Source organism: Ornithorhynchus anatinus, chromosome X3, assembly GCF_004115215.2.
Source record: "Ornithorhynchus anatinus isolate Pmale09 chromosome X3, mOrnAna1.pri.v4, whole genome shotgun sequence".
Lineage (NCBI taxonomy): Eukaryota > Metazoa > Chordata > Mammalia > Monotremata > Ornithorhynchidae > Ornithorhynchus > Ornithorhynchus anatinus.
In genome coordinates this window covers 16,189,576-16,261,664 of record NC_041751.1, presented here as the reverse complement: position 1 = coordinate 16,261,664, position 72,089 = coordinate 16,189,576, and the positions used below count along the sequence as shown (strand labels likewise).

At 44.0% G+C, this 72,089-nt stretch overlaps 1 long non-coding RNA gene across 2 annotated transcripts; it reads left to right on the top strand.

The window, feature by feature from the left end:
• The first annotated feature begins 36,061 nt into the window (after positions 1 to 36,061).
• Positions 36,062 to 59,323, top strand: LOC114807673. 2 transcript variants are annotated; one of them, XR_005659624.1, is made up of 5 exons: positions 36,062 to 36,130; positions 36,480 to 36,593; positions 58,172 to 58,215; positions 58,361 to 58,423; positions 59,146 to 59,323. It is a non-coding gene; the product is annotated as an uncharacterized LOC114807673 (long non-coding RNA). The 2 variants fall into 2 exon arrangements; XR_003755744.2 differs by lacking the exon at positions 58,361 to 58,423.
• Positions 59,324 to 72,089: the final 12,766 nt, after the last annotated feature.

Sequence of the window (72,089 nt, the reverse complement as noted above, 5' to 3'; positions counted from 1 at the left end):
ATAATGTGTTTGAAAAAAGAAGCAGACGACGCAACGACTGGCGGGAATTAATAAATCCACAGGAAAGGAATTTTTTTTTTAAGGTAAATGTCAGGGGAGCCAGTAGGATTAAAAAGCCTAAACTGGCAGACTGTGAGTCCCTCTTAAAAGAAACGCAATTTCTGGAACAGTGGAAGGAGAGCTGGCCTAGGGGCACTTTGGGGGAAATAATGACAGCTGACTCGATGGAAATGAAGCCAAACCTGCAGAGGTTGAGTTAGGATGTTCAGGGTAAACTTTGAGGGCATTTTATTTTTTATCAAGATCAAGCAGCCAAAAGAAAGTGAGCTAAGCCAAAGAGACTGTCAAACTCTAACTTCAAATAGCCCTTTAGAACTCTTTGAGAAGTCACTGTACGGAGTAAACACAGCCCCTCCGAGAAAGAATCTGCCATTTGAAGAGTCACCCAAACGTAGCTTTTCTGTCTCAACTGGACCGACTGCACATGCACTGAAACGGTAAGTATTCACCCTGGGACCTAGACACCAATTTCATAGTGTTGTCAGAATCCTGTATGTTTTCTAACAGTGACTATTTCCTGCACGAACAGATTTTTCTCCTATTACAACTGAGGTAGACTGTGATGAAAATTTAAATAGAAATACTGATATTTTGCCTGGATGCGATCATCTTCGACCCTCCGCCTTGAGACGGCCAGAATGGCAAAACACAATTTTAAATGACAATTCTCAAGAATATGGATGTGAGCAGAAAATGAGTCTACCTACCCTGTCGGCATGTGCTCTCTCAAGTGCTCTGCACACAGTAAGTGCTGAATACGTACCACTGATTAACTGATTGATAAAATTACTTATAGGAAGTGGTGACACAGAAGAGACTTGACAGATGCTCCACATTCATACTTGGTACTGACTCTTAGTGCTTGTTTAAATTATTTTGCAAGGACATTTATGTCTTCCCAGAAAGGATTTTTTGAGAATCATCAGGGGCGTAGTGGATAGAGCATGGGCCTGGGAGTCAGAAGGTCCTGGGTCCTAATCCTGGCTCCGCCCCTTATCTGCTGCATTACCTTGAGCAAGTCACTTCACTTCTCTGGGCCTCAGTTACCTCATTTGTAAAATGGGGATTGAGACTGCGAGCCCCATGTGGGACAGGGACTCTGTCCAACCTGATTTGCTTGTATCCACCCCAGCGCTTAGTACAGTGCCCGGCACATAGTAGGCGCTTAACAAGTACCATAATTATTATCATTGCTTTTTCTGATACTTGTAAAAATAAGTTATTTCTCAAGCATTATTCAGAAACTAAACTATGATATATCTTAAATGATAGCTTGGAAAATGAGGGCCCACTCGAGGGATGGGATTTACTGATTCCCTTCCAGTTGCTGGGGACTGGACTAAGTGTTAGGGCAAGGAGAGTGGAGAGAAGAGAGATAGACCCTTCCCTCAGGGGATTGCATTCTAACGGGGAAGACACACTGAGATAAATGAGTTAGTGGGAGGAGGAGGAGGAGGAGGAGGAGGAGGAGGAAGAAGTAGCAACTCCCTCAGGAGATTTTTGGTTGAGTGCTTTCTATCCTTGTTAATAGCTCCCCACACAGTGATTTTCCCATATTAATTTAAATTGTCCTTTAATTGTAGCTTGGAGAAAAAGGAAGCTAACGGCAATGAAAGCAACTTTATCGTACTATACACTTGTAGCCATTAGCCATTATGATTAAACGTATGGAAAATGATTCCTTCTGCTGATCCTCGTGCTCTCCTTGCTCCAGACACCCCAATTTTTTTTTTTTTACAGAAATCAACTTTTAATGTGCCTTCATTCTATGCAACTCTCAGACACTCTCCCTTAGGGAAAACTACCTCCCTTCTTTTGTTAACATGCTTTTTCCCGAGCCTGAACCTGATTCTTTACCCTGGGTTCTTTGCAGCCCTTAACTGCTGCCCCCATACCCCTTGCCTCTTATTATCGAGTTTGTTCTCCTGTTTCAGATGCAGGGCCTAGAGCCTTCTGCGTTCATCCTTCTGTAGAGAAATGCAGAAACAGATTTCAGCAGCCCAGATGCTCACGGTTGCCCTTGGCAAAACTTACCAGGCTTGGAGAGAAAAAGTGAGAAAAGATGTTCATTTAAGACTCATCACAATGTAGGTGATCAATGGTGATAATGGGAAGAGGCAGGATTACTGAGCATAACCCAAGGACACTTTCGATAGGTGGATAGAAGAAAGCCTCCAGAAGGCCAAACTTGCCAGCGGATTCAGAGTAGATGGCACTCACCACAAAATTAAGCTCGCTGTGCACTTGAGTCTTAATTCTAACGGTTGAGACTTACTAATGGTTCAGACTCACTATTCGAACTTTTACTGGTGCTTCTTCCTTTTGGGAGAGACCTGCTGCCCTAGCACAAATTCTCCACATCGTAGCTCTCCCCACATTCACAATTCTTCAAACATTCCAACTCCTCCACTCAATCAATCAATGGCATTTATTGAGAATTTGCTAGGTGAAGAGCATTGTTCTTAGCACTTGGGAGAGTACCACCGAATGAGCAGAAACACTTACTGTCCATCATGAGCGATCCACTAAGCCTTGCCCAAATAAGTCACAATACCCAAGGTGAATCAACACAAAAACTCATCCTTAGCATGAATGCATTTTATTTCTATCCTCAGTTCTTACGTGCACATGCATATTTGTGTATTAATTATTCATTCAGATTATTTTATCCTCATGCATTTCAACTACTATAAATCCTCATTCTTATTCCTCCTCCTTCTCCTACTATGTAAGTTCCTTATGAGCAGGGAATCTCTACCAACTCTGTTGTACTGTACTCTCTCAAGTTCTGAGACCAGAACTTTGAATATAGTAAATGCTCAATAAATACCATTGAGTGATTGACAGATGAACAGCATTTTGTCTTGCTCCCCAATTAGACTGTGAACTACTCAAGGGCAGGGAATAAGTGTCTTGAGTTTACTGCATTCTTCCAAGCACTCAGCGTTTCCCAAATACACCTATTTTTAAACACTGACTATGGAAAAAAAATTTTTTTTTCAATTTGATGTGAACTGAATATGTATCATTTGTTAGGTGTTTACTTTGTGCCAGCCACTGTACTAAGCGCTGGGGTTGATTCAAACAAATCAGGTTTGACACAATCCATGTACTATGTGGGACTCACAACATTAATCCTCATTTCACAAATGAGGTAACAGGCATATGAAAATTAGGAAACTTGCCCGACATCACACAACACTCAAGTGGCAGAGCTGGGGTCAGAACCCACGTCCTCTGATTTCCAAGCCCATTCTCCTACAACTAGGCCACGCGACTTCTCAACATAGCTTTAACATAGATTTGTGTTAAATCCATGGTGTGACTCAGGGTGATTCATTGTCGCTTTTGCTAAGGAATGAGAGAAAACATGAAAATAATAATAGGAAACCATTAACTAGAGCATGGTATTTAATATGAACACAGTCAGTGAAGTTCACGGTGACATTTTTTCTTCCTTTAAACCTGACTAAAATATTACTGCTCTCGTGTGAAGTATTTTTGGAAATCTAAATTGGGATTAATAACAAAAATGAATTTTCTATCAGGGAAAAGAGACAAAGCAGTTTATTTATGCCAACAAGAAGCCACATTTATCAAAGACTAATTGTTTGGAATCAGAGATATTCATGATATCCAAGGCGGCAGTCAAAGGAAAATATATTGACTAAATCAATGGCATATTTTGTGCTAAGGCAGCCCTTGGCATTTTTTAAAGCATATTTACTATCAATCAATCAATACTTTTTTAAGTGTTTACTGGGTGAGGAGTATTGTACAGTTAGTAGAAGAAAAGGACATGTCTTCTGCCCTCAAGAAGATCCCAATCTAACGTAATGGGAATAGAAGGAAGAATTGGTTTGAACAAGAGTGTTGGCAGATGGGTTCATGAATCTGTAAGAGAAAAATCACTGCAGCTAGCAAAACAAAGCATAAGCGCTACGGTGGATCGCTGGCTGGACGATGTTGTGTGGAGGGTTGGAAAGCAATTGAGGAAATCTTCGTGGACAAGGTGAGGTTTCTTTCCCACATGGGGACTGTAGTCACATTTCCAACCAACATAGCTTGTTCTCTTGGATTCCCAAAGTGCATGATAAGCAACCCATGGGGAAGCACCCTGGCCTAGTGGAAAGAGCATAGGGCTAGGACCTGGTTTTAATCCTGGCTCTGCCATTTGTTTGCTGTGTGACCTTGGGCGGCAACTCACTCAACTTCTCTGTACCTAAATTACCTCATCTATAAAAGGGGGATGAGCACTGTGCCCAACCTGATTATCTTGCATCTACCTTAGTACAGGGCCTGCAACATAGTAAGCACTTAACAAATACCACTTAAAACAAAATGAAAAAAGCTTACACTAGAACAAGAATGCCATTATTAGACTACACCTCGATAATTAATTAATACCACATAATTCCCAGAAATATAGAACCGCAATATCAATTTCATCTGTATTTGATCATGGTTTCATTATACAGTTACAGACAAGGACCTTCCCAATTACTCGGGAATTCAAATAATGATCATTTTTTCCCTTGAAGACCATCCTTTCCCTTTATCCTGAATCCTTCTTACCCCTCTAGACTGGGAACTCACTGTGAGTAGGGAAGGTGTCAACCACCTCTGTTATATCACATTCTCCCAAGTGTTTAGTACAGTGCTCTGCACACAGTAAGCACTCAGTAAATACCACTAATTTAAAAAGGTAAAAAGTACCACCCAGTAAATTATCATCTCATTGGAGTTATAGCGAGAAGAATCTTTAGGAAAAGGTAACTTTTAAAACCACGTACTTTTCTCCCTGTGACACTCTACTAAGATATTTAGATTTAGTAGCATTTTTATGTTTTAGATCCTTAGACATTTTACTGATAATGTTTCTCTTAGTAAATGTTCTCATTTTTAGGCAGTTCTTTATAAAAGCAAAGAAGGCTATTAAAAGAACATTAAATTGAAAGCCTTTGAACAAAAGCAAGATTTATGATGCCCACACATTAGTGTGTATATATAGCCTTTGTGAACGTGGACAAATACAGCAATTGGAAAATTACAGACATACACACACGTGGGCATACACACACACACACACACACACACACACACACACACTTTTTCCAAATGAAAAGAGTTGGGGTACTGGAGACCCACTAGGAATCTCCACGAATGAGCTATCTCTAAGTAGATCCAGATTTCCACAGCAACGGAGGACCTGCTCCTCATCCCAACAACTGTCAAATACCCATACTGCATCGTGAAACTAGAGAGTGCAACTCAAACCGGCATCTGGACTTCCCTCCCTGCCCTGAGCTGGGAAAGAAGAGTCCTGGCTTTGGGATGCTTTTGGAAATCCAGTTCTTGGGAGAAGACAAATGGGTGAGACTGTGTGCTCTCTGATCTCAAGAAGCTTACAGTGTAGCATGAGAGAGCGATATTAAGACAAATTTCTGGTAGGAGGAAAGAGGACAAGTGGCTGTGCGAAGTGGCTATGCAGAAGAATTAGTGCTTACATGGCTATCTTTAGCACTTTGTCATTCGAAGAAAACGGGAATTATCCATGATGTAACTCAGACGTGGCTCACAGCAGGTAAAGTCTGAGTTCATCTATATTGTTCTCCTCTTCCTGTTTCATCACTAATCGATGGTACTTATTGAACATCTACTGTGGACCTGCTCAATCTGATGAAACATTTTTATACTGGAGCTTAGAGATAGCTTTATTTGTGGATGACATCTGGAGGTATGCCCGTAATGTCATTATATATATATATATATATATATATATGAATGAGCCATATAATTCCCTAACAATATTCTAGCCAAATTATATTATGCTAACATGAGTTATGGAGGAAGTGACCGTTCCAGAAATCCTATTTTGAAAGGAAAACTTTCTATCAATGACCTTCAATCCTTTTCTCATAATGAAGTTGTTTAAGCCTTGTGTCAAAGATACACTTGTCTTTTGTGATGGGAAAAGAAGGAACAGAATTCAGGAAGAAACAGGATTCCACATGTAATCCTTCCCACTTTATGGCCTAATGTTGTATTGCACTTATCAAAAGCCATAATTATATGCATTTCAGACTTAAGTATGCAAAGCCTCTGACTAGGATTGAAAGGGTAGGCATGGATCCCATGAGACCCTAATGGTTAGAGTGTTTTCAGATTCAGCTTCTCATCATCTTCCAATCTCCATCTCTCTCTCTTTATTCGGACAAAGTAGGCATGACAGGACTTGAATTTGCTGATGGTATACATTGAAACAGCAGTGAGAAAGCAGCAGAAGCAGTGACAAATGAACCCATCCATTAATAAATACGTGAACCTTGAAAGTCATATGCTAATAGAAAACAGCAGTCATAGAAATGGAAAAGGAGGAGTGTAAGTTTCCAGTTCATGGCTCCAGGATACACAGCCATCAGCACCTTTCATCCTATTCCCAATTATCTGATTCAAGTTTCCATAAATGCAAACTGCGTGTGTGAGTGTGTGTTTGTGAGCGAGAGAGAGAAAGAAAAAAAAAAGATAGAGAGCTCAATTATCCTTCCCTGATATTTTCACTCAAACCAAAAAGTAGTTAGCTAATCATGATCAGTTAATCAATCAGTGGTATTTACTGAGTGCCTACTAAGGACTTAGGAGAGTGCCATACAACAGAGTTGGTAGATTAGTTCTCTGCCCATAACAAGCTTACAGTCTAGAGGAGCTCAAAGTGCATTTTGGGATAAGCCAGACATTTGAGATTAGGAGCTTCCCAGACTCAGACCAACTACCAGGAGACTGCCACGGGGGATGATGTCAAGGAAGTGGATAGAGCAAGGAGTTGTAAGAGTCTCATATACTACTCTTCACTCTGGTCTCGGTGCTATGCCAAGCTATACCTAAGGCTTAGCTTGGAGCTCGATCAAAAGGCCCGGGGTTTCAAGGCCGTGACACTTGTCTCCCCAGAGTGCAAGCAGTCCGACTGGCACTAGAAGACTTGGGTTCTAATCTCATTTATGCCACTACAGTGCTGTGTGCACTTGGGTACATCTGACCTCTCTGTGTCCCAGTTTCCTCACCTGTAGAGTGGGGATAAGAAAGAGGTTGACCTCCACATGGTATAAGAATTGTATCCTATTTCATACCATCATAGCCACCCTGGCACTTCACCCACAGTAAGTATTTAATATTATTAGGCATTATTATAAGATCAGATGCAAATCTTTTCTACCAACGAATACGCTCCCAACACAGACCAGACCTCAGGCCGGTCCAGACAGGAACCTATCCCCTTGGGGAAGTTTTAAGGTGGCTCTGTTTTCACTGATGATGTCTCAGTAGATATCTCCAGGTCTCGGTTCATCTGCTCCCAACACTAGGATGAACTGTCATGTTCCCATCCCCTTTCCACCCTACAACTGAAAGGAAACCAGTCCTCTTTCAATCTGTACTATTTTCACAATAAGCACTCACTAAGTAATAATAATAATGGTATTGGTTAAGTGCTTATGATGTGCCAAACATTAGTCTGGCTCTGGGGTAGATAAAAGATCCTCAGGTTGTCCACAGTCCCTGCCCCACATGGGGCTCATAGTCTTAATCCCCAGTTTACAGATGAGGTAACTGAGGACCAGAGAAGTGAAATGACTTCCCCAAAGTCACACAGCAGACAAGTGGTGGAGAGGGATTAGAACCCAGATCCTTCTGAATCCCAGGCCTGTGATCTATCCATTATACCATGGTGCTTCTATACTCAAGTACTTCTGTACTTCTGTACTTAAGTACTGCTGAAGGATACTAACTGTGGTGTTTATTAAGTCCTCACTATATGCCAAGCACTGGGGATAATCAGCTCCCACATGGGGCTCACAGTCTAAGTAGGAGGGAGAACAGGTACTGAATCCCCATTTTGCAGATGAGGGAACTGAGGCAAAGAGAACTTATGTGACTTGTTCAAGGTCACACAACAGGCAAGTGGCGGAGGCAGGATTAGAACCTAAGTCTTCTGACTCCCAGGCCCGTGTTCTTTACACTAGGCTACGCTGCTTCCCACGGGTGGAGGGACTGAAATCATTCCTATTAAATTCATTCAGACATCATTACATAAGTGTTCACAAAAGACCTGTGATCGACTCCAAAAAATGTTCACTTAGCACATGGGTTGGCCACTGAACTTAGGAAGCTGGAGAGAAGTAGAAAATGTCACCGGGTGGTTTCTCAAACCTCATCTCCTGACTGGGAAAGTAATTCTATAAGAAAGAAATGGAACAACCCTAACAACAACATGTGCAAGTCCGAAACGGATTATTTCCTCCCAGCTCTGCTCTAACTAGCACGTTAGAACACTTGAGAGGAAATAAGCAAAAATGCTTGGAAGCATTTCCAGCTCAGTAATAAAAATTTTCTTGGAACCGTTCTTTTTATTCATGCTGTAAAACCAGGATCTGTTTAATTTGTAGAGTTAAGGAAAGAAGATGAATCAAATCTAATATTTTCCCGTTCACCTATTCCCATTATAATAGACAAGTGCCCAACAGGACATCAAGCACCAGCCGTTACATTGGTCATTTAATACAGCATTGCCAACCGTTCCTCCCTTGGGTCATCTGTCTTTGCTGGGAAGTATCCTCAATGAAGTTAATCTGTAGTTTTGCAAGCAGCAAAATAAAATTATTTTCTATTTACCCTCCTCAGACTGTGTCTTCTTCAAGCAAGAAATAAAACCCATCTATTTCTGACCCTATTATTGCTTCTTATTAAGGGAAATTAAGGGTTATTGTAAAAATGAAACCCACGTCAACTGCTAGCTGTGGAGGCCTGGGGCCTGCCTGCCTTTGTAAAATTACCCATGCCACCCCTGCCTCTCACTCCATTCTCCTTTCGTTTTAAATGAACTCCATCCCTGCACACCAGATACGGCAAAGGATGACTGAAGATTAAATGCTACAGAAAAGAAGTAGGTGGGGGTTTAACTGGAAGAATTTAAAGAATTCTCCTCCCCCTGTTTCTTCTTCAAAGAGAAGGCAAAATGGAGCTTGGGGAAAAAATGTAGGTAATGAAATTCTGGCTGCTTAAAGTCCAGAGTTTTGAAAATCTGCCCTAGTGCTTTTGATGCCATAAGAAAACCTCTGGTCAAACGTTCAATAAAACTATTTCACTTTCACTTAGAAGTTACTCCTTTTTAAGTCAAAGCGGACACTGTTGTGCCTTTTTCTGATTTATTAAAAAAAAAAGATGCTGAATTTTTTAGTGACCAACCTCAATACACTTCCAAACTAGAATGATTAATGACACTGTGGCCCAGGTGTTTCAGATTTGATGGTGGTTAAGGGGGCATTCCACAGCTACTATTCTTTTTTATACTTCAGTGCTTTACAGTTGACCTTATTCCCAAAGGAAATTAGGAAAAGTAAAACTCAGAGTTAAATGCAAAACAGTAAGTTTGTCTCGTACAGAAAGGGAATCTGCCTTCTAATGGGATCATCCACCCGATGTTTAAGATTATTTTAAGAGTAAAATTATTCTAACTCTCTATTTGCTGAAGTATGCAGACTTCAAAAACCAAAGCAACTAGATGCTTTTATGCACTTGGTAGGGACTTGTTAAAGACTCAAACATGAATGATGCTAAGCCCAATTGGCTTATTACGGTAAATCATTCAACCAATGGTATTCATTGAAAGTCTACTGTTTTCAGAACACTGTCCTAAGCACTTGGGAGAGTCAGTATAGCAGAGTTGGTAGACGTGTTCCCTGCCCAAAAGGAGCTGACGATCCTGTCGCTAGGGAATACAGGGATTCTTTGGACTTTGATCCAATCCACCAATAACTAATGAGACATCCGATAAGGGGATTTTCATTGACTCCGGAGTTTCACCGCATTCCAGTCCTCTACATCTACCACTGTTAATTATCTCAGGATATCTTCCTAACTGCATGGATAATTTACCATCTGCCTGTAATGTAAAGGTGGATGTACACACACACACAAACACACGCACAGCCATGCACAGATCCATGGACACACACACACACACACATAGACACAAACACACCCCCTGACAGGGCTGTCCTTGGTATTCGAAGAAAACACCACTGATGGTGAAATTCCCCTATGAGCTAAGGTCTGACCGGTAAGTCCAATGCAGGACCACCAGGCCTGACGGCGTTATGCACCAAGCTGTCAGAATACTAATGGAATTTTGCCAATTAGCTATTGTCATAATGGAATATGGAATCCAATTTTATCACTGGGGACATTCATTGAAAATTAATTGAAAAATATATTAGGGATAAATTGCTCCTACAAACTCTTAATTTCCCAAAATGTCATGCTGTATGGGGGCATTGTATTTTGTAGTGCATTTTAAATATTAAGTTAGGTCTACCGCAAACCTGGTTTGGTAACAATTAGTAAATGTTTTCCTGTTACGGAAATGGTCTGAGTTGAGAGTTGTGACAAAATTATGAGGGATTTCAACTCCAGTGAAAAAATGACTTATATAACTTGGGGAGCTGAAAATAACTGGAGCAATATCATGGTGTCTGTTAAGCACTTACTATGCATCAAGCCCCGTTCTAAGCGCTGAGATAGATACAAAGTTTATTAGATCTCATTATACAGTCTAAGTTGGAGGGATAAATTATTCTGGTTAGGTGTGACAACTTAAAAAAAATTAATACATTAAATACATTTGGACATTAGTATGATACTCGCCGTGACAGAAATAGTTCGAGTGGCTCTTTGTTGGCAGCTTGAAGTGAATCCCCAAACTCACTCCCCTTGTTCATTAGGCTGTAGACAAAGGTCAAGGGCTTGTGGATGTGACGGTGGACAGGGAAACGTTATCGGATACTCTGTCAGCGGCAAGGCCGCGAGACCATAAAGCAGGTGGCCGGGAGCCAAAAGCACAGTAAGCACATAGACCAGCAATGACCACTGAAAGGACTTTCAGGATGAGACTCGGGTCTAAAGATCTTGATTTCATCCTAGAGGATTTGTTCTCCTGAAAGACATGACTTTTTGGCCGAATGTGGCATCTAAAATTTCTATTACTAGGACTGTGCAAATGGGCAAAGAGATCAGGGATCAGGGATTCGCTGCAGCTCCTAGGATGATGACCAGAATAAAGATTCCCAAAGGCTTATATATAGGTAACCTGCATTCAGTCTGTTCTGAGCATGCTCTGATTTGTGCAGGGATGTGAGACTCTGGGACCAAGAGCTGCGGGGTGTCAGTTGGAGGGAGATGACCAGTTTGACTGGGACAGCCGTGATTCTGTGTCAATTATAGATTTTCTTTTTCCCTACAGTTTGGCTGGACAGCCTCTGAGAAGACTGATTAACCAGATGATTGGGGTCAGGGTGAGCTTAAAACAGACCTAACAACATTTACATACTCAGAGAAGTCTGGCTTCCAAAAATACATGTGCTATGTGAGAATGATCAGGAGATGTGTTGGGGGAAGCAAGGGAGTTTAAACTATCCCTGGCCACAAGCTGGCATACAAGTCTGTAAGGGTGGGGGCGGGTGCTGCTATGAATTCTGCTATTTTTACATGGCTCCTTTATAAATCCAGGATTTACAAACTTTCCAGAGAACTCGTAAATAGGATGCTTGAGTCTGATCACCGATTCAGGCCCCCTGAATTGGAATAGCTCTGAGGCCCAGTAATGGTAACAGAGATCGTGAAATACGGCAATTTAAAATTAAACTATTGAGTTTTACGCCCCCGCCCCCAACTCTTTCAGTCAATGAGGAGGCTGATGTCCGGGTTGACTGTCTAATGCTACAAATACCCGTCCTTCCGACTGGAAGATGAGGCTTAAGATGGTGAGACTTTACCCATGGGGGAGAGTGGCTAAAAATGTGACACATCACCCTATCGATTCAAGTCTGGATGGTTACTGGCTCTCGCTGTGGTATCACCTTAGGATTCACGTATGTATAACCGCCCTTAGCGCCGATGTGTACATTGGTTTATGAAGCAGACCTGTTATTTACTTGCCTTTGTTCCCTTACTCCTATCTCTCTTACTTATTCCCAAATTATTGATTCTTTACTACTCAATTATCTTGAAAATAAGAAATTAATAATGTTCCCTCCTGTTCCACTTGGTGTCCATATTCACTTACACACTCCCCTATTTAAACATTTCTTCTATCTCCTGGGTTAATTTGTAAACCCTCTGTGCGTAGGGATCACGGCCCTTAAAGCTACTGTACTCTCTCAAGTGTTCCATGTAGTACTCTGCACACAACAGGTGCTCAAAAAATACAAACGAGTGATTGTCTGGCCTAAAAATTTCTGTGACATTTATTAAGCATATTCTGTGCTAAGAAATGTGTCAATCCCATTGTACAGATGAGGAAACAGAGGCCCAAAGAAGTCAAGTGACTTGCCCAAGGTCCCACAGCAGAGTGTGACTAGAAGCCAGATCACTTGACCCGCTCCTGACCCTCTCTACCATCTGTCAGCTCCATGTTCTAGCAGTCTAATGTGTCTAACTGAATTAACATTTGCCCAAGCTCTCCTTTGGCAAAAAAAAAAAAAAATGGTTCTCAAGTGGCTGATGCTGTTTTCATGTTTTTCAGAGACCAAGTAGCAAAATGTTCTTCCAGTTCTGTATATCTGTTTGCGGGGAGGAGAAAACCTGATTTATTACAAGCTTACGCTGTTATGGGCACGATCATTCTCAGGCACAAAATCCTCTTGTATAACCAGGCCAGATGCTATTTTGGACAACTGCTCTGCAAAATGTTGTTTGGGGCCTAGTGGTAGCAAGCTATATCTTAGCATCACAATATGGGAGATAGGGTTTGCCTGCATTTTCAACTTCAAGAAGCAGAGTTATTCATAGTGAGTTCTTTCCAAGTCTTCTGATTATAATTTCACTCTCTTGTTTTGTCTTGGGCTTTATTTGCTAGAAAGGAGGTGGCAGATGCAGCTGTGAAACCCTTAGCCTCCCGATCTGGTGAGCGATAACTTCAGAAGCACATTTATTTCTGGCAGTAATAGTTTTGCCGGTGATTAAGAAAACAACTTACAACTAGGGACAAAAATAGAATTGATCATGGGATGGGTTTTATGCCCTGTGTTTCTTCAACTCCTCTGTTCATGCAACCCCGTCAATCTATACTAATGATATAAGGATTAAGTTGTTCTGATTTTGCTCTTGATACAAGGAATGCTTTACAGAGAAAACGGAACCTCCCCGTTACTGACCGACTTATTCCTTTGTGAGAAGAATGCTCACTCCTCAATCATTTTTAATTTTCTGCTGGAATGCCATTCTTCAGCCCTGGATTTAGAATATGAACTGTCAGATCAGCCTCTCTCTCTCTCTGTTCTCAGATAAGGGATTTACGGCTAGAAGTTTGGCTGAGTCGTCAGCGGAGTTAATAAGGGAAGAGGTGGGTTTTTGTGTGTGTGTCTTTTATCCCATTAGCAGTTTCTGGCTGAAAAAAAAAAAAGGCCCTTTCACACTGGTGGTTCTAGAAATAAGGATGATTTGTCTATTACAAGACAAGATTAGAGATTTAGGATACAGGCTGAACAGCTACAATTGCTCAGATAGGCTCAGCTGTACCTATCCAACTCACTTTACCTCCCACCTCTTTTCAACCAGGTAATAAATGGCACTTATTGAACATCACTTGTGTGATAAACGCTGATTTAAGTACTTGGTAAAGCGGCACTGTTGCAACTCTTGTTTACTGCTCTCGAGGAAAGTACAATTTAATGGGAAGGACAGGCAAAAGTTATTATCAGTCAATCAATCCGATCACACTTACTGAGCGTTTACTGTGTGCGGAGCACTCTACTAAGCACTTGGGAGAGTACATTCCCCGCCCACAATGAGCTTACAGTCTAGAGGAGGAGACAGACATTAATAAAAATAAATTGCCATTATGGATATAACTGCAGTGGGGCTGAGTAGGGGGTGAATAAAGGGAACGAATCAGGATGGTATAGAAAAGAGTGAGAGAAAAGGAAATGAGGGCTTAGTCGGGGAAAGCCTCTTGGTGCCTTCAGTAAGCCTTTGAAGGGAGGGAGATTAAGTGTTTGTTAGCATCACAATATGGGAGATAGAGTTTGCCTGCATTTTAAACTTCAAGAAGCAGAGTTATTCATAGTGAGTTCTTTGGATATGAAGTGGGAGGGCATTCCAGCCCAGAGGCAGGACCACAGGGTTAGTCAAAGCCACAGGGAGAAGAGCAACGCAGGAATCAATCAACCACTGAGAGTTATTTTGTACTTAGTGCATGCAGAGTACTATTCTAAAGCAGTAAAGACATCAGAGTAAAGCAGATGAACAAATAATTGAATACACAGCTAAATGGATCAACACCCGCGACCCTCTTCATGCCAAATCCAACGACCTCTACTCCATCCTAATCCTCCTCGACCACTCAGCTGCCTTAAAAACTGTCGCCGCCGCCGCCGCCGCTCTTCTCCTGGAATCCTTATCCAACCTCGGCTTCACTTGACACTGTCCTCTACGGGCTCTCCACCTGTCTCTCTAGCCTCTCCTTCTCAGTCTCTTTCGCAGGTTCCTCTGACTCCCATCCTCTATCTGTAGGGGTCCTTGAAGGTGCATATCTGTATCCTCATCTATTCTTCATCTCCATGCACTCCACTGGAGGGCTCATTTGCTCCCATGGCTTCAAATACCATCTCTATGAGGATGATTCTTATATCCAAATGCTACCCTTTCTAAGGGATGCAGTGTAGCCTTAGTGGAAAGAGCACATGCCTGAGAGTCAGAATGACCTCGATTCCAATCCCGGCTCAATCCTTTGCCTGCTGTGTGACTGTGGGCAAGTCAGTTCGGTTTTCTGTGCCTCATTTACCTTCTTTGTAAAATGGGGATTAAGACTGTGAGTCTTGGGTGGGACATGGACATGGACAGCCTGATCAGCTTGTCCCCACCCTAGTTCATAGTACTGTGCCTGAAACATAGTAAGCGCTTAAACCATGCCATTAAAAAAAGTGTTTAACAGAGGACCAAACTAAGCACTCGTTTCCTCTACTCCCTCTCCCTTCTGCGTTGCCTACGTACTTGGATCTGTGCCCTTGATTCACCCCTCCTTCAGCCTCACAGCGCTTACGTACACATCCGTAATTTATTTGAATGTTTGTCTCCCCCTCGAAACTGTAAGCTCCTTCAGGGCTGGGAATGTGTCCAACAATTCTGTTGTAATGTACTCGCCCAAGCATTTAGTACAGTGCTCTGCACCCAGTTAAGTGCTCAACAAATATGATTAACTGACTGACTGTCTCTGAACGTCTGCTGCGTGAAGAATAGTCCACTGAGACCTTGACCCGGATCATCTTAGAGTCTGGGGGGGAAGAAATTAAAAGTCCAGATAACTAAAATTCAATTAGTAGCATTTATCAGGTGCCCACTGAATGCTGAACACTGAGCTAAGCATTTGGGAGGCTACAATAATAACCCATTCAGATGTGTCTGTAGGGCGATTGAGAGCCCCCAAGATAACCTTAGCCCAGATGTGTCCACTCTTCAGGGCGATAATAATAATAATAACGTTGGTATTTGTTAAGCGCTTACTATGCGCAGAGCACTGTTCTAAGCGCTGGGTAGATACAGGGAAATCAGGTTGTCCCACGTGAGGCTCACAGTTAATCCCCATTTTACAGACGAGGTAACTGAGGCACAGAGAAGTTAAGTGACTTGCCCACAGTCACCCAGCTGACAAGTGGCAGAGCCGGGACTCGAACCCATGACCTCTGACTCCCAAGCCCGGGCTCTTTCCAATGAGCCACGCTGCTTCTCTATGCTTCTCTAAGGAGATGGCCCCCTTCACTGTCTGTAAGCTGGACTCTCAGGCTCGCTCACTCCAGATCTCTAAAAACAGCTGAGAGACCCTAATCCAGTCTGGAAAGACTCCAAGTGGTCACAGAAAAAGCAAAGGACCAGTCCCGGCTCCGCCACTTGCTATGTGACCTTGGGTAAGCCCCTGAAATTCTCTGTGCCTCATTCTCCTTGTCTGTAAAATGGGGATTACACAGCTGTTCTCCCTCCCGCTCAGACTGTGAGTCCTAAATGGGCCTGGGCCCAGATCTGATATGACTGAATTATAACTAGCCCAGCATTGGCACAGTGCTGGGCACAGAGAAAGCCCTCAACAAATACCACCATTAGTACTATTTGATGGCAGTGCCTTGGCCTATTTTCTCTGCAGGGGTCCCATAGCCCATTCATTGGGAATTCACAGGTTGGGGTAGATGGTTCACAGATGCCACCGTAACTGTCATTTTTCATTCGAAGTCCTACATGGCTGTCCTGTCCCTCACTGGTAGAACGCTTTACACCCTTGCCATTCCTCACTATTTTAGCCAATTAAATACCATCAAGTTGCAAAAACAGAGAGAGATGCAAAGCCCCAAACAGTGAGGCAGAGGCTGGGACCATAGCAGTATAATGATAATGCCAATTATGGTATTTGTTAAGCATTTACTATGTGCCAGGCACTGTATTCTCCGCTGGGGTGGATACAAGCAAATCGAGTGGGACGCAATCCCAGTCCTACATGGAGCTCACAGCCTTGATCTCTACTTTACAGATGAGGTAACTGAGGCACAGAGGAAGGGAAGTGCCTTGCCCAAGATCACACAGCAGACAAGTGGCACAGCTGGGATTAGAACTCGTGACCTTCTGACTCCCAGGCTCTATCCACTACATCATCCTGAGCATCAGTCTTTGACCGATGCCACCCACAGACTTGCAACCATTTTGATGTAAAGCACAGGTAACCTGTGCCAACTTGGAGATGGCACCCTATCAGAAGCAGGGAATGGGAACCGGCAGTATAGCAGCAATCACTTTCTACGGCCCAGAGGGTAAAAGCACAGAAAGACAGGGTCAGCTGGTTTGGCGATAGCTCCGTGGACCCTAATGAAAATATGGAAAGAAATAGCCCCGGCAGCTAAACGCCATCAGGAAGAGTGGCCGAAAGCCAAGCATGTCTCTCTCGTTGTCTCTCTTTTTTTTTTTTTTTCCTTTCTGCAGAAGCTCCCATCGTGTCTGAGACTGAATTATCGTGAAAAATAGTAGCTCAAATACTCAGGAATCTTATTTTCTTGCGAATATAACTTGTGTTTATTATTCTTACCCGAAACAGATGGTGCTCAAATTTGTGCTTGCCTAGTTTTCAAGAAGTAATGTTTTATCAACATAAAGTATATAACAGATGATGTTACTATTTTATTAAATGAGCATTTTAAGAAATAAAAATAAAAGCAAACATTTTGGTTCATTACATCAGGATTCAGACATTACTGGAGCTAGGGCTCACTACAGTTTGCATCCACAGCTGTGAAGGATCCAGACAACAAATTCATATAGCTAAAGTTCCCAGTCCTCGTACACCAGTAAAGTTCGACATGTGCGGCCGTGGCTTTGAAGCCTGAAAGCTAAAACTCTACAGACTCAGACTGCGTCGACACAGGGTAGTTGATCTCTGAGATCTCTGGATCACTAGTAAGGGTCAGGACTTTTCAATCAATCCATAAGTGATATTTTTTGAGGACTTTTGAGCACTTTATTAAGCACTTGGGAGAGTCCGAGAAACAACGTAACAGATTTGGTAGACACCTTCCCTGCCCATGCATGACAAGCTAATAGTCTAGAGGGACAGTGCGATGCGGAGATGAACATTCGATGTGTCGCTGCGACCACGAGTAAAGAGTTTTGTGAGCAGGGATAGCCCCGAGAGTCAGAGTGTAAGTAAAAGGGCAAATTTTAGGACTGTGGGGGGAATGTTAAGATGAGATAATCAGATCAGAAAGAGCTCCTGTTCCATATGGGGCTCCGGTTTCAGAGGTCAGGAGAGCCGATACGTCATTCCCTTTTTACAATTGGAAAACCTGAGGCACAGCAAGGTGACTTGACCAAGGTCATACAGCAGGCCAGGAGCAGAGACTGGGATTCTAATCCCAGCTCTCCAGTGCTCACTCCCAAGCTCTTTTCACTAGGCCAAGCTGCCTCCCATCTGTTAACCACCGGGAAGGCGAATCACTTCGATCCTACCATTACTGATGCTCAAAGGAATATGCCCCAACCTCCTTGGAGAGACACTCCCACGTTAGAAACTAGCCTCTTTAGTAACCTCTTCTTCATAGATCACTTAAATCTCTCATGACCACGGGGAGCCGCTGGTGGCTGTAGAGAGGAAATGATGAAAAAGATGAACGACTGAAATGAAAATGGCACATAGTTTGGAAACTACCGTGGTTGTAAATGGGCACGGAGTCGGCGCTTAATAAAGCCCTTCCACCCAAAATGGAAAGGGAGCTCGACTTCCTACAGGTCACCTCCCTGCCTATGGCCTAAGGCTCCAGGTTAATTGCAACCGGGGACAATGTGGACACTGGCTTGCCTTTATCCTGGGTCTCTCAATACCCTACAAAGATATTTCTCCCGTTCTAGACTAAGGGCTCATTGTGGGCAAGGAACACGTCTCCCAACTCTGTTGTACTTATTACTCAAGTGCTTCGTACAGTGCTCGGCACAAAGTAAGCACTGCAAAAACACCACCGATGATGATAATATTCCTGAATGCCTCAGGGATTTAAAATCTTGGAGGGCAGATATTCCGTCTCCAGCCCTTACTGAACTCTCCCAAGTACTTAGTTCCATGCTCAGCACGCAGTAGGCGCTCAGTAAAAACTACTGAATGATTAATCTGTTAATACTTCAGTTCATATGTCTGTGTCCACTAGACGATAAATTCTCCGTGAGGTGGGATTATGCCTATTAAGGCTACTGCACTCTCCCAAGTGATTATTTGCAGTACACCCTGCAAAGAGTAAGCGCCTAATAAATCAATGGATTTCTCAACGGGGTGGGATATCAGCTTTTCCTTGGAAGCATTATTACCAGGTTACCTGAATCCAATCTGTTATTCAATCTAAATCTGCGGGGATGTAGGGAGGATTCTGGCATATTGCTGGAGTGGTGAGATTTTTAATTTTGAAGAAACTGCATGATTTATTGTTCTACTATGGAATATGACATCTGTGATATTTTAGCAAACTGCCTTATCACTGGAGAGGTTCTAAAGCAAGGGGGTAGTGTGGGCTAATGGAAAAAACTAGGCACCAGGAGTCAGTAGACATGGGTTCTAGTCTCATTTCTACCACTGGCCTGCTGTGGAACCTTAGGCAAATCATTTTTTTTTTTTTATGGCATTTATTAAGCAAGTGCTTACTATGTGCCAGGCACTGAACTAGGCTATGGGGTAAATACAAGATAATCAAGCTGGACACGGTCTCTGTCTACATGGAGCTCACATTTTTAATCCCCAATTTACAGATGAGGGAACTGAGTCACAGAGAAGTTAAATGACTTGCTCAGCGTCACAGAGCAGACAAGTGACGGAGCAGTGATTCCTAGCCAGGTCCTTCAGACTCCCAGACCCATGTTCAGTCCACTGGGCCATGCCGTTTCCCACGCTTATTCTCACTGGACCTCTGTTTCCTCATCTGAAATATGGGAATAGGGCCTCTGCTCTCTCCCTCTTTGACTGTGAGCCCCAGGAGGAACAATGAAAGTATCCGGTTTATTATCTCATAACATCTTCAACTAATAGCAAACAATGTGTGCTAACTAATGTCCATTCCTACTATATCACTGTGGGCAGGGAAGGGCTCTGCCAACTCTGTTAAAATGTACTCTCCCAACCGTTTCGTACAGTGCTCGGCACATAGTAAACACTCAATAAATGCCACTGATTGATTGATTATATTTTACCCCTTATGATTATTAAAAGTTAGAGGAAGAGTGATGACTTTCAGGTTGTCTACAGGATTTTTACAGAATTGCAACACAGTGTAGAAAAGAGGAGGGTGAAAGCTTGATTTGATGGTCGAGGGTGTAGCTAGTTGCTCGAAGTTCTGATTGAGAGCCACACAATTATCCCTGGTTAGGGTTGGTGTTCCAAATGAGGGTTTTGGAATATTATTGTGACTAATGATGATGACGATAAAACAAATAACAATAATAATCCTAATCTTATCAGCTTGTTCATGAAATTATACATTCAGATAAATTCTGCCTCATCAAGCTAACTTAGTTTGACATTGAATGCATGTTGTTTTCTTTAGCAAAGCAATAGTTGTGAGCCCGTTTCGTTTCTCTGGACACATTTAAGAATCTCTCTCTCCAGTCAATGATGATCACATACATAACATTCGGGGGACTGCAAGCCTACCTGTACCACACGTTAAAAAAATAAATAAAAATCATTCAATTGGAGAAAGACTAACAGTCTAGAAATTTATCTAACATAAGCAGGACTGTCACTGGCTAAAGTGTTAATAAGATTTCCCAAAGGGGCTCAATTCACCACGGATCCCACCTCAGTGACCCAGTTACGCCTGAGTTTCCAAGGATACTTTATCAATGAGTCTAAACAACGGGGACGGACCACAGGACACTGGCTTTGAGGTTGCTTAGCAACCAATCGCTCAATCAATTAGTGGTATTTATAGGCGTGCTTACTTTGTGCTTGGGAGTGTACCAGAGAACAATCCAGTCAAGTGGGTAGACATTTTCCCTGCCTACAAACAGTTTACAGTCCAGAGGGAGAGACAGACATAAAAGTAAATATCACCACCATTTGCTGCCTCACACTTGCCTATAGCCACATTGCCTCTGGCTACAATTAATCTGAGGCTAGGAGAGTTGGAGAGGGAGATCTTCTGCAGAAAGATCACATTCCTTTCAGTTGGGTATAAATTACAATAGAGGATGAAATACAATAGAGTTTTCTTTTTTCTGGTAATGGTGCTGGATAACAAAAGTTGGGCTGTAAATGAGGCTGGGTGCGAGCGAAGCTGTTGTGAATCTAGTGTTGGTTTATATGGGACTGCAAGACCTTTGTTATGAATACTGATAACAGTTTTATGAACCACTTTCTATGGGCCACACACTCTGCTAAATGCTGGGATATCTGATAATCTGATCACACCCAGTCCATGACCCACATGTGGCTCTCAGTTTAACAGGAAGGGAGAACAAATATTAGAGACAGAAACGGAGTCTTGGGGAGGTTAGGCAAGTTGCCCAAAGTCACAAAGCTGACCAGTGGCAAAGCAGAGATGAGAACCTAAGCTTCCTGACTCTCAGACCCCTACTTTTTCCATTAGGTATTCGATATAATACTATTAGTTGGCTGGTGCTCAAGTCTTCCATATAAATTCCTGTTTCATTCACTTTTCCTAATACTAAAGGGCTAGAGGATGCTGCACCTACAAAAAGAGCAAGGCAAATCAGTGCCAACATCAGAAACAGCTTTCAGGCACCAACCTAGAGGGCAAGGGTGCATGAACAGCCACTGTTGCCAGAGCAGCGCCCACCTTGGTACTTGAGTTTTTCAATAAATCAAGCAATGATATGCACTGAATGTCGACGATGTGTAGAGAAATGGACTAAATACTTGGGAGACAACAGCACAATAGAGCAGGAAGTCCATGTACCAACCCATAAGGCTCTTACCATCTTGAGACGCATTAGAATACATCGCTGGTAGGGGAGACGAGAGAGTAGAAGGATGTGTACCTAAGTATGGTAAGGGTGAGGTGAGAATCCCAGTGCTTAGAGAGGGCTTACCCAAGTATATAGATGGGGCAGAATAGAAGGCAAATAGAGGGGGAGGAGGACAGGTTAGTCAAGGAAGGCTTCCTGGAGGAGATGTGATTTTCACAGGGCTTTGAAGAGGAGGAGAATGGCAGTCTGTTGGATATGAAGAGGGAGGAAGTTTCAGGCAGTGGGGAATGAGCACGGGATGCCAGCGGGGAGGGACCAGACCAAGGCAAGTAAGTAGGTAGGTGCTTGAGAAGCACACGTGTGTATGCTTTTATTTATTATTAATAGTAGTAATAATTATTATCATGGTATTTTTTAAGCACTTACTATGTGCCAAGCATATGTGCGGGGTAGATGTAAGGTAAATAGGTTGTCCCTCGTGGGGCTCACACCCTTCATCCCCATTTTGCAGGAGGTAACTGAGGCACAGAGATGTTAAGTGGCTTGCCCAAAGTCACACAGCAAACAAGTGGGAGGGCAGGGATTAGAACTCACAAACCCGTGCTCTAAGCCATGCTATTTACCTATGTCTTCATCCATACTGATAATAATCTGTTCAGCTGTTTCGTCCTAATGTGTTTCCATTGCTTTTGTTCTTCCTCTATCTGCAACTGTCTACCAGTATTTCTTGGCGTTGTGCTCACCTATACGACTAGTATGGTGACTAGTACTCTTCAGGCGCTCAGTAAATGCCACTGATCGATTCAGAACACTCATCTTCCTCTCCCTCCTCAGTTTAAAATGAGCAAGGCTTGACTGGTCTATTAACTTGAATAAAATATATGGAAAAACAAAGCCAATACACATTACCAGGCTCTTCAAAGGAAATGACTATGTCCAGGGGCACATTTCAGGAGAGAGAACTTTCCAAAGAAATGGAATGGGGAAATAATAGTGTCCTTCTGCTTCCATTTCTCAGAGCCTTTCCTCCCTCTACCACGGAGATGCAGCCGCTAAAACAGAAACAGAATACGATCCCATCGTTTCTTTCCTGCTCCTACAGTAGTTCCAGACACTTGGTTGAATGCCACACCAATACCACTCTCCGCTTCAGTCGATGTGTTTTTCCTTTTGCACTGACTTCTCCGCCTGCCTCTCTTCGGCATTATCCTTAAATGCTGATTTGAGATTAATTTCAGAGGTGTTAAAGCCTATCAGTTGAATGAAAACATAGGCTTGAATAACTTAACACGAGCTCACATTATCAAAATCTGCCTAAACTGGGAAAAAAGGAGAATTACAGACTGCACACTGTGGATAGGTACACGTTAATTCTACCCTGCTGTGGTAAGGGTGAATCTGGAGTCCTTTTAGAAAAATGCAGGGTGATTATATAAGAAGAGGTTCGGAGCAGTCGGAAGATTCACAAAGGAAACAGACAACAGTGGCACTTAGAGCTTGTTTAGTAAGCAAATTTAAAGTGTTCCTTTTCATTACAGCTATTTCATATTTCATAGCTTTATTGTTATCTATATTTAGGTTGTGATTTTACCTAACCTAATTTGGTTTAAAGTGCAGGGAGATCACACTGCCTGTTTCTACCCGAACAATTAATAAAGATGAACATTCACTTCTAGGAGTACATTTTTGGGTTACTGTCTTTAAGCTCCTAGTGAGTGTTTTAAAGCAATGGTTTGAGCACTAATATATCTAGGAAGTTTAAGAGGATAACAGTGACAACCGATAAGTGTTTTCAAAGTATCCGAAACAATAACCTGGAGGACAAAACAAGAACCGTTGCTATAACTCAGTATTTAAAGGTTTTCCCCTCCATCCACAGCAAATGAATGATCTTGAAAATCATCGGTGTACAATTCTTCTGTGAGAACACCATATTGAAGGAATCTTTTAACACTGCCATTTAATATTGAACCATTTCTTCTTAGTTGAAAGTGTTAAAATATGTTGTGTGACCTTGGGCAAGTCACTTTTAATTTTCTGTGCCTCAATTACCTGATCTGTCAAATGTGGATAATTAACTTTTTTTCATTTTTCAGATTGTTAGTCTTAAAAAATACCAATATTATGTTGGTGCTTAATGAATTCACCATGGCCTTAATAATAATAATAATAATAATAGTTATTCTTATTATTCTAACTGTGGTATTTGTCAAGCACTGTACTAAGCGCTGAGGTGGATACAAGCAAATAGGGTTGGACACAGTCCCTGTCTTACATGGGGCTCACAGTCTCAATCCCCATTTTACAGTTGAGATAAGTGAGGCATAGAGACGTGAGTGATTTGCCCAAGGTCATAAAGCTGATAAGTGGGGGAGGCAGGATTAGAACCCATGACCTTCTGACTCCCAGGCCCGTGCCCACACTCCTTCCATAATGATGGTATCTGTCAAGCACATACTGTGTGATGATGAGGTTGGTATTTGTTAAGCGCTTACTATGTGCCGAGCACTGTTCTAAGCGCCGGGGTAGATACAGGGTGATCAGGTTGTCCCACGTGAGGCTCACAGTCTTAATCCCCATTTTACAGATGCGGTGACTGAGGCGCAGAGAGGTTAAGTTACTTGCCTAGGGTCGCACAGCTGACAAGTGGCAGAGTTGGGATGTCAGGCACTGTACTAAGCACTGGGGAGGATACGAGCAAATTGAGTTGCCCTGCCCCACATTGGGCTCACAGCCTCAATCCCCATTTTACAGAAGAGGTTCATGAAGCCCAGAGAAGAGAAGTAACTCACCCAAGATCAAAGAGCCGACAAGTGGCAGAGCTGGGATTCGAACCCATGACCTTCCGACTCCCAGGCCCCGGCTCTATCCACTCTACCATGCTGCTTCCGGATAGCCTGTCCTCCCAGGGCTCTGAGCCTGGGGGTGAAGAAGTTAGGGGAGAGAGCAAACGATGGGGAGGAAGAAAGGAAGAAGGGAGAGGAGAAGAGTGGAGGAGCTTATGGAGCAGAGGGGAGTCAAGGAGCTGAAGGGGAGTCCTCCCCTCATCTCTGAAGATCCCAAGTGGAGGGAAGTGAACAGAGGGCAGTCAGATGACACAGCAATCAAGGAATGGAATTTACTGAACACTTGCGGTGTGCAGAACCTGGACGAAGCGCTTGGGAGAGTACCATACAATAGAGTCGCTAGATCCGATCACTGCCCTCAAGGAGCTTACAATCTAGTGGAGAGTTTCCATGGCAAAGCCCTCCCCATCATTTGGGATAGTCAGCATTTTTTGTGTGGGGGGGAATTTATTAAGCACTTACTATATGTCAGGCAGTGTACTAAGCACTGGGGAGGGTCCCCCACCTTTAAGCAGAAAAGTCTTCCCCATCACAATCAGATATGGCACCTTAGGATGCGGTCACTCAGTCAGCCTTGGAGCTCAAGGATGGACCATGTCATAAAGAGCACTGCCCCGTTCTCCGCTGGTTAGGTCCTCACCAGCCAGGATTCGGAGTTCATTTAGCTTCCCTCTTTAGTCAATTACTATTCCACCCTTAACCTGCTTGGGGTAGAGTGAATGGTTGCAACCCGTTAGGGTGAACGTGCATTTTTCTCTTTTTCAGAAATTCAATTTACCTGGATGACTGTAAGACTAGGATCCAATTCGATTGCTCCAAGAACCACTGCGAGTTGGACTGATGATTTCCTTTTGTCAGAACAATGCATAGGAGATTTCAGTTTAATCAAATTTAATTAGCCCATGGCATGCTGGGATCTAAGTATTTGTTCAGCGGCAACCTCAAGCCCACGAAGTCTGTAGCCGTAACGAGGGTGCAGGTCAACCCGGAGGATAGACGCCTTGAAGTTTGCTTGCACACACAGTGGTCTGCTGGACTGTGGCCGTTGTCTACAGCTTTCTGGTAAAGCTCCAGAGAACCTCAGGGTGTACAATCCAAATGTCTTAAATTTTTTCTCAGGCAGGACTAGTCTTCCTGCTGTCCTTCAAGCTCAAAGATAATAACGACTATGAGATTTTGCTCAGTCCATTATTGGGTAAACACTGCGTGTACTGAGTTAAGGGGTTGGGAGAGTAGAAGCCACGTTCCCTGCCCATAAGAAGTTTACAATCTACCTGGCGCGGCAGGCGCTGAATCAGGTACAAATAAGGGGAAAAAAGTGCTCACAGAGAACATGAAAATGGATACGTAAAGAGGTATGACAAAAGGGAAACACACACAGATGGGCTAAAGTGGTGCAAAAGCCTTCTTTTTGTGACGAGTGCCAAGAAGAGTGCAAATAGCAGGAGGAGATGAAATAAGAGCAAATCAGACTAAATCCCTGTTCTCCACAGGACTCACAATCTTACGGGGAGGGAGAACCGATCTTTTAGCTTTATTTTATAGATGCAAAAACTGAGTCACAGAGTGCTCAAGTGACTTGCCCAAGGTCACCCGGCAAACCAGGGGCAGAGCTGGGATTAGAACCCAAATGTCCCGACACCCCGGTCCCTGTTCCTTCTACTTGCCCATTCTGCTTCTGAAGGTTCTGAAATGGTAGCAGGGAGAACATAATCTGGAGAGAAGAAAGCCCACTCAGTGAAGTCCTCCATAAGGAGACGTGATTTCCAAAGAACTTTGAAGATGGGGAGAATTATGTCCCATGGATTGAAGGGAGAGGAAATTCCAGACATTTGTATCCATGGCAATTGTCATTTTTCCCTCTTGGGGCCACAAGATTCCAAAGTCTACCACCCCATTTTTTTTATTATTATTTTTTATTATTATTATTGTTTGCCACTCTACACCTGCTCTCACCCTTCTGACTGACTTGACTAACTGCTCATTTCCCCACCCTATATACTCTCCCTTCTGCAAAATATTAAGCACTTGGGTCCGTACCTCTTACGCATTTTGATATTCACCTCGTGCCCAGCTGCAGAAGACTTGGATTTGCACCAGTAGATTATAAGCTTCTCAAATGCAGGGATCGTTTCTACCACTGCCACTGTATTGCACTCTCCCAAGCACTTGGTACAGCGCTCTTCATAGCGTAAGTGCTCATAAGTACCACAGATTGATTAACTCATCAGATCCCCTGACTCCCAGGCCCATGCCTTTCCACTAGGCCCTGCTCATGACTGGGCAAATAATAATAATAATAATAATAATTATGGCATTTGTTAAGCACTTACTATGTGCAAAGCACTGTTCTAAGCCACGGGGTTGATACAAGGTAATGAGGTTGTCCCACATGGGGCTCACAGTCTTAATCCCCATTTTACAGATGAGGTAACTGAGGCATTGAGAAGCTAAGTGACTTGCCCAAAGTCACACAGCTGACAAGTGGCGGAGCTGGGATTAGAACCCATGACCTCTGACTTCCAAACCCGTGCTCTTTCCACTAAGCCACGCTGCTTCTCGTGGCTTAGTGGAAAGTCATTTCCACTTTCTCGTGCAAAGAGATATGGCCCTCTGCTTTCTAGATGCTCAAGACCTACACTATCCTCATAACGTTTGACGTTCAGAGAAAATATGGTCGCATTCCTGGTATCGGTTGAGAAGCTCTGTGACCAGCTCGGTTACTGCCTAACGAGTAACCTTGGGCAAAGCACTTAACTTCTCTGGGCCTCTGTCTCCTCATCAGTAAAATGGAGATTAAAAAAAAAAAAAAAAATGTTCTCCCTCCCTCTGGACTGCAAGCCCCACGTGGGACCGAAATTGTGTCGAAGAAGATTATCTTGTACCCACCCTAATGTTTAGCACAGAGTAAAGGATTATTCACCCTATCATCATCAGTATTACTATTATCATCCCCACTGTCAGTTCCCTTCTCCCAAAAGGAGCAGAATAGATTCTTAATTAAGGCACCTACTGGACTGCAGACATTTCAGACAAAACAACTCTAAATTTTACCCTCTAAGCTTCACCTTGGATTTGTACCCAGAACCTGGACTGGCACCCTTTATTGACCCCTCCCTCGTTCCCGCAGCGCTTACGTACATATCCGTAATTTATTTAACTATACATAATGTCCATCTTCCCCTTTTGTCTTTAAGCTCGTCTGGGCGGGGAACGTGTCTACCAACTCTGTTCCACTGTACTTCAGTACAGTGCTCTGCACCCACTAAACTGTCACTAAATAAGGACTGATTGACTGACCTTGTGTGTGTGATTAGATTCCGAGGACCAACAGAAAGAACTTTTTCTCCACACTTCAAATTGGCAATCCTAAAGCCTGGGAAGGAGACCGCTGCCAGCATTTACTCCATGTATCGCGGAGGCAGACTGTAGGGTTACGTGAATTGTATAAATATTTCATTCCTAGTCACTCTTGGGAGCAGAAACAACAAAGGATGTTGCAGCGTCAACAGCAGAAGCGGTATCGGAAGCGCCAGGGCTGACGGGAGCCCTGACAGGCCGAGTTCCCTTTTCAGATGAGGCCACGGAAAGCCCCGGGGTTTGAACTCCAGGATCAATCCCCGACATAGCGGGTCTCTCCAATTTGGCAAACCCCAGGAGGGAAAACCTGTTCGTTTCAGGCCGGAAAATACCCTTTAATGAATGACTGAAGGGAGCTGGTCACTTGAAGATAATTGAAAGGAGCCCAGCCCGCAAAGACAGTATGATCCAGACACATTAGTGCGGTGAGCTTAAACTCTGCTAGGTCCTATACTTTTTCACGAAGAATGAGCAGAGGCCCTGGGAAAGAGCTTGTTCGGGCTGTAAGAGTGATGTGCGTTACTCAGACACTGCCGTGACTTTGATTGAAGTCTATACATCCCTCCAGAGATGCCATTCCATTTTCATGGCTGACATGCTCCCAATCAATTCTAAATAAATTATTAAGGACTGGTCAGCGATGCCAGAGAGCTTCAACAATCAACACATTAAAAATAACTAAGTGGTGACACTGAGCTATCATGGACTCACAGCAGCGATTCTCTGCATCATTTCATCGAATAACCATCAGGGTGGTTGCTTTTCACACGTATTTGATTTCTGAGTGCCATGCTGTCAGAAAATAACTAGGCGCATATCATTCACATCAATCAATCGATATTATTTATTGAACGCTTACCGTGAGCACAGAGTACTCTGCTGAAGTACATGGGAGAGTTCAGTCCCACAGAGTTGACAGACACATTCCCTGCCCTCAAGGAGCTTACAGTCTACAGGGGGAGCCCAAAATTAAAATCAATTAGGCATAGGGGAACATAGCAGATGGTGTTGTATTATTTTTGTTTTCTAGAATGAGTATTGTTTTGAGGTCAATGCCATACGACACTTTGGTCAAGGCAAGAATGTAAATCAATCCACTATGGTATGTACGGAATACCTTCTGTGTGCGGAGAAGACACAGAATAATAATAATAATAATAATAATAGTAATGATCTTTGTATTAAGCCCCAGAGATACTACCATGGAATGAGTAGAGTGACCTAAGGGAGCGTCACTGAAACTGAAGTACCGAAACACACAGGACCTTAAAAACAAAGGACAAGCTCATTTAGCTGGTCGATTGAGTCCAAGGCGGGAATGTGTTAGATATTCAGTGCGGGCATTTGGAAGTTGAAGCATGCATGGCTTTCCTCAATGTATGTTTATTCAGAGGCAGTGAAAAGATTTGATTTTTGACAAATGGCTCAGCTAGCTTTAAAACGTGTTTGAATTCAGGACTGTGGACCCAACGGAAACAGTTGGAGTGGTGGCAAAATACTGAAAGCAGCTGTTCCTCTTTCACTATATCCCCCCCGGTGACTTTATGAAGCCCGGATAATTTTGTCAGTTTAGCTTGGGTTCCACATCCTGACGGGTCCTACTTTATATCTTCAATGTCAACGTTCTTCGGTGGATTGGGAATGCTGTGAAAGCCGAAGGATTCCATTCTGTTTGCATAATGCCATTTTAATAATGTTCTAGGTCATAGAATGGGGGGCCATAAGCATGAACTATTGGCAATTATAAATAAACTAAGTCAGGTTTGTTTTGAATAAATCACGTTAACTATTTGCCAACTGGAAGCATTTACTAAAACAAACATTTTCTAAATCTTTATTTCATGCAGGATGTTATAAGAATTACTGTATTTTATTAAATTGAATTATTCTTTACGATGCACCCGTACTGATAGACTGACATAAATCCTCTTTTAGCAATTCAGTATTGTAACCTAATAGCATTTTCCTGGGATTTGCGTATAGTCATAGAAAACTAAAAACAGTATCTCAAGTGCTGTAAGTTAGAAAAGGGAATAGTCCATTCATTTGGACCTACGTACAGAGCTTAGGTATAATGCAAGCTCCCGAGTCCTTTAAAGTGCCTTGCTACAAGGTTCAACCCCCAGATGGCGAGAATAGATTGTGTGACATTTTATGAAACCTGGCTGACCAGAGTTAAGGGTGGAGAATGAGAGGAAGAGTCATGGTTGCTCCTGTCATTCCCCACATCACAGCAGAGGGCTTAGACACAGTAGTGGCAGTATTTACTAAGCACCTACTATGTGCAGAACACTGTATCACGCGCTGCGAGAGAATGACCAGTGCAAATTAGGCACGGTCTCTGTCCTTCATGGGGCTCACTTAAAAGAAGCCAAGATAGATCCAAGTGCCTCCTTTCCCTAGCTTTTCCAGTTCTAAAACTGCTTAAACATCCGTAAACAAACACCATTTCAAGGGACTGTGACCTTTCCTCTCTCTATCACCTGGTGGAGGATGCTGCCAGAAGGCTGAAGAGAAAGAACAGATCGTCCCCACTAATAAGTTTTGAAGTTCTGTCTACTTTGCTCATTAGCTGGTCTCATCTCCTCTGAGAAGGTTTCATTTCTTCATAGACTCATGGCAGTGTAACTCTTCCAGATCTTGGGAAATACACTGCCCACGAAGGAGAAACTTACCTGAATGACCTTCCTTACTGCCGCAACCCCCACTGATTACAGCTCCGCCACCCACGGGCTTCCGATTGACTTTCAACAGTTTAAACAGCATTTGAGTGCTGATTTTCTGTACTTACGGCAGGGCATTTTAAAGAGCTTGGAAGCTTACTTATACCTAAATTCTGTCTTTACCAAATGAATGTACATGTCTGTTGTGCCTATACACGCAACTTTGGATATACATATATATATATCGTATAGAGCTAGCTCTGAGCCCTCACAACGTGACTCTCGATCATGGATAGGATCTCACCATCGGTATCCTCGTCTTCAAGCTGAAGGGCTGCTCCCTCCCTTACATCCTCAAAGCCATTAGGTTGGGGTTCAAGAGTTTGGAGACTGGAGAATGAACAAAACCCAAACCTCACTATCTCTGCCAGCCCTCAGGACAGCTTCACCGAAGCTTCAACTCCGGACAGTTTGGGTGAAACAGCAACGAGGGAGTGAGTGCCCAGGAAAAGCAGACTCCGTGGAATACCCCAAGGCAGTGAGAAGCAGCGGGGACTAGTGAAGAGAGCATGGGCCTGGGAGTCAGAAAGACCTTACTTCCAAATCCAGTTTTGCCAATTGCCTGCTGTATGATTTTGTGGAAATCAGTTCACTTTTCTTTGCCTCAGTTTTCTCAACTGTAAAATGGGGATTAAATACTTGTTCTCCTACTTTGACCGCGGATCCCATGTAGGAAAGGGACTGTTTCCTACTTAATTAACTTGTACCTACCCCAGTGTTAGAACAGTTTGGCACAAAGTAAGTGCTTAACAAATGCCGTAAAATAAACAAAATACCATGAGGATGGGATCTGGGGGCACTGGGGTTGAGGAGAGGGGAAAGAGTAGAGTTTTTTTCCCTTTACTCCTTTCAACTTGGAATCAGTTTTGGCCTGAATAGGAACAGGAGTGTGCTTAATGCACGTGTCTGTCTCAGGAAGCGCAGGAAGAACAATAATTATTGTATTTGTTAAGCACTTACTATATGCTAGGCACTTTACAATACGCTGGGGTAGATAAAGGTAAATCGCCTGGGACACAGTCCCTATCCCACGTGGGTTGATCCCCATTTTGCAGACGAGGTAACTGAGGCAGAGAGAAGTTAAGGAACTTGCCCAAGGTCACACAGCAGACAAGTGGCAGAGCTGGGAACAAGTGCATGTGACTGCCACATCCAGTCAAAAATCAATACTTACCGAACATTTCCTGGGGGCAATCATATTTCTTAGCCCTTGGGTGAGTGCATTAGATTAGACTCGGTAGACTCAATCCCTGCCCTCTAGAAGCTTTCTTTCAGTGGAGGAGCTAACGCATTCCTAAGGTTTATGTTGGAGCGGTGCCTGGGGTTGGAGAGACTTGCTGCAACTCTTAGTCATCTTCCAAAAGACGGTTACGTTGGAAAATGTGCTTCGGAACGCAGAGAAAAGGAAGGATCTGAAACAGTTCAGGGTTCAGCTATGCTAGTGCATGACTGTCTCTTTGAATAGCTGAGACCTGTCTTCTGAGGAGCGGGCTTAGATCTGCACAGCACAACTGAATATCTACCCTCACAGCTCTATGAAGCAAGGCTCCGCTCGCTTGAAACTCACCCTAACAGACCCATTGTTTTCATATGCGTTGGCAACATCATCTGATTCTACACTATTACAATATCAAATACATCTGTGATTAGCACTAAGTTCTAGTTATTACGATGCTTATCCTTTTTAACATCTTCCCCAATCATCTGATGGCATTAAAGGTTCATTTCAAAACACCTTTCATAAAAGTTTGAACTTGTAAAAAAATTTTAATTCCAAAGTTGCTTAATGCCTGTTTTACAGACTGCATCTTTACCCTTTCCCACTCATAATGTCATTCCTGCCGTGCCTTATGGCAGCTTATTCTTACATCAATCATGCTCGCTGGATTGTGCTTCATGATTTTAACAACTACATATCAAAACGGAATCGGCAAAATGGTGGTTTATTAACGAATATTCATGAGATGTCAATGGCGGTGATTTTCCTGTCTCAAAACGGATAGGGAGTCACTCCAAATTCTCACGGAACTGCTAGGAAGTCTTTTGTTCAAACCAAACTCTCACACTCCCCTATAGTAGCGTTCAAGGGACAAATCACGTTGTTTTTGAAAGAATCTGGTGAGAAGCAACTTATGGGGATTTGAAAGCTGCTGGGTTGATTTACGGGGAAGGGAACGAAAGGAGGTGCAGCACGCACTTTCCCCTGGACAGACTTTGAGAGCTTGGGAAAAGCATGAACAATTCTCTTTAATTGATCTCCATCCATTTTCCCAGAGCTCAGGAAGGGATAGATCAATCCCGGACTTGATACCCTCCCCCGCCCCTCTCCACTGGAAGGTTGTTACGGGCGGGGAATTTGTCTGCTATACTGTATAAGTGCTTAGTACAGTGCTCTGCACACAGTATGCGCTCAAATACGACTGAATGACCGCTCTCCATCCCGCAGGAGCCCAGGCATCACTGATTAATTGGTCTTTGGGGATCTATTGAGCCCTAAGCACTGCACAAAAGTCCTGGGGGAATCAAGCTGAAGGGAAGGACACTGCCCCTGCCCTCAAGGAGCTTACAGTCTAGTGGAAGAAGGCAGAAATCTTTGATCTCCCCCTAGGAGAGCGGTCCTGAGCTAACCACGACAAATAGAAGAGAATCCCTACGAGCAGGCGGCCAGACCTGAAGTCTCAAGACCAAGGCTTTCTGCTGCTCTCGAGGCAGATTCTATTATCATCATCACCCCGGATTTGTATGGAGGCCGAGGCAGAGGGGGTAATCAATCAGCCAATTCAGTGTGTGGAGCACTGTAATAAGAATGTTGGTATTTGTTAAGCGCTTACTATGGGCAGAGCACTGTTCTAAGCACTGGGGTGGATACAGGGTAATCAGGTTGTCCCACGTGGGGCTCACAGTTAATCCCCATTTTACAGATGAGGTAACTGAGGCACAGAGAAGTGAAGTGACTTGCCCACAGTCACCCAGCTGACAAGTGGCACAGCCGGGATTCGAACTCATGACCCCTGACTCCCAAGCCCGGGCTCTTTCCACTGAGCCACGCTAAACACTTGGGAAAGTGCAGTCTAACAGAGTTGGTCGACACATTCCCTGGTATCAGCGATGAAGCAGGATAATAATCATTGTGTATTTAAGGGCTTACGATGTGCTAAGCACTGTACTAAGTGCTGGGGTAGATACACGGATCGTCAGGTCTCACAGAGAGCTGAGAGTCTAAGTAAGAAGGGAGACAGGCATTGAATGTCCGTTCTGCAGAGGAGGGAGTCGAGACACTGAGAAGTTAAGTGACCTGCCTGAGGTCACACAGCAGGCAAGTGGCGGAGCTGGGATTAGAACTCCGGTCCTCTGACTCCCAAGCTCATGCTCTTTCCACTAGGCCACTGCTTAACAGGACCCACGGGACCCGAGACCCCCGGACTTCTGGCTGACCATAGCTTGACTTCACTACGTAGCTATTTTGGGCATTTAAAATTTGATCTCCATCTTGCAGATCCCTTAGCATCGGTATGCTTTATATTTCCTTATTTACATTAGAAATGGAAGGTTACGTCTCCTCCATTTCAAAATAAATATCCGTTCGATTGCAAGAAGAATGTTATCATGGTTTGGAGGCTTTTGGGGTGATCTATTTTGCACTTGGAAATTCAATATCTAGTGTCTGGGCTATGCCTACTATCAATGTCATATTGAAGTCAAATGAGATCATTTTTCTCTTGATGAATTATTAGTTGCAGGCGGCGTTCATGCTACTTGACATAGATGGAAGGGCAGGGAAAGTAAACGTGAAATAAGGAAAGGTTACTGACCTAGACTAGTAATTTAAATCACCTATCTAGCTTTCCAAATGGATGTCATTGCTGTAGCTATCCGGCCATTGGCTCCCTAAAATTTACCCTCTCATTATTACACCTTCCATTTTTGTTTTGATGAGTGACCTCAGAGGTGGGGCAGGATGAGCCGCATGTTCTATCTACCTGTTGAGAACTGAGAGTAGTGCAATTGCAATCTCAGCACCATATCACTTAGAACAATTAAGCATTCTTAATCCATTGGCATTTAGGATTGGGGGTGGGGGTGGAGCACAGAGAGGGAAGGAGAGAGAGGGACAGAGGGAGGGATGGAAAAAGAGCGGGACAGGAAGAGAGAGACATAATGTAATTGCTACAGTCTCCTTTTCACAGAATTCCTTTTTCTCTGAACAAGCCCAACAGCTTTCAGCCCCCTCATGATTTCCCTCATTTGCACCTGTAAATCTTGCTTAATTCATTTCTCTCCTTTTGGGGATCATGTTACTGTACACACAGAAACACATTTCTGGCTTAAAGTTTTCTCTGGGTTCTCGGAAGAGTGGTTCGGTTGGCACTTTGGATTCTTCTTCATAAGTCTGACAGGGTATCTGTTGATCTTCTCCCAAAGAGCCCCCAAAATAGGTTGGCTCTTCCCTACATTTTCCTGTTCATTTTTATTTGTCGCCCTCTGAATATTCAATTTTGACAAAGAGCCCAAATCAAGGGAAAGGAGAATGAAATAAACAACAAGCCTCCGTACACACACACCCACACCCAAATCCCCTGTGTAGGAGGAGACTTGGGCTTCAGAGAGATAGCTCCATGAATGTAAACTGACTCGGATTCTAATCCCAGTTCTTCTCTGCAACTTTGGCCAAGTCAACCTCCCTAGGCCTCGCTTTCCTCATCTGCAAAATGGGAGCAATAATACCCGTCTCTCCCTACCGCATGGGACTGTTGGGTGGACCCAAGGAGATGAGTGATGTCACCACCACAAGTGAGAAGCGCTTTAGGAAAATGAGTAGTATGGATTCAAGGTGTTGATAATATGAGGAGGTAAATAAACCTCTCCTCCTCTGACAACCAAGAGTACGGTCAGGGTGACCTGGCTCTGGAACATGTCCCTGTCAGAGGCTCGTTGACTAGAACAATAGCAAGAGTCAGAGGGACCATTGTTGGCATTTATTAAATCACAGATAGGTGTGGACAGAGAGAAAACGGAGAAGCTTCTTCACCAGATCCTGGAACACCGGATGAGTCCAGGCTTATGTGGGCAGGGAACGTGTCTACCAACTCTGCTGTATATCATACTCTACCAAGTGCTTAGTGCAGCGCTCTGCACAGAGTAAGCACTCAATAAATGCATTTGATCGACTGAAGCTTGAAGCTGTTAGCCGCCACGAAAACAAGATGGGGACCCTGCATTCAACAGTGAGTGGGAAGCCTAAGTGGGTTCTGCAGGTGGTAAAGATGTCGATTTAATAAAGGTGAGACCATTTTAGTAGAGGCAAGCATTAGGGCTGTAAGGGGAAAGTTAATGATCCTAGATATATTATAAATCACTTATTTTATTGATGTCTGTCTCCCCCTTCAGACTGTAAGTGACTGCTGTCAGAGAAGGTGTCTACCAAGTCGGTTGTATTGCACTCTCCCGAGCACTAACTACAGTACTCTGCACACAATAGATACCATTGATGATGATGATGATGATGATGATGATGATGATGATGATGATGGAGCAACCATGGCCATAAAGACAGAGTCAAGGGGTATGGTTGTCACAAGGCTCCACCTAGCTCCTTCAGGCCACGGCAGAGACAGGACAGTAGAGCGGGTAGCCCGGTGGTCTGTACAAGTACGGACGTTGCTCAGGTTTTTATTTATGACCATTTACACTTTTTTGAAATTTTAAACGGTATGAGATTACAAAAGCCAGCACCGCCGAGAGCATTTTCAAAGCATTTAAAATTGAGCTTTGCTAAATTCCTTTGAGCTATTCAGATCTAAAAATACCCTAAATTATTCAGATCTTTAATAATGTGCAAATACCATTCCATCTTCTCCGAGCTCAGCGTATGTGATAATTCTGACCAATTTTTCATTAAGAGCTGTTGGATCGTGAACATTTAGAGTTTCATTCTCCTTTTCGGGAAGAGATGGAATGGCATTAGAGTGCTGATCTCTGAGGGGATCTGGCATTTCAGCCTTCTAGGGAAGAAGAAGAGACACAGTAGCCTTTCCTGGGTGGAAGAGACAAGCGAGAAATACCACATCATTTTGGAACGAGGAACAGAATGAGCACAGATAGCTGGAAACTGGTAAGTGCTACAAGACGATGACTACCGATCCTCAAACACATAAAGGATAAACCTGGGAAACTAAGAAATTGTGGCACTGAAAATGGTACTTCTCAAAAGTGTCACTGATTCTTAGAGATAGTTTTACTCAAGCTTTGAAAGGACATCCTTCAATGAACCAAATGCACTGGACATTCTGTGCTATCGACACCTGCCCACTATAGATAAATGTCAGTTCACTATGGTAGTGCTCACTTTGTGCCAGGCACTGTGCTCGCTCCTGTGCCACGCTGGGCTCACCGATGAAGAAACTGCAGCCCGAAGCGGTTGGTCACTTGTCCAAGGTCACACAGTTGGTCAGTGTTAGAGACGGGATCAGAAACCTGGTTTCTTGGGTCCGAGTCACACGCGCTTTTCATTATGCCACACGGCCTCCTTAATCAAGATGCATATTGTGCTCCGTTGAAATAGGAAGGCTCGTAAGCTTCTAATCTAGACGCCAAGCTCCTTGTGGGCAGGGAATACGTCTACCAACTCTGTACCAGCTCCCAAGTGCTTAGTATGGTGCTCTGCACAGAGTAAGAGCTCAATAAATACTAATGTTGACTGACCACTGAATGAGAGGGAACATGAGATTGTGGGTGTGGCTGAGGGAAATCGCATAAGCTCCTTAAGGGCAGGAATCCTAATTGCACTGTCCTCTCCCAAGTGCTTAATACGGTGCTCTGCACAAAGTGCTCTGCTCAATAAATATCATTGATTGATTGACTGAGTGAATTTCAAGCAGGCCCAGTCAGTTTTGTAGACCATCTTCTTAGAATGGAGTGACTGAATTTTATCTAAGCCAAAGAACAATCAATGGTAGACACGTTCGCTGCCTTCAATGAGATTACAGTCGAGAGGGGGAGACGGACATTAATATAAATTATGTATAATGGATAATTTGTAGATATGCACACAGGTTCTGTGGGGTTCGGGGCGGGGGGAATATCAAATACCTAAAGGTGACAGATCCAAGTACGGAGGTAATGCAGAACGAGTTGGGAGAAGAGGGCTTAATCAGGTAAGGCTTAATCAGGAGGAGATGAGGCTTTACTGAAGACTTTGGAAGGTGGGGAGAGTGGTGGTCTGGTGTATATGAACAGGGAGGGGATTTCAGGCTAGAGGGAGGATGTGGGAAAAGGGTCAGCAGCGAGATAGATGTGATTGGGCCACGGTGAAAAAACCAGAGCTAAAGGAGTAAAGTGTGTGGGCTGGATCGGCGAGGGGAACCGGTGAGGTAAGGGAGGAGGGTGTGAGCTGAATGAGTGCTTTAACGAAGCATGTGGTGTCAACTTGCAGAACAGAGGGGCGAGATGGTAGCTGTGGTACCAAGCGACTTGGTGGCTGAGAAATAATAAGAAGAATGTTGGTATTTAAGTGCTTACTATGTGCTGAGCACTGCTCTAAGCACTGGAGCAGATACAGGGTAATCAGGTGAGGCTCACAGTCTAAATCCCCATTTTACAGATGAGGTAACTGAGGCACAGAGAGGTGAAGTGACTTGCCCAAAATCACACCGCTGACAGGTGGCAGAGCCGGGATTAGAACCCATGACCTCTGACTCCTAAGCCCGTGCTCCTTCCACTGAGCCACGCTGCTCCTCTAAACCAAGAAAGCAGGACCTACTCAGAAGCCAGCTCCACCTTCTATTGCAGGTCCATCAACAGATGCCATTGACACATGATCTTAACACCACGTTTTAAAGAGACAGCTTAATCTTAATCTAGTTTAGCCAATGGTCTCCAAGGTGACCTTGATTTCAGTCGTGGCTCCACCGGTAGCCTGCACTGTGACCTTGGGCAAGTCTCAGCCTCGGTTTTCTCAATAGTAAAGTGGGGCAGAAGAGCGCCATACCTCCACACTTCACAAAGATGTAGTATGAATAAAGCGAGATGTGAGATCATTTGGGAAAAAAATGAAGGATCTTGAAAATTCCAAGCAACTACGGCAGTTAGTTTACAGATACTGAGGGAATAGTCATCTCATCATACCTTTTCTTGTGGACACATGGGGAGGATGGACTAGAGAGGGGTCGAAGGAGCTGCTTTATGGTGAGTTGAAATTAGATAACCTTAGTTGGGGGAACAGAGTAAATTCGATTAAGAATCACCGAAGCCAAACTCGAACGGTACGGCACAGGAGAAGGGCAGGAGATGCGGCTGAGTACCACCATCCTGGAGCAAAGTTTTAGCATGTCATTGTCACACACCCAAAAAACAGCTGCACATGGAGATACAGTTCTCCTATGAAGTGCGCTAAGGAAAATTCACGCCCTGATCAGCACCGCTCTCAAGTGCGCTGTGGTTTCTTCTGACACTGCGTCCAATTGCTTCTAAGAAGACACGCAGCATCACCGTGGGTGGAATTTTCCCTAATTCTGGCTCCACATCCTACCCAAGAATGCCCAGTGCTCTAATGGAATGGAGTACATGTCCACATCCAGCTATGTAAAGTATCCGTCCAGTGCTTTGACACAGTCACTCTACGGTATTTATTGAGTGCTTACTGTGTACAGAGCACTCATTATGCACTTGGGAGAATACAGTATAATAATATCACAGACACATTCCCTGCCGACAACAAGTCTACAGCCCGGTAACTGCAGCCGGAAAGACGACGAGCCACATCGTATCACCCATTTTCTCCTTGTTTACCCAGTTCCTACTACTACTCCTACTATCATTATTGTTATTACTGTGATTGTTATTGTTGTGGGTTTTGTTAAGTGCTTACTGTGTGGCAAGCGCTGTTCTGTGCACTGGCATAAGTAAAAAGTAATCAGGCTGAATGCAATCCTTGTCCCACGTAGGGCTCACAATCTTAATCCTCATTTTAAGGATGAGGGAATAGAGGATCAGAGAAGTTAACTGACTTGCTGAAGGTCACCCAGCAGATAAATGCCAAAGCTGGGATGAGAACCAGCGTGGCTCAGCGGAAAGAGCACGGGCTTGGGAGTCAGAGGTCAGGGGTTCGAACTCTGGCTCTGCCACTTGTCAGCCCTGTGACTGTGGGCAAGTCACTTGACTTCTCTGTGCCTCAGTTCCCTCACCTGTAAAATGGGGATTAAGACTATGAGCCTCATGTGGGACAACCCGACTCCCCTGTATCTACCCCAGTGCCTAGAACAGTGCTCTGCACAGAGTAAGCGCTCAACAAATACCAATATTATTGACCCAGGCCCTCTGACTCCTAGGCAGATATTCTTTCCTTTAGGCCATGCTGCTTCTCCTTACCTTTTTGAAGGCAAATAATATGCATTGAAAGAATAAGTGATTAAAAAGCACTGCAGAGGTTATCTATCAACTGGTTCTCCACAAGGATGTGACCTCAACACCGAGATGAGAAGGATGATTATCCCAAAACACAAAACTACTTTTTGAAATGGATTTCTTTAGAGAGACCTGGTGACCTCGAAGCTCGTCCCCTTAAATTTTTTGTTAAACTTTAATTAATAGCTTGCATTATTTGGACTCATAGGCTATTGCATGATAAATTATTCACATTTTAGTGTTACGCTTTACACAGATGTGAAATAAAAGTAGTTAATGATTAATTAGTTTTGATTAATTTGTCCCATCACCCTTTGCAGCAGTAAGCACACTCTTTGTCTCTGGAACTGAGTCAGAATTTTTGGAGGATATTCACTTGGGGGAGGGCTATGTTCTGAACGATTTAGTGGGTAGGCAGTTGCAGGCCAGGGGAACATTGGGAGCTAGGAGGAAAAGGTGGGAGGATTGAGGGCTAGGGATAGTCAGGAAACTAGCAGAGGTGGAGAGAGGTGAGCAAGCTAGTAGGAGTTATGCCACCCAGGCAACTCAGGTTCAGAAGCTCAAAAACTGACTCATTTTTCCTCCCATATCCTCTCCTCCTCCTGACTTTCCCATCACTTATTAACAACACCTCCCTCTCCCCCCTCTCTCAAGGCCACAACCTGGGCACACGGCATACTGGGAATCATATACTAGGATTCTTTGGTCCCTAAAACCCACGGGCTTCATGCTTACAGAATCTCTGAGGGGGCAAGGGGGCTATAAGCATTCCACTGAACCGCATACCTTCCCTTGCAATACAAAATGGGCAGACGGATATTTCTGCCCCAGTCTTCGAAGGCAGGCAAGTGCCAGTTCCCCCGAGGTGGGAGCCAGTCTCCCATTTGCTAAATCACTGGGGGCCACGGGTACAACCTTTCTCGTACATGGGAGCTTGTGTAAGAAACAGTTCACTCCTTGCAAATTTATGGAGAATTCTGGCTGATGGGGGAGGGAGCAAGTCAAGATGGACTCAGGCCTGGGGCCTAGTCCCTCCAGCATGGTGAATCCTTGGTGCCCAAATGCTCTGTCTACCAAACCCTCCACTGTTGACAAGCTTTCTTTCCTTCCACATTCCATTAGCTCAGCCCAGCCTGGTTTAGAGGACAGGACTGACGAGCACACATCTGACGTATTCTCCGACGGCTCTTCCCTCCCCTGGCGAATTTGACGTCCCTACCCTTTCCGCACCGATCGAAAACAAAACATCTACAGCCAGAATGTCATTTGCTACCCATACAACACCTGCCAGTAGCCAACTGCCGACGCATTTTAATGCCGTGAGCACGAGCGGCTTCAAAGATTAGTGACCCGATCCGAGGATGAAAGCAGAGGCAGTATTTTCCATTGGGCTCCTTATTTTAGCTTGCCGATAGTCTGATTTATAGGTTTCCTAGCCTAATTTATTTCAGGGCTTGGGTCCGTGGGCCGGTACTAATTTGTATCGCTGGTATTTTTCTCTCAGCAATTAACGACAGGTACCGTAAATAATAATGAAGAAATATTTCCCTGACAGAGAGGAATTATGCTGTCAGAACCAAACATAGATCAGGGGCCTAATTCTAACTTTACCTCCATGATCTCAAGCAAATGACTCAATCTTCTCGTCCTCTCGTCCTCCACTGATGAAAGGGAGAAGAAAAGCTTTTCTTTCTGAAGTAAATTTATAGGTTCATTAGATAAATTGCAATTAATTGCATGGTGTTTCAAATGGAAAATGTGCTATTTAAATGCACAAAATTCTCCCGGGGTGTATTAAGTTCATAATTTAATTGACCCTCCCAAGGCTTTCTGTGTAAGCTCTCTCGAAAGTAAGTGAGCACTCTGGCCCCCAACGCAGCATAGGCTAGTAATAGGAGCACAGGCTTGGGAGTCAGAGGATGTGAATTCTAATCCCGTCTCGGCCACCTGTCTGCTGGTGACCTTGGGCAAGTCCCGTCACTTATCTCTGCATCAATTTTTCCATCTGTAAAATGGGGATTAAGACTGTGAGTCTCGTGTGGGACAGGGACTGTGTCCAACCTGACTACCCTGTATCTATCCCAGAGCTTAGAACAGGGCTTGGCACATAGTAAGCACTTACTAAACACCTCAATCATTATTATTATTATCCCTAGGGCTTGAAGAGAGAAGAGGAGCATTACTGATAAACATGATTATGTACGCTTGTAATGATAATGACGATTGTGGTATTTAAGTGCTTACTATGTGCCAAGCACTTAGCTTTCCTGGCACGGCCAACATCACCACACTGCCCCTGCCCCAGAAAACCGGGGTCTTGGTGTCACTTTCGACTCCTCCGGTCACTTTCTTCTGGGTGGCAATTCCCAAAGGTAACCCTTACCTTCCACTCTGGCTCCCTTCTCATTCCACTGGACTGGAAGTTCCTCGTGCCGGCCTACTTCATTAAATTCTCCCAAGTGCTCAGTGCAGTGTTCCATACATAGCAAGTGCAAGTGATCGGTGGATTGACTGTACTAAGCACGGGGGTGAATACAAAATCATCAGGTCAGACACAGTCACTGGCCCACATGGGGCTGACAGTCTCAGAGGGTGGAAGGCCAGGTATTGAGGAAACTGAGTCAAAGGGAAGTTAAGTGACTTGCCCAAGATCACAGACTGGGCAAGCGACAGAGCCAAGATTAGAACCCAAGTCCGCCAATTCCTAGTCTTGTGCTCTTTCTACTAGACTACATTGCTTCTCCCTTCCCTTTTTCTCTCCACAAATTCTCTTAGCAGAGACCATATGCTTCAGGCTCTCACTCTTTACTCATCCCTGTTTTGTTAAAGCACTCCTACTTATCCACTCCTCTCCCATTCTCAGTCCCGCTCAACCTACTTACTGCATTTTGTTCTATTTTCATCATCAGCCCACCTTTTGCACAACTCCTTCCCACTGCTTTGAGCTTCTTGCCATTTCCCATCCAACAGACCGCACCTTCAAAATCCTTCTGGAGTTACATCTCCTCTGGGAGGCCTTTCCTGAATGACTTCTAATCTCCTCACCACTTTCTTTTTCCCTTGCCACCAAGGGAAAGATATTCAATATTCACAGGTGCTTTTATGCATTTCCTTATAGTCTGTATTCAATTATCTTTACTGTATTTCAGTGCCCCTCTCCCCCTTAGATCGCAAATTCCTTAAAGGCAGGGATCTTGTATACTAATTCCACGGTATTCTCCCAAGCACCTAGTACAGTGCAACTGCTCACAGAAGGAGCTCAAACATTATTGATCGATCGATTAATTCACATTCCTTCTTCCCCTACGACATCAGAGGGATTTTTGAAAAACCTTCTCTAAATGCCATCAATCACATTGTCTATTGATGTCTCTGCCTTTCAGATAGACTTCATTTTTCAGGTTGCATTTGAAAGCCTTTGAACTTTCATGCAGGAATTGCTGAATAACCCGGGGACACCATCTGCAGACGGATACTCTGCCTCTGCAAAAGAGAGTTGCTGACATGCTGCTAGCTGTTTGGTGGACTTTGCAGGCTTTGGGGGTCTCTGTTTCTTCACTTGGCTGTATTCTGATCTAATATTTTTGGCTAACTCAAAGCAGGAAGAAGAGGGCGGAAGGGAGGAGGGGAGTTTTGAGGGGTGGGGAGAAGGGGAACATTTCATTTCCAAGTGGGATTTATTTAATTATCCTCTGAATTCCACATCTCTTCCTGGGGGCTCCCGAGTAATGGGAAGACTTCTTTTAATTGAAAATCTTAATGAAACCCTGAAAGAAATAACTTTCTTTCCAGGAACAGAGACCAACAGGCATAGAAACTAGTCGACACGATTGATTTCAGTCTGTAGCTCCAGCCAAAACCTGCCATGAGAGGTTTTTTTTGGAATACCACTATGCTCTGGGCATTCTCCTCACTCATTTTGGTGATAATTGTGGGGTGTGAAGAGAGATTAGAGATTCTACTGTTTCGATATTCACCGGAGGCTGGTGGGGATTCGCCAGCGAAAGCTGATGCAGAAATAACTGTAAAAAAGTGTTAGGGCTAGCCAGCATTTACGCAGGGCCAGAAGACCAGAGAGACAGCACGGTAGGAGAGACGCTCGAGAAGGATCTAGACAAGAACCAAAACGCGTACCCTGCTGAAGCCCGGGAGGGATAATCGGAAGGTGCACAAGATGGCTGTGTAAAACTGATTGCTTCAGACTGGGAATCCAGTGTAGTCTTGTTCATTTTGGTGAGGAATAACTGCTTCTGCATTATGCTAGCCACACTATGCTACATCAACAAGAAGTAGTCTAAGGTGTGCGATGGAGATCTCTGGAGTTACAGATTCATTCCTCTAATACCAACCTATTCAGTGTGCCTCACTATCATCTCTCTCACTGCTGACCTCTTGCTCACACCCTCCTTCTTGCCTAGAACTCCTTCTCCCTTCACAACCAGCAGACAACAGCTCCCCCCACATTCAAAGCCCTACTAAAATCACTTCTCTTCCGGGCATCAATCCCGGATTAATCTCTCCTGGATGAATCTCTCATTTCTGTCCCCTCCCTCCCTTCTGCATCACCTATGCATCTGAGGTCGGGACACAGGTGTGCTTACTTACTCACCCCCGCCCCAACAGCACTAATGTATATATCTTCATACTCTGTTGCTTCCTGATATTTGTTTTGTCAGTCTCCTTCACTAGATTGAAAACATCCTATCTACTTAATCTATTGGATTCTCCCAAATGTTTAGTCCAGTGCTCTGCACAGCATTAGTGTTCAAAAAATATCACTGACAAACCGATCTTTTTACAGCTACTAGAAGATGTCAAAGAGTGGAACACCATCCTCCAGGAATCTTTCTTCACTCTTCCAAATCAACCAACGACTTCTGTCTTCCCTAAACACTACCAGTGCTTAAAGATGGTCGCTTCCCTCTAAGTAAACATTTGGTATTTTCAAAATAGTTTGAAGAATAGGAGAAGTGTCACCTTCACAGGGTTCTGAATTGACTGGGGATGGGATTTTTTCCAGCAACGCCTTTGCAGGCACAGAATTATATGGAAACCCAGGCATCAGTCCTCTGTTAGCACTACAAGGGAAACCAGCCACAAGTATTTTTAAACTTCCCTGTTTTTTAGGACAATGAAAATGGATTCCCTGTGAGATGCTAATGATAACTGATAGGAGTCACTACACTGTCTGTCCAAGAAACATCATCAGCACAATAGTTCACTTCATGTTTTAGCCTCTGCAAACTGGAGATTAGCTCTGAAAGCTTTTTCACTTTCCACCATCTCCTTGAATTTCAGTTGGTGTGATAGAAATCATTTCCCATGCCAATTATTTCCGCCAAGCCAGTATAACCTGTTGGTACCACCCGTGGTTAGAAAACTCCTGCTCTTCCGTGATTTAGCTTTATACCAACGTGTGTCTAATTTTCTGTTCTCTGTGCATATCGTAGGGAGATTCTGTGTAACCAAGGGCACGCTGATGGATAACCCTCGACGTGATAGAGAATTAAATATGTCTTAATGGCAACATTAAGGGAAACCATTACTGATCAAATGATGTGCAAGTGATTGAAATCATCTACTTTTCATTTCTAGGATGTCATTTGGTCAGTTCATTCCCTTCATAAGACAAAAAAAAAAAAAAAAAAAACGCAACCCATCTGCTCTGGCACATCCCACCCTTCTAGCCCCAAGACAAGATCTCGGGTCACATTTGTCCAAAGCTAAGAGAACAAAGTCAAAGCATATTTAAAATTCCACTGAAAAACTTGGTGACAATTTTTCCCTCAAATTTTAAGTACGTGGTCTATTTAAGAAGGTACCCCTGTGAAGGAAATGGAAAACCAATTAATCTTGAAGGCAAGAGGCGGTACTTTCACCATATTTGGCCTGAAATGCTTCCTTCCACAATTCATCCTGGGGATAACACTGGGGATAAAGAATCAGGATTTTCATCAGAATGTGAAAACACTCTCTATTATGGACAGCGATGGCTCTGCCCAAACTAGGCAGCCAATTAACACCTTCAAAGGGTTGAAGGGCAGAACAGAGATCCAGCCAACCTGGTTCTCTGAGCCTGACCAGGTTTAAAGATACTTGCTAGAACCCTTTCTTCTCATCCTATGGGCAGAGCGCCGTCCTGAGCACTTGGGTCAGTTAGTAGACATGTTCCCTGCCCACAAGGAGCTTACAGTCTAGAGGGGGAGAGAAAACGTCCAACAACACCCTTTGTGTCAAGTACTGTTCTAAACACTGAGGACTGTGGGTCAATCTACAGTGGCACGGGAGAGAGACGAGGGTAGAGCCCCAAGTTTACCGTGTGGAAGGAGGCAATGGTAAACACTTCCATTTTTTTTTACCAAGAAAACTCTATGGATCCACTACTAGAGCGACTGCAGACGGACAGCGGGGCGTTCTGGGAGAGATGTGTCTGTGGTGCCACTACGGGCCGGAAATGACTCGATGGCATAAGACAAGACTCTATCTTAGTTCTTCCTCCTGCTCCCACAGCTTGTATGTAATTTACGCCTGACTGATTTCCCTGTTCGATTGTAATGCCCTTCTCCTCCTGGAGTGCAGGGCATTTTGCCCAAGATTTTGCACATAGCAGGGCTCAAGATAGACCATGGGACTTCTGAGTGAGGTTCTGCACTATTCTAGGATGGCTTTTAAAAGACAGATGTTCCCTCTTTTCTGTGGCAAAGTAGCCGTTGATTTGGGATTTGATTGTTGCTTCCTGTTTTTATTAAAATAATTAAATCCTTTTCAGCATCCACCTGATGTCAACGCAGAGCTGAACTCCAAGGTGGCACCATCAGATATGTGGTGGTGCCCGGAACTGCATTTTGCAGTTTTCGCACTGCTCCTTCTATTTTCAAGATCATTTATATTGGGTTTGATTTCTTTGGATGATGTTGGGCTCCTAGAATCCCTCCTGATCTCTTAGGGGCCAAAAGCTTGGTGGTTAAATCTGGAGACTGACAGAGTCCTTCAGTCTGGAATCAATCTACCTTTTCCTGTTTTCCCAATCAATCACATCAACTGAACACCTTCTGTGTACACATCTCTGTACTCAACGCTTGGATGAATATGAGTTAGAGGGCATAATCCCCACGCTTTAGGATCTTAGAGCCCACCATGAGAGACAGATGCGACTTACTGTACAGACAAGAGGAACAAAAGACTGGACAACTAGAAATGTGGATGGATAAAAGCTTAAATAAGACCAGAAGCAATCCAGTGTGCTTACATACTTTCTTTTCAAATGTTACGTCTCACTTGCAGGTGATACGGAAAGTGGAGAGATGAAGTCATGTTATTAAAAATAGCTTCTATGGATTTCATGAAATAGATAAATGCCATTCATTTCTCATTTTGGTTTTTTATCAGACCATAAGATGTCCTTTCAAAATTAAATAATGAGCGGAACAAGGCTGGCTGCTTGTAGATTGGCAGATAAAAACGGTGGCAAGGTCCTACCGATTCTCATTCGTATTTGAGTTTCCCTTTGTTGTTGTTCTACGCTTGGGGATTTTAAATTGGTTTTAAGCAAAATCTGGAAGGATTAATGGGAAAGAAGTGCCATAACCTGTAGAAAACAGGAATTACAATTTTCCTGTATTACCCTTAAACTACAATGGGAGAGAACCCGCTAGAAAACCCACAAAGCATATTAAAGTGGAATCATTTAATGAAGGTAAAAAGAAGAAGAGAAGACAAAATAAAACTGAATACACTGCAGGGACCCCAGTTTTTTCTTGCCCGATTTCTGTGCTAAAAAACAAGATGTCTTTTTTATTTTCTGCAAACCCCGCTTTGAATTAAATACAGACACTGCAACTGCTTAATATAATTCCTTCCACAGGTGCTCTGGGAGTCATTTTGTTTGAACACCAACTTTAAATACAGTTACTACAATTTGCTTCCCAGATGTTTCACAGACAAATTTTAAGATATTACAGAGTCAGCTTGCCACACTTCAAAGCCAGGTTTTCCACTTTGAGAATAACCTGGATGAAACCTCAACCTTTCGCTAACTTTGGAGCGGTGGATGCTCTGATCTTATTCTGCTACATCTCTAATACACTACTGCATCTCATCCTAGGGGTCCCTTTATCCATTACCTAATTATTCTGGGAGCTGTGACTTTCATTTCCACCATTTCCCATTTGGTCTTCTCCATAGAGTCTCTGCTTTCTACCCATGGTGGAGTTCTTTGGGAATTGATATTTATTAGTTGCTTACTACGCAAACCCTGTACTACTGCTAGGATAGAGAAACGATAATCAGATTGGACAAAGTCTAGCTCACAGTAAAAGAGGGAGAAAGAACAGCTACTCAATCTAATTTGACAGATGAGAAAATGGAGGTGCTAGAAGATGAGTTGCGGAGTCGGGATGAGAACCCATGTCCATCTGACTCCCAGGCCCGTGCTCTATCCACCAAACCACGCTAAGTGCTGGGTGAGATACACGTTAATCTGGTTGGACACAGTCCCAGTCCCACAGACTGTAAGCCCGTCAAATGGCAGGGACTGTCTCTATCTGTTGCCGACTGGTTCCTTCCAAGCGCTTAGTACAGTGCTCTGCATGTAGTAAGCGCTCAATAAATACTATTCAATGAATGAACAGTCTTAATCCCCATAGCACAGATGGGAAGGCACAGAAAAGGTCACACAGCAGACAAGTGGCAAAGCCGTGTCTAGTCAATCTCACTGCCAATATCTCGTACAAATCAAACTTCTGGCATGCAACACTCTCCCTCACATCGGACTATTACTCATCCCACCTACAGAGTCTTGTTAAAACCACATCTCCTCCAAGAATCCTTCCCTGAGTAATCCCTTTAATTTCCTCTTCTACACTCCCTCCCGCATCACCCTTTTACTTGGATTTGTACCCTTTATTCACCCCTCTCTCGGCCCCTTACCACTTAAGGTCATCCTCCAGACTGTAAGCTCGTTATGGGCAGGGAATGTGTCTGTGTGTTGTGCTGTACTCTTGCAGGTGCTTAGTACAGTACGCTGCACACAGAAAGTGCTCAATAAATACGACTGAATGAATGTCAACATCCCTAACTGATTTCTTTAATTTAATGTCTGTCTCCCCCTCTAGACTGTGAACTCATTGGGGGCAGAGAAGATACCTATGAACTCTGTTATACTCTACTCTCCCAACTCTTAGTACAGTGCTCTGCGCATAGTAAAGGCTCAGTAATATGATGGATGGATTGTCTTTTCATGCTCTGGCTAATACCAGCTATATTGCTGCTGCTTCTCTCCGATCCCATTATTCAAAAATAATTTCGGATTTGACTTCTTCCCCATTGGATTGTAAGCACCTCAGGGGACATGGGACATGTTTGCTACCCACTCATCATCTCTTAAGACTGTGACTCCTGGGTAAGACAGGGACTGTGTCCAGTCAGATGATCTTGTATTTACCCCAGCACTTTGCCCAGTGCTTAGCACACAGCCGGTGCTTATTAAATATCGTTATCATTCTACCCTCCTATGAATCTATGCCTTAATGTGGCAGGAGAGAGCTTGCGTATGCTGATTAAGCTTAGAGTTATGCCACACCGGAAAGGCTAAGCCTTAGTATCGAAGTCGATTCACCTGTGCCGGACAGCATCAGCACTGGAAAGAGCCAAAGGTGTATGATCAACAAAACGTCGATCAAAGACAATGCCAGAGTCTCAAGTTTTTACTGTGTGGAAGAAGGAAATGGTAAACCACTTCCATGTCGTTACCAAGAAAACCCCGTGGAGGCACATATACCAGAATGTTTATGATAGAAGATGGGACATTCTGAAGAGGGTGTGTCCATGGCGTCTCTGTGGCTCATAAACAACTCGATGGCATTTGAAGATCATTCTACCGCTGTTGTATTCGCCCTCTAGGTTACAGTGTTCTCGGTAGAGCTCGGTAAATACAACTGGTGGTAATGTACATTTCAGTATGGCTGCAGTAAGAAACAACAGCACTAGAAAAATCACATCCTGAGGGCTCATTTCGTCATAATAATAATAATGACGATGATGGCATTAGTTAAGCGCTTTCTACGTGCCAAGAAGTATTCTAAGCGCTGGGGTAACTACAAGGTAATCAGGTTGTCCCAGGTGGGGCTCACAGTCTTAATCCTCATTTTACAGATGAGGTAACTGAGGCACAGAGAAGTTAAATGACTTGCCCAAAGTCACACAGCCGACAGAGGCCAGAGCCGGGATTAGAATCCACAACTTTGGACTCCCAAGCTTGTGCTCTTTCCTCAAGCCACGCTGCTTTACAGGCCATTCTGATGTTTCCAAATTCACCTCATTCATCCAATCGTATTCATTCATTCATTCGATCATATTTAGTGAGCACTTACTATGTGCAGAGCACTGTACTAAGTACTTGAGAGTACAATACAACAGTAAACAGGAACAGTCACTTCTCTGTAATCCCACTTCTCCTCAAAAACCTTGGGTCAACAGGGGGTTTGGAGTAGATTATTCAGAGAGCTGCCTGAAGGCTGAAAAAAGAAGTAGACAGAAATCCAAGAGAGGTGTCCATGTACTTCCCAAAAAAGAAAGAAAACACTGGAAAACATCCTCTGTTACCCCCACGAGTCCGTTTTGCATTGTATTATAACCGCTCCAAAGTGCTTTTGTGCTTAGACTCTGAGGTGGGATCATTTTTCAGTACCGTGATTTGAAAAAGCTGGGAAAATGCACAGATAAACGTACACATATCAAAGCTCGCAACCAGCCGTTCCGATCAGTCAAGCTGACCGATCACTAATTCACGAACTTGTTTCAACAGGTGCCCTAGGTAACAGCTGCGGATTTCTCATTGGGAGCGAAGTAGGGATGGGGAGAGTGACTATGACACCAGTCTGGCAAGGCATGCCAGTGTTACAAGCCCCTTGCAAATTTGCTCACAGCTCGACTGGATAAAAGCTTAGGGGCAGTGTTGAATTTTGGTCCCGTGGACAATTCCTCTGCCGGGTAACACATTGCTAATCCTCCATTTTCTTCCCTCCCTCACTGCCACCACCTTGATGTAAGCTCTCATCGTTTCCGAAGGTGGACCCTCTAGTGGTCTCCTAACTTCTCCTTACTTTCTGATTTTCCTTCCTTTTCTTTTTTCCAGAACATGTTTTCTACCCACTCATCCATCTCAGGTTTTTCTCCCCCATAGCATCTCAGCCCTTTTGCACTTATTATTTCCACTGTACTTCTGAACGTATTATTTTACATTCTATTCTACTTGACCACTTACTTCGTATAAAATAGTTATACTACGCATAAAATAAAAGTTACTGGATTGTCAACTCCTTGAGGGCAGGGATGGTGTCTTCTTCTAGACTACACTCCGAAAGGACTAGTTCAGTTCTCTGAATACTGACAGTGATCAAACATTATTGACTGATTGATAGATCACCTCACCTCACTCCTCACCCATCTTTATGTCTGGCTTATCTACTCATTATTCAAAGCATTCTACCATTCATCCTTCAAATACGATCAGGTCATATTACGCCCCCTTGTCAGATCTTCAGTAAATATACAGTACATCTCAAATAGAGCACATTGGCTAAAACCATTGGCTTCAAGGCTCTCCACTAGCTGTCTTCATTTTTCCCTTCTTCTCTTTCCCCCACTAACCCGCCTTGCTCATCTTCTTCGCTCTTTCCGAGCCCACCTTTTCATGGTGCCTCCTTCTCTACTCTCTCAACTCTAAACTCTTGCCCATCCGCCACACTGTGCCTCACCATTGACTCTCCCTTCTCTGATCAACTGTTATGGATTCACCTCAGGATAAATGAGCTAAAGTAAAAAAAGTATAAAGTGAATGATTATTTCATTACAGCTTCTACAGCGGCATCAATTTTTTTTTTTTTTCTGGCACGAAAGAGAGGATTGCAGTATCTAGATGTGTGAAGTTTAAGTATCAGTAACAACCTAACATATAGCAAGAAACCTAATGCAAAATAAGTAAGGGGAAACTGCTACTGTGTGTAGAATGCTCTACTAAGCACTTGGGAGAGTACATTTAAAGTAAAGACATGATCTCTGCTTTTACACAATTTAAATCTAGCAGGGTAGATGAAAAAAATGATTTATAGTCAGGAGGAATAACAGATCTAGAGTGGGAAGGGAGAGAGGTGAATGAAGAAGAGCTTATAGAGCAGACAAGGTGAGCCTAGGTGTACGTCGGTGCAGCGGATGGCTGGGAGGACACTCCTGCAAGAGGGTATTTGGGAGGACAGGACTTGGGGAGAAGACTCATTATTCAGGGAAAGCTGGCCACTGGAGGTGGGATTTTAGGATGGATTTAAGCTGGGGAGAGTTGTGAATAGGTAGGTTTAAATGGGGAAGGACTAAATGCAGTCAGGAGGCCACGGACGATAGATCGGAAGTGGGAGAGGTGAGAGGTGAAAGGTCCTACGCTAAAGGTGTAATAATAACAAAAATAATGATATCTGTGATATTTGTTGAGCACTTCCTATGTGCCAAGCACTCTACTAAGCGCCGGGGTAGATACAAGGTAATCAGTTTGGACTCAGTCCCTGTCCCACATAATTATGGTATTTGTTAGGTGCTTACTATGTGCCAGACACTGTACTAAGCACTGGGGTGGATACAAGCAGATTGGGAAGGACCCAGTCCCTGTCCCACACGGGAATCTCAGTCTTAATCCCCATTTACAGATGAGGTCACCGAGGCACAGAGAAGTGAAGTGACCTGTTCAAGGTCACACAGAACACAAGTGGCAGAGCCAGGATTATCACCCAGGTCCTTCTGACTCCCAGGCCCATGCTCTATTCACTAGACCACGCTGCTTCTCTTTCTAAAAGTTCTGGAAGATTCCATATTTAGACCCACACACGTCCTTGTGGAGTAAAGCGACTCCCCCTTTAAAAAAAAAAAGGATTTGTTAAGCATTCACTATAGGCCAAGCACTGTACTCTGTGCCCCTTGTGATGGTGGGAGAGAAACACCAGGGAGAGTGTAGCTGGGCAATTTTTTAATAGTATTTGTTAAGCACTTACTTCGTGCTAGGCACTGTATTACACACTGAGGTAGAAACAGCAGGCTAATATGGTTGGACACGGTCCCTGTACCAAGTGAGGCTTAATTCCCAATTGAGGGAACTGAAGCCCAGAGAAGTTAAGTGATTTGCTCAAGGTCACACAGCAGAGAAGTGGTGAAGCTGGGATTAAGAATCAGGTCCCTATGACTCTCAGGCCTGTGCTCCATCCACTAAGCCACGTTGCTTCTCACTTCCGATTCCCTCAAGACACCCTCCACTATCACTGAAGAAGTTCTTCAAAACCTATACAGGTTTGCTAGACAGCAAACTCCCTGAGTAGAGAGGCAACAAGGTCTTGTGGGAAGAACAAGAGAACGGGAATCTGAAGACGTGGATTCTAATCCCAGTTCTTGCTCCGGCCTGCTGTGTGACCTTGGGCAAGTCACAATATCTTTGGGCCTCGGTTTCCTCATCTGTTGAATGGGGATAAGGTATCTATTCTCCTCACCTCTTAGACAGCGAGCCCAGTGTGTGACAGGTCCCTTTGTCTGATGCACTTTTCTTTTAGGACTTAGGACACAGGGCTTCCCACCCATTAAGCGTGTAACAATAAGCGTAACTGATTTATAGGGAGAAAGTCTTCCACTTCTATTTCCCCACAATGCAAACTATGTTGCCATGCTTGTAGAGTTGGATTACACAAGATCAAAGATTGTGAGTGAAATACATTTTCAATTTACTTTTTGTTTGATGAAATAAAGCATATTTCCTTATCTGTCATATTGCAACTCCCTCCGGTTGCCATGGAATTCCGTGGGGGCCTAGGCTTATCTTGATGTCCGGATGACTTCTGTTCCACAAAATACGATAACCGATTAAGGTTTCTTTATCGTGGAAACTTTTCTTCTTCCTGGAAAGCAGTTCTGTGTTCTCGGCATACGCCTCTGAGACTGCAGGTGTTCCCAAAACGCAGCTTAGTCTTTAAAGTTCTGCTGCACCCCTCTCATTTTCTTGATTATTTCATTCTGATGTTTGATTTTCTTGCAAAAAACATTTTCTTTGTTTTGATTAAGGGCAGAGAAAGAGCAGATGAACTCGAATTATTCCCTTCTGCTGTAGGGTTACAATCAAAATGCATGCGTTCCAAAATGATGAAATGATGCATGAGGGGTTTCTTCCTTGAATGTTCAACTCACTTTTGCCATTGTTTCCTTGACTTCAAGTTATATATCGAACTTATTTTTATCTGACAGTCTGCCCTGTGGTGAATCCCATCACACTTTATCGCAGCTATTTGCAAACTATTGGTGTGAACGGCTTATTATGCAGGTTTCTTCCGATAGTTGGTATTTTTAAGTTTCTATCATTTTCTTCTGTTGTGGTTCTGGGCAATAGGTTTCAAATTTCCTGCTCATCTGTTCAAGTCATAAAACTTCTTTGTTCACTTTGGCTCTTTTTTTTTCCCTTGAGAACATACTTCACAGACAAATGATTAAAATCTGAAAGCAAACATGCCGTAATATGCTTAAAGGATCAATAATAAGGAGGATGCCTGAATGAAACTACCGGCTCTAGCTCTCAGTCAACTCTTTCAAGAGGGATTCCATTTCAGCTGAATGCTCTCAATTGGCAGTACAAACTTCTCGGGTCAACTGCAAACTTGTTGAAAAATTCATTTTCCACTAAGAACAAGTCTTCTTTGTTGTGTAATTATTCAAAAGAGCTTTCTGGGTGAGTAATGTATCACCTTGGAGAGCTGGTTTCTAACTGATGACTACAGTCTTTCCAAGGTGACTGTGACTTTTTTAATGGCGTTTGCTAAGTTACGTACCAGACCCTAATAATCACAATAATAATGAAAGCATTTGTTAAGCACTTTCTTTGTTGCAAGCACTGTTCTAAGTCCTGGGGTAGATACTAGATAATCAGGTAGGGACACACGTAGGACTCGCAGTCTTAATCCCCATTTTACAGCTGAGGTAATTGAGGCACAGAGAATTTAAGTGATTTGCCCCAGGTCACACAGTAGACAAGTGGCGGAGCTGGGATTAGAACCCAAATCCTTCGGACTCCTAGGCCCATGCTCTAACCACTAGGACACGCACTGGGATAGATACAAATCAATCAGGTTGGACACAGTCTCAATCAGGTTGGACACAGTCCCAGTCCCACACAGGGCTCACAGTCTTAATCCCCATATCGCAGATGAGACAACTGAGTCACAGACCAGTGAAACGACTTGCCCAAGATCATAAAGTAGACAAGTGGCTGATCTGGGATTAGAACCCAGATCCTCTGACTGCCAGGCCCCGTGCTCTAACTACTAAACCACGCTGCTTCTCCTTGGCACATCGTAAGTATCTAACAAATATGGAAATTATTAAGCGAGATGGTAATGTCTGTTTGCTTTTGAAGATGAGTTGAAAGGTCAAACTCTAATCCTGATTTCATAAGTAGCATAAAGCAATCTCTTGTTTTGTGCCTGAATTATAATGCTAATAATTAGATGCTAAAGAAGAGTGAGGTAAACTGCTTCTCTTTCCAAATAAATGTATAATGAAAAGTCATGCATGATTGTACTGACACGAAAAAAGAGAAACTAACTGTGCTTGTTCTCTATATATTAAATCATGGCAGATATGAAAATTTCTATATTGTAGAATTTCTCGGGGAAGTGGTAAGTGTTTTAAAATTTCCTTATTCCTAGTGTGTCCTTAAAATGAAGCCAAAAGAGTTACAGCTAGGGGATGGGGGTGAAGCAAGACTTAGTCTCCACGGTGTCCAGCCAGATTGCGGAAGAAGTGGTAACCAAGGCAACAGAGCCAAGGGATTTGGCCATGCAGAAGAGGTGACCAGATAACACGGAGTGGGCTCGGAAAGTATCTCCAGCAAAGCAGCGGCAGCATGGCCTAGTGGATAGAGCAAGAGCCTGGGAGTCAGAAGGACCTGGGTTCTCAAACGGCAGGAGGCTGATACAGTAATCAAGGAGGGATAGGATGAGTGCTTGGATTAATGTGGTAGCCCTCTGGGTGGAGAGGAATGGGTGAATTTTAGCGATGTTGTGAAAGTTGAACCAACGGGATTTAGTGACAGATTGAATACGTGGGCTGAATGAGAGAGATGAGTTGTTCTCTTCTTTCGTCTTTTATGGCATTTGTTAAGAACTTATAATGTAACTGGCACTGTACTAAGTGCTGCCATAGTTACAAGCTAATAAGGTTGGACACAGTCCATATCCCACATGGGGCTCACAGTCCTAATCCCCATTTTACAGATGAGATAACTTAGGCACCGAGAAGTTAAGTCACCTACCCAAGGTCACACAGCAGACAAGTGGTGGAGCCGACTCTTCCTGCCTGTTCCCCATCCATCACTTGGAGAATCCCGGGTGGGTCGGGTCAGGGATTACGTCCGATCCGCTTACAGTGTACCTACCTCAGTGATTAGTACTTTTCTTGGTTCGTGGAAAGTGCTTAACAAATGTTGCAATCACCATTAATGACGCCTGTTTTGTTGTACTCTACCTGCTCGGTATAGTTCCCGGGGCAAAATAAATGCTCAATAGATAACAGTGACTGACAGTGTAGAGGAAAGTTAGGATAAGTTCACTTGTATCTTCTCCAGTTTTTACAGTGGTCCATTTGGGCCTTTTTTCAAAGCACTAAATATGCACCTGAGTTTTTAAGTTATTTTTAAGTTACTCTATGTGCTACCACACAATTGTGGTAAGCACAGGGTAGCAAAGTGAAATCACACCATTCCCTTTTACATTACTCTATTTCTTCCACCACAAAGTAGAGAAGGGTCTTGTTGCTGCAAAAGTACGGAATAATTTTTCAATGCTTCCTGCCCACCCACCATGCAGCCTTTCCTAGCAAGTGGCCTTTTTCTTCCTGATTCTTGTCCTCGGCCCTCATTACCCTCACTCAAGTGGTTAGTAGCAGCAACATCTCTAATGTGTGTTACACAGTGTTGTTCAATAAGTATGCCCTCTAGAAAGAGCGCTTAGCAGGGACACAGTTATCTGAAAGTCAACACTGATTAATCATCCGGAGGGTTAGAATGGTACGGAGAATCTCTATGTGGCTTAGAGTGTCTGCATATCAACTCCAAGTGTAGTGAAAACGTGAATTTCCATCTATAACGAAGTTTTCAACAAGAAGAAGTTTTGGAACTCAACACAGCCAGTCGGTATACATAAAGATCAGTGTAAACTTGTCAGTCAAGTAACCGATTGATAGGTTTTTTTTTTTTTTTTATCGTTGAGCACTTATTGTGTTCAGAGCACTGCACTGAGAAGATACAATCAAAGTAGAAGACATGGGCCTGTCCACAAGCAATTTGGAATCCAATGGACACAGCTGGCAGGCAAGATTACTTCACCAATGCTACGGCAGTTCTGAGCGAAAGCAGAGAGAGGAAGAGTAAAGCCGTGTAAGCCAGTATGGATCCGAAATGCACAGAAGAGCTGAAGAAGGTGGTTGGGTGATCGTAACCTAGGAAGGTGGAGCTTGATGGGAGAAGGAGGTGGAATTTCAGAAAGGCTTGGAAGATGGGAAGGGCTACGGTAAATTGGATTTGAAAAGGGGGGAGAAGCAGCGTGGCTCAGTGGAACGGGCACGGGCTTGGGAGTCAGAGGTCACGGGTTTGAATCCCGGGTCTGCCACCTGGCAGCTGTGTGACTGTGGGCAAGTCACTTAACTTCTCTGGGCCTCAGTTCCCTCATCTGTAAAATGGGGATTCAGACTGTGAGCCCCATGTGGGACAACCTGATTACCCTATATCTACCCCAGCGCTTAGAACAGTGCTCTGCACATATTAAGCACTTAACAAATACCAACATCATCGTTATTATTATTATTAGAGAGGAGGAAGGGGATGAGCCGGCACTTGTGGGTGAGGAAGGTGAGAACGAGGCCTGGTGAGATGGTGAGCTGGGAAGAAACAAAGAGTGCAAGCTGGGGTGCAGTGGGAGAAGAGAGCAGCTGATTGGAAGTTCCTCGTGGGCAGAGAACACATCTACCAACACTGTGGTATTGTACTCTCCCCACTGTTTAATAAAGAGTTCTGCACATAGGAAGCGCTAAGTAAATACGATTGATTAATTGATTGATTGGGAGAGCTTTCCTGAGATTTGCTGCAACATTTGATGCTAAGAGTACTGCGCTGCTCCAGAGTAAAGAGAAAAGATGAAATATTCATTTGCATCAAAGACATTCTTCAGACGTAACTTTTCATAATTTTTCACTCCTTTGTTCCATCTGTTGTAGGAAACTCTAAAATGGGACCCAGGTAACTGCGGTAGCCTACAAAGGTACATTTTATTGTATACATTTTTTTCTAGTTAATGTTTTCCCACCTTCCAGTTGAGGGTTCGTCTCTCCCTTCAACTGCAGTAAGAATGCAGGACTGTACTCCCTCTGTCCATTTTCCCTTTGGTCTCTCCTCTTTCTCCCTAGGAGCAAGAGCTGTGAACCTAAGTGCTAACGCTTCCTTGGAGTGTGGAGAAAATCTGGGACGGGGTAGGAAATAGAGACTCGGAGTGGCAGGTGGGGTGGGGGTGGGGAGAGATGGAAGGATGCATTCAGGGGGTGACATCGGGTTCCAGACCTCAGTTCGATCCATTGATCCCGTTCTGACACGTGATATTGAGCGTGGCCCTTTGTGAGGCAGTTACACATCTGTTCAAGTGAGATTTTGTTATGGAAAACGCCGGCCTTTCTGAGTGCTAGGAGGATGGGAAATGGAGGTTTCAGCCCATTAATGCCTTGACTAAGCTTTGCTATTCTTCTCTTCCTCCTAACTTTCCTATTGCTGCCTGTTATCTTTTGAACTGGCGTGTAAACACACACATTTTCCCTCCTGCTGGGATCCTGCTGTGTCCTATCTTAATTCACCACCAAATGACCCGCACTCTTAACCTCAGTGGGGTTTCCCTGACCAATTATGTTATTAACGAGGTCTAGACCTTTTGATCGAAATGATATAAGGCTCAGGAACTCCTTGCAGAGCCCCAAAAGAAATTGAATGTGACCCTAAAGACAATATTTTATCAAGGTAATGATTCCTGAGCCAATTTGGAAGGGAAAAAGCTTGAGAAGCTAAAAGCCACAGCCAACTCTGGAGCGTTTAACTCCTTAAGTAACAGCACCGAATCTCTGGTAATAAAGGATAAGCATGTCCTCAAGCCTTCAGGGAAAGGACTGCATCAGAATAATTTTTCCTCCCTGATTACTGCTTTTAGGGATTTAAACGGGTTCCTGATTCAGCCAGATCAGGAAAAAGTTGGAGTAGTTCATCATTAGGAACACAAGAAACTATGACAAATATCAGCCGGAAACAGCTGGGGTTCAAGATTGCACCACCACCGTCTTTGGACGGGTGAATACTTACCTGAAATGAAAGTCCTAACATGAATCCAATATGACTGGACATAATTATTGATTTAAACAAATAAATCCCTATGTTTCTTGGGGCAAGTATCCATTCCTTTTAAGTACAAGTTGCTTTTTCTAAATATTACATAGTAACCACTTAGGAAAGGCAGGATGTTGTACTAAGCGCTGAGGAGAGATACAAAGCTAATAGAATCAGATGCTCTCACGGCTTTGACTACCATCTCTACGCAGATGACACGCAGATCTACATCTCCGCCCCTGTCCTCTCCCCCTCCCTTCAGGCTCGCATCTCCTCCCGCCTCCGGGACGTCTCCACCTGGATGTCGGCCCGCCACCTAAAACTCAACGTGAGCGAGACTGAGCTCCTCATCTTCCCTCCCAAACCCGGTCCGCTCCCAGATTCCTCTATCACCGTGGATGGCACGACCATCCTTCCCGTCCCGCAGGCCCGCAATCTCGGTGTCATCCTTGACTCGTCCCTCTCGTTCAACCCACACGTCCTATCCGTTACCGAGACCTGCCGGTTTCACCTCTACAATATCGCCAAGATCCGCCCTTTCCTCTCCACCCAGACGGCTACCTTACTATTACGGGCTCTCGTTATATCCCGGCTAGACTACCGTGTCAGCCTTCTCTCTGACCTCCCTTCCTCCTCTCTCGCCCCGCTCCGGTCTATTCTTCACTCCGCCGCCCGGCTCATCTTCCCGCAGAAACGATCCGGGCCTGTCACTCCCCTTCTTAAACAACTCCAGTGGTCGCCTGTCGACCTCCGCTCCAAACAGAAACTCCTCACTCTAGGCTTCGAGGCTCTCCGTCACCTTGCCCCTTCCTACCTCTCCTCCCTTCTCTCTTTCCACCGCCCACCCCGCACGCTCCGCTCCTCCGCCGCCCACCTCCTCGCCGTCCCTCGGTCTCGCCCGTCCCGCCGTCGACCCCCGGGTCACGTCCTCCCGCGGTCCCGGAACGCCCTCCCTCCTCACCTCCGCCAAACCGATTCTCTTTCCCTCTTCAAAACCTTACTTAAAAATCACCTCCTCCAAGAGGCGTTCCCAGACTGAGCTCCTCTTCCCCCTCTACTCCCTCTGCCATCCCCCCTTCACCTCTCCGCAGCTAAAGCCTCATTTTCCCCTTTTCCCTCCGCTCCTCCACCTCTCCCTTCCCATCCCCACGGCACCGTACTCGTCCGCTCGACTGTATATATTTTCGTTACCCTATTTATTTTGTTAATGAATTGTACATCGCCTCGATTCTATTTAGTTGCCATCGGTTTTTACGAGATGTTCTTCCCCTCGACGCTGTTTAGTGCCATCGTTCTCGTCCGTCCGTCTCCCCCGATTAGACCGTAAGCCCGTCAAACGGCAGGGACCGTCTCTATCTGTTGCCGACTTGTTCATCCCAAGCGCTTAGTACAGTGCTCTGCACATAGTAAGCGCTCAATAAATACTATTGAATGAATGAATGTGGGGCCTGGTCTACCATGGCTCACAATGAGGATGGACAGACAGACACACAGAGAAACTCCCAGTAAATCCAATTGAAAGAAAAAAACTAAACAAAAGACACAGTGATTTGGCAAGAACAACAACAAAAACAACATTCATGATAATAATGATGGTAATTGTTATGCGCTTTCTGGTGCCAAGCACTGCTCTAAGAGCTGGGGTAGATAAAAGGGAATCAGATAATCCCCATTTTACAAATGAGGTAACTGAGGCACAGAGAAGCAAAGACACTTGCCCAACGTCACACAACTGACCAGTGGCGGAGCTGGGATTAGAAGCCACGACTTTTAACTCCCAAGCCTAGGCTCTTTTCAGAAAGCCACACTGCTTCTCTTGAATTCTCTTGAATTCATTCATTCAATCGTATTTATTGAGCACTTACTGTGTGCGGAGCACTGTACTAAGTGCTTGGAAAGGACACTTCAGCAACAGGAGTAATGGTGGACAGAAACAGTCCTTCCCTGTTCCAGGGAGAGTTTTGAGTGGTCCATGAAACCACAACCTTCTTAACAGTCTCTCTTCCTCCCAGCACCCTGCTCTTACCCTCTGGGCGAATGGGACTCAGGCCCAGGGGGTGGGGAGAAGAAGGGGAGGAAGGGCTGAGACCACGGAGCAGCGGCGGCCTGGTGGAAAGGGCAGGGCTTAGGAGTCGGAAGAGCTGGATTCTAATCCCAGGTTCATCACTTGCCCGCTGTGTCAATTTGGGCAAGGCACAACTTCTCCGTGCGGCAGCTTCCCCATCTGTTCCAGGGGGATGGAACGCCTGTTCTCCCTCCTACGGAGACTGTGGAACAGGGACTGTGTTCTGCTTATCTTCTATATACCTCCATATTTAGCACCCTCTCGGTTCACAGCAACCATTTAGCAACCACCACATTTATTGAATCGTTTCGGGCTACTGCCTTCTTTCACACGGCCACCAGAATACCGTTGGCATACCTTTTCTAGCTCTTTGTTGCCACAGTGTGCTTTAAACGAAAGAATCATAATAACTGTGGTACTTGTTAAGTGCTTACTATGTGCCAGACACTGTAAGTGCTGGGGTGGATCCAGCATATAGGGTTTGACCCGGTCGCCGTCCAACACGGGGCTCACAGTCTTAATCCCCATTTTACAGATGACGTTACTGTCTCTGTGCCGTGAAGTGACTTGCCCAAGGTCACACAGCAGACAAGGGGTGGAGCAGGGGTTAGAACCCAAAGGGAATCACTGCACTTGTAATTTCTGCCTGCCACTCTTGCTGTTGTTGGATGTGGTCTCCCAGCTACTCCCATCAAACCGTTCTTGATGTTGTCCTCTGCTAGCAGCATCTGCTAATCTTAACCGTTGGTATTTGTTAAGCGCTTCTATGTGCAGAGCACTGTTCTAAGCATTGGGGTAGATACAGGGTAATCAGGCTGTCCCACGTGGGGCTCACAGTCTTCATCCCCATTTCACAGATGAGGGAACTGAGGCACAGAGAAGTTAGGCGACTTGCCCACAGTGGCATAGCTGACGAGAGGAGGAGCCGGCATTCGAACCCACGACCTCTGACTCCCAAGCCCGTGCTCTTTCCACTGAGCCACGCTGCTTCTGGGAGTCAGGGGCCATGGGTTCGAATCCCAGCTCTGCCACTTGTCAGCTGTGTGACTGTGGGAAAGTCACTTCACTTCTCTGGGCCTCAGTGACCTCATCTGTAAAATGGGGATTAAAACTGTGAGCCCCATGTGGGACAACCTGATCACCCAGTATCTACCCCAGCGCTTAGAACAGTGCTCGGCACATAGTAAGCCCTTAACATACACCAACATTATTATTAACAGTTGCCCAGGAGAGATCATTCTGCAGAGGACCTTTCAGTGGTCACCATGGGAGAAGGTAGGCAGGATTTCTGGCTCTGATCCAGTTAAAATTGCTTCTGTGGATCACGATTTTCCAAGAATTGGGCATTTAAGAGTCTGGAGGGCTTAGAGGCTGTCCTAAAATCCAATGGTTTTAGCATTACAGAAAGTTTGGATTGAATTAACCAACAATCAACCTGAAACTTGACCGCCACACATGACGTAGAGCATAAAATATAAAAGAGAGATCTCATGTCAAAGTGGTTTGGGCAACTTCATTATATCCACTCACCCAAGTTGATTGCATGGCATTATTTACCTTCAACACCTATATTTATTTGCAGGGATCTGTGGTTAGGGAGATACGTATTGATTTATATCTTTTGGCAGTAAAAAACAAACGACACTAAAGGACAACCGTAAGTGACTTCAGACAAACCGATTCTGGAATCAATAAGCAATTTGGCTTCTTTAAGAACATGCAAATACCTTCCCTAATGATAAAGCGCACAACGCTGATGGGAAAACATCATCCCTCCGCCAAGTCACCTGGAGTAAGTCAGCAATGTTGATCTAGCTACCTTCTCTGGCAGAAATGCCAGGCCTCAACCAATGGATCCAAGCTATTCATTGAGTGCTTACTCTGTGCACAGCACTGTACTAAGCGCTTGGGGGAGTGCAATTCAACAGAATTAGCAGACACCTTCGCTACTCACTTTGAGCACGATGGAGAGCTAAAACGGCGAGGGTCAAGAGACTCTTACATCGACAACTTAACGAAGAAGATCCACTACATGAAATTGCACAAGTGTGTCTAAGAATGGTGTGCTGTTTTTCATTTACAGGGAGGGTTGGTCTCAAGCTGTCTTTCCCCCAAATCGAGACCTTATTTGCAAAGGCCAAAGAATGTAGAAAAGGGATCAAGGACTCAGGCTTGAATGGAACAGTGCTTGGCACATAGTAAGCGCTTAACAAATGCCATCATTTTTCTTAAATCAGGACCGTGACCTCGGAACCAATAGTTTTACAAACCTGCCCCGGAGAGAGATTTCTGTAATTCATGGTAAAAGTTCAAAATAAACATGCAGGATTGGATGACTGTGCATCACAATGTTCTGCTGAATAATTCTCCTGGGATTTTCCATGACTGCAACAGTCATGGATGAAAAGGGAAGTCTGAACGGTGTCTAGATTACTGCAAGCAAAGGCATCACCTGCCAGGCTGTTATTCCTGGAACGAACAGGCCACAGTGAACAACAGTCAGTCATTCAGTGGTGTATTCTGTACTCACCCAAGTGTTTCTCATAGGTCTCTACAAATAGTAAGTGCTCGATAAATACCATCGATGACGACGATTTACGGTGTCCTCACGTTGTGAAGAGTACTGTACTAACTGCCTGGGAGAGTACAATACATTTGGCAACGGATATCATTCTGGGGCTAGGAAAGACCTGAGCTAGCCACCTAATCCATATTCCTTCCCTCCCCTCCTCCAGATCTGCCCTCTCTCAATCCCCACCCCGTACATAAGGATGTCCATATCACTCCTGGAGATCTCTGGAGATGGAGGGAGTGGAATTTCATATCAATCCTAACATGACTATTTACATATAGCAAAACCGAATTTCTCCCCCCTCCCGCCATAATTTCTTTTAAATTACATTTCTTAGACTATAGTAGTGAGAACATTAAAAACTGTTATAGATGGAGCAAACTGGAAGTCTAAATTGCCTCTCACTCACTAAAGGTATTTTTCATTTTCCTTCCAATTTATTCTACGGCATACTTAGGTTATAATTGCATCCAATGGTGCATACAAAATAATCAAGCGGTAGCAAGATGCAATCCATATAAAACATTATCTTGTCCATCTAAAATCCACCGCCATCAACATGCCTCACGATAATACCTTTTAACCCATTGCATTTCTAATGGAAATTTCCGGCTTTTCAAAGCCCAGCCTTTTCTGTCAACGGAGAGGCGATACGGTGATCACGGGTCGTCGTAGCAGAGGTTGTGAGCCACTGACATTGATCTGAAGAAGATCCCCCCACGGTCCAGGCCCGCGGGAAAAGCCCTTCAGCACGGTGCCGCCTCAGAGAGATCTAATCACCCAGCGCCGGACACCCTGATCGAAGAGCTCTCTGGCCAAGGACAGGAAGGTGTGTTCCAGGAGAAGCAGGAGGACCCAAAGACTCGTGTCATAGCTAGCGCACCATATCTGACACTGCACATACACAAAACAGTTTTCTCTGACACTGTATCCCGTTCTTGGCCATTGAAAGTCATCCAATGATGCCACATAACATTCTACCGAAAACACGGAGGGACGACACACATTACGGCACACCGCCCACTCCATCACGTGTTTCTAGGGAAATATTTTCCCTTTCCCTCCCATATAATAAGTGGGGTTCATATAATAAATAAAAAGAACTGTGGTATATGTTTAGCACTTAATACGGGTCCTGCATTTTTCCAAGCACTGAGGTAGACACAAGATAATCAGGTCAGACACAGTCCCTGTCCCGCATAGGGCTTGGGATTTAAGTAGGAGGGGGAACAGGTATTGAATCCCCATTTTGCAGATGAGGTAGCTGAAGCACCGACAAGTTAAGTGACGTACCCAAAGTCGCAGAGCAGGAATGTAGAAGAGTCAGGATTAGAACCCAAGTCCTCGACTTTCAGGCCCATGTTCTTTCCACTAGGTCACACTGCTGCTCTAGAGGAATGCCTTTATAAGCTCCTCTATTTCTTCTAAAGACGATCAACTAATTAAATCCACCTAAAATGGACCATTCAAATGTCAGAGTTATTCAATTCTTTGAAAGAGAAGCTTGGTAAAAATTTTAGAGAAGTGTGACTGAAATATGGAAGTGGACTGATTCATTCATTTTAATGGCTGGCTCCCCTTCTAAGACTTTAAACATGTTATGGGCAGGGAATATGTCTGCTAATGCTGTTGTATTCTCCCAAGTATTAAGTACAGTGCTCTGCGCATAGTAAGTGCTCAATAAACACCACTGATGGATTGATTCTGCATTTGTACAAAATGAGAAACTGCTAGCGTTCATGAAAAGAGAACTGAACTCTGCAAGAATTCTGTTGCCCTGGCTGTATTGAAAGTAGTTTGGAGAATTGCAATTCACAGAATGTAAAATAATTCATGATATTCAAAAGAGAAACTGTGTTCATCTGCTGCAGTCCAAGCCACAAAAAATTCTCTGGATATGGTCATCTCCTGAGTCATAGCAGGTGAGTCATAACAATTTTCCTGTTGAATTCCCTCTTCGTAACGTCTTTCCCCATTTCCTGTGTACTCAAAATGTCTGATGCTGATCTGCTGAAGTCTCAGATGAGCATTTTCTCAAGGAGTAATAGAAGTCCCAAAGTGTGATTAATTTTGCAAACTTCCTGAAGGGTTCGGATTGCTGGGGAAAAAGATAATCACGCTCATCAACTTCCATTTTGATTTAGTGTCTACAATGTTACACTCTGGGTGTGTGCACTAACAAGTGAATAAAAATCACTCCGCCCACTAGAAGCTCAAAATCTAGTGGGAGTGGTGCGGTGGGAGACGGATACCCAAACATTTAACAGTTAAACCAGTGTTAACTGGGAAGACTGCACAGTTTAGCCAAGAGATGTGTCAGTCACCTGATAGTATTTACTGAGCATTGACTACGTAGGCAACGGGAAGCGGCTTGGCCAAGTGGAAGGAGCATGGGTTTGGGAGTCGGAGGACATGGGTTCTAATCCCAGCTCTCCCACTTGTTTGCTGTGTGACCTTGGGGAAGTCATTTCATTTCCTCTGTGCCTCAGTTACCTTATCTGTAAAATGGGGATTAAGACTCTGAGCCTCATGTGGGACAGGGACTGTGTCCAACCTGAATACCTTGAAACCATCCCAGTGCTTAAAACAGTGCTTGTCATATAGTAAGCACTTAAATCCCATAGTTATCGATTATTCTTATTAGGAGAAGGGGGAAGAACATGGGGTGGGCAAAAAGGGAGACCAGATCTCAATTAATCAGTGGCATTTACTGTAGGCTTCCTGTGTGCCAAGCACTGTAGTAAGCACTGGGGAGAGTGTAATAGAACAACATGACAGAATTGGTAGACGTTCCCTGCCCACAACGAGCTCGCAGTCTAGACTGATGCAGTAACTTGGCCCGAAGGCCTGGAGTGGAAAGAATGGAGTGGAGAAATTTCATCGAGGAAGCAGTGGCAAGGGAGAGTCTGAAAGTGGGATGTAGAAGACAGAGAGGAGCAGAATGGCCAACTTGGCTGGCTTCTGGGTCCACGAGGGTGGTGGCATGATTGGCTGATGGGAAGCTGAACAGGAAGGAAGAGGACTTTGGTTTTGCCGTATGGCATTTCAGGAGCAGAGGGAGATGGGGAAGGTCAACCACGAGGGGATTTGTTTGGAGGAAGGAAGAACTGTGAGACTGCAAAACAGGTGCAGTGGTGAGGCGGATTCGGAGGCTCGTCCCCACTGCGATGCTACGTGGACCCATGTGAACTGATGAGTTCTCTGAGAGAACAAGTGTAGAGAGATTTCCCATCACACACCATCCTCTCCTCCACACCCCCTGAACCCAGCCACGCAGGCACTTAGGAGGAAAGCTGGCAGGGGGGCCGTTCTCACCAAACCTTAACATCTGCGAGCAGTAACTGTAGCTATTCTTTACGAAGGGTGTTTTCTCTGGGCTTTTAACAATAATAACAGCAACGGTCATTATGAGTATTATGAGAGTAAGCATGTACTCTATACCAGACACCATACTGAGCATTGGAGTAGATACAAGGTGACTGGATGAGATCCAGTCCTGTGTCACCTGGAACACACATTCTAAGATGAGAAAAGTGAGTCACAGATAAGTTGTGACTTGCCTAAGGTCACACATCAGGCAAGTGGTCACTCAGCAGGCTAGTGATAGAACCAGGATTAGAATCCTCTCTTCCTTTACTCAAAGTACCTTAGGGGAATAATAGTAATTATTATTATGGTATTTGTTAAGTGCTTACTATGTGTCAAGCACTGTTCTAAGCACCGGAGTAGACGCGAGGTAATCAGGTTGTCCCACGTGGGGCTGACAGTCTTAATCCCATTTTATAGATAACTGAGGCACAGAGAAGTTAAGGGATGTGACGTCACCGGGAGGTGACGATCACTAACATCTCATGCCCTGTTGCATGTGGAGAAGCCAGGTGATCAGTGAACTTTACGCATGGGACACAGAGGATGATTCTCTGGTAAAGAAGGAAATGTTTGGGGAAAACTTGGTACAGACAGATATTTTCCTGGGTAAGATTACCCTCTCTCCTTGGTATTCCAGGCACAAGGGAGATAAAATATTTTACTGAGCTCACCGCCAGAAATTAGTTAAGTAAAATGCCTGCTGGTTTCCATCAAACTAAGAGGTGTTAGGTAACTCAACTCGTCTTGGACAATAACTACGGAATGAAAGATCTAACCGGCATTTAGGGTTTAACATCGGCTACCGAAACTTCCCAATTTTCATGTAAGGATTCACATTGCCAGCGAGGCTCTCTTTCATTCAATAGTATTTATTGAGCGCTTACTATGTGCAGAGCACTGTACTAAGCGCTTGGAATGAACAAGTCGGCAACAGAAACAAGTCGGCAACAGAAACAAGTCGGCAACGGCTGGCTCTCTACCAGCTCTCCCCAATTTACCCACTTTACCTGCTTTTTCCCCAGCTCATGCTCCTCGCTCCTCCCAAGCTAGCCTTCAAGCCAATTAAGTCTGGAGCCATCCAAAACCTCACACCTCCCTGGTAAGGAATTCTGACAGCAGTGAAGAGTGCCCAACCTCCATCTGCCCATTTCGGGCATGGCCGCAGCCTGTGTTATGCCCTCTCTTTCCAGTCTGAGGAATTATTAGGATAAAAGAAAAATAGCCAGCCCTTGACAACTGATGTTTAATCACCGGGAAAGACACTTGGAACAAAAGTGAAATAAAGCAGATGTCGTTAGACACAGCAGGTGATCAAAAACAGCAACACTTCCATTATTCATCGGAGAGAAAACTCTGAAAAGGAGCAGGTATGTTAAAATGGAAACAAACGCAATTTTACGTTACCCTAATTCTGGAAAGACTAAACTCTGAATTCAAATGCTTTAGAGGGCATCAGGCACTTGGAGATCCACGGTTTGGGAACTACTTAGTAATAATAATGTTGGTATTTGTTAAGCACTTACTATGTGCAGAGCACTGTTCTAAGCGCTGGGGTAGATACAGGGTAATCAGGTTGTCCCACGTGAGGCTCACAGTTAATCCCCATTTCACAGATGAGGGAACTGAGGCACAGAGAGGTTAAGTGACTTGCCCACACTCACGTAGCTGACAAGTGGCAGAGCCGGAATTCGAACCCAAGACCTTTGACTCCCAAACCCGGGCTCTTTCCACTGAGCCACACTGCTTCTCCTGCTTCACGCTGCTAAAGTAATGTAGATTGTGAATCTCGTTACAGACTGGGGCCATGTCTAATTCCCACCTGTGCACCCCCTCACAGAGTTTAGCACAGTGAGTGCTTATTAAATACTATCACTGCTAATGTACTTGCTGATTGTTTGGGGCACCATCTTTGGAGCAATGCACCTCCTCCACTTGCGGATCTCGATCGATACGGCTCGAGACCCAGTGGATTTTGGGGCTCTTCATGGCCCTTCTCCCAGTCCCATCACTTGATACTCAAAAACATTTTCCTCTACTTATTTCCTTTAATGTTCAACTTTTCTACTGAATTATAAGCTCCTTAAGTGAAGGGATCGCAAACACGGCTTCTATTTTACTCCCCCAAACATGTAGTGCAATGCATGTGCTCGATAAATATTACTGATCGATGGATCTCCCACCTCCCCTAGGTTATTACCACACCTAGATCACTGCTGGGTAATATATCAATTCCATTCACTCTGATGATTATTTGGAGGGTTCTGGTATCCCTGCTGATACAAAATAGTACCCAAATGAGGTATCACAGGACCTTGAAGATGGCACCATCAGTTAGTCAGTCATTTGAATTTATTGAGCACTGTACTGAGCACTTGGGAGAGCACACTATAACAGAAAACAGACACATTCCCTGACCACCACAAGCTTACAGTCTAGAGGCAGAGACAGGCATTAATATAAATAAATAAATTACAGATATATATATATGTATATATATAAATAAGTGTTGGGGGCTGGGAGGGGGAACGAATTAAGAGAGCAAGTCAGGGCAACGCAGAACGGAGTGGGAGTACAGGAAAGGAAGGTTTAGTCAGGGAAGGCCTCTTGAAGGAAACGTGCCTTCAATAAACCTTTGAAGCAGGGGGAGAGTAACTGCCTGTCAGATATGAGGAGGGAGAAACAAAGTGGATAAGTGGAATGCAGCAACTTCGAAATTCTAAAAATATATTTTAATCAGTTCTATGTATTGAGCACTTACTGTGTGCCGAGCACCACACTGAGTACTTGGCGGTAGTTTAATCTTGATTGACTGATATTCATAAGTACTGATATTCAATAGTGATTGATCTCAATCAATTGCACTTACTTAACACTTGATGGGTGAAGAGCACTGTACTCAGTGCTTGGGAGAGTCAATTAAAACAGAATCGTTAGGCATGTTCTCTGCTCACAAGGAGCTCACGGTCTAAAGAGGGAAAGAGACATTAGTAGGAATAAATTACACATATGTAAATATGTAGTAGGAGGCTGAGGCGGGGTGAATATCAAGTGGATAAAGAGTAGAGAGCCAAATGCAATATACAAGACAATAGAGTTGGTTCAGAGGATCCCTGCCCACAAGGCCCTTACTGCCTACAGGAGGAAACAGACATTAAAATAAATTAACATATCATTATCCTCCTCAATTCATCGTTTCTCTGCACACAGTAAGCACACTAAAAATATTACCAGTTGACAATGAGTTTTTAGAGAACAACATCCGAGACAGGGCTCCACTTTGCCCTGGCTGGTCTTTCTGAGAAATAGTGACCTAGGCAGCTCACCTTCACACACTTAGTAACTTGCTCCTAGGAGTTCACTTAGAAGATTCCCTTCCCTTCCCTCTGCTAAGGCCTGGGTCTTCCCTGGTGAGTCACAATGGAGCAGCAGCAGGACGGGGTATAGCCGCGGTCCATACATTGCTCAGAGCTCTCCATAGGTCTTGGAAAATATATTGAAAAATCAATGGTTACGCACTTCAAAATTTATGCTTTCATTATAGATCAATACGGGGAACAAATAGTTCTGCTCATCTTTAGATGCCGAAGTGGATCAATACGTTCACGTACTTTGAAATATTAGGATATTATATATACATAAAACAACAAAAAAAAATCAGAAGAAATGGCAGAGCCGGAGAATAAAACTAAGAAGAAATCGTATTGATTTTTTAAAAAATGTGTTTATTAAATAGCCTTGGGAAATAGGTTGATCCAGCTAAATGATACCTCTGCTTGAAAGTCTAATAGAATTGGGTTTTATTATATGCCCCACCAATTTAGAAAATCACCATTTAGAATGTAATGGGTAAAGACAGTCCGCTGACTGTATTGACACATTCACCAGCCCCAAGCCTGGGGCATTGGAGTCTGTTTATTGAGAGGAGTTTAGGGAGAAAATCAACTAGCCCCTAGTAACTCTAACGGATGAATAGGACCTACAGTTCTATCATCACTATAGATGAAAGAAAAGTAATTTTTTATAATGTTCTCTCTTCATATTTTAATATTTCATTATCCTATCTTACACCTTTCATGCTTTTACTTTATTTTCTTCATTATCACCGCTCCCCATCTTTCTCGGAGCCTCTCTGAAAACTCGATGTTTTAATAAAAGCACCATCAGTGACTTCTGAGGTAATTACATTAGTGACTCATATGATGTTTGCTTTAGGAAGTGAGAGGTTTTGTGCGTGGTTTCTGATATTCATTTGTAAGGATGATGAACTTGAAAACTTTCTCAGCTTGGTGCCTGGACTCGGAGATATTACTCACCAAGTTTGGTGCAGAAGTGAACTAATTAGTAACAGTGAATCATTGAGTTGGGCCACCATTAAATGGGTGTTGGAAAAAAAAAAATCAAGATTGTGGTTTTTAGCAGGAAGGCATCGCATCTTCCAATACTGTGAGCTCCCAAAGATAAGAAACATTTGTGGCTTTGTTTCAGTGATGCGACTATTACCTCCAACACCTTGCATAAGAATCCAGAATACAATTAAGTTTTCCCTGGCTGGCTTGGGAGCTATTTTTCTATATAATCAGACATCAAGATCAATCCTAGCATTTCTGAGGATTGAAGAAGGTATGGACCTGGAAAATCGCATCCAGGATACTGTAATCGGGCTCTATAAGCCTCAGTGATTAATATAGAGTGAGCTGCATCTTCAGACAGTCAGAGTAAACCAACAAGACTTAATTCAGAACTCAAATAAAAAGATACAACACCA